The sequence below is a fragment of the Schistocerca nitens genome, chromosome 2 (genome assembly GCF_023898315.1).
Source record: "Schistocerca nitens isolate TAMUIC-IGC-003100 chromosome 2, iqSchNite1.1, whole genome shotgun sequence".
NCBI classification, from domain to species: domain Eukaryota; kingdom Metazoa; phylum Arthropoda; class Insecta; order Orthoptera; family Acrididae; genus Schistocerca; species Schistocerca nitens.
Window position 1 is genome coordinate 652,231,839 of NC_064615.1, and position 72,089 is coordinate 652,303,927.

Consider the following 72,089-nt stretch of genomic DNA (forward strand, 5'->3'; position numbering starts at 1 on the left):
TCACACACATGTCGAAAACTAATTTATATCAATAATTCTGGATTCTTATGTATAAAGATAGAGAATTCATAAATATAAATACATAGAAAAGTAAAAATATTTAGATTCCTAAATAGTGGTCCGGATGAATTGCCAGCCTTAATATTATAAACATATCTAATAATAGTTTTTGTAATAACAGTTTCCTATTTATACTACTTGCATTCGCCCAAACGATTATTCCACATCTTATACAGATGGAAAATAGCTGTTTTACTAATGTCCAAGTTACTTGTGTAGGACAACATTGTCATTGAAAATTCAAAACTGTTTAACTTGTTTCCCAAGTAGCTTATTGAGAAGATGAAGATAAATTATTTCGTACAAATATTCCCAGGAATTTGACAGAATCTGTTTTCCTAAATTCCTAATTTTTATAGGTAATTTGGAAGTTATTTGATTTAGATTTTAGCGTTATTTGTGAGTTTGTCATGTTCAATTTTAATCCGTTTGGATCAAAATGTTCTAAACTGTTTAGGGTGTGAATGGCTGGGGAATTTGATCTGTACTCTCACCTTCAATAATTACAGACGTGTCGTCTCAGATTAAACTGAGTGGGACGTTATACTAAGGTATAAAGCATTTATATAAAATGAAAACTGGATTGTACCTGAAATCTCCCTGTGGGACTCCCTGTGAAATAATTGTCCAGTCTGAGAAACAACTTCATGTATTTAACGTTCCAACAACTTTTTTCTTTCTCTCTTTTAAATATGATCTGAACCATTTCAAAGCACGAACGTTTACTCCTTATCTTCTAATTTGTGGAGCAGTATAAACTTATTTACATAGTCAAAAGCTTTCGTAAGGTCACTGAAAACTCCCGTGAGTTTTTGAGTCTTGTCACAAGGTAAGCAAATTCTTTCAGAATCTTTTTTGATGGCACCTATTGTACTCCTGTCTTTCTGGAAGCCAAACAGATTTTATGTGAGGATATTATATTTTGCTATGAAATTCTGATCTGGGCTGCAGTAATCTTCATAAATACTTTTGAGAAGATTAAGAGAAGACTTAGAGGAGGAAATTTTCCTGCCTCATCCTTTGAGCCTTTCCTGAATAATGGCTTTACTTCAGCATACTTTAGAGCATCTGGGAAGAATCGTTTCTGTCCGCAGCTCGTGGTCTAGTGGCTAGCGTTGCTGTCTCTGGATCACGGGGTCCCGGGTTCGATTACCGGCTGAGTTAGGGATTTTCTCTGCCCGCGGACTGGATGTTTGTGTTGTCCTCATCATTTCATCCTCATCATCATTCGTGACAGTGGCTAGATTGGATTGTGAAAAAATTGGACTGGATAAAAATTGAGACTTTGTACGGGCGCTGATGATCGCGCATTTGAGCTCCCCACAAACCAAACATCATCATCATCAGCATCGTTCTTCAAATGACTAATTAAGTATTTCAGGTAGGGGTCCAGATATTGTACCAGAAACTGATTTAATTACTATAGTGAGCATTTCATCCCGGTCATCGATTTTGTTTTTATTTTGTATGGATAATATTATTTTTTATACATCCTTAGTCTTAATTCTTTCAAATATAATTAGAATTTGCCTGCAATTCTTCAGGCTTTCCCGGAGAGGCGTTGTTATGTTGCATAATAGCGTTTCTGTCGGTAACTCACGTCTTCCCTGCACGATATATCAACCATGAACCATGGACCTTGCCGTTGGTGGGGAGGCTTGCGTGCCTCAGCGATACAGATGGCCGTACCGTAGGTGCAACCACAACGGAGGGGTATCTGTTGAGAGGCCAGACAAACATGTGGTTCCTGAAGAGGGGCAACAGCCTTTTCAGTAGTTGCAGGGGCAACAGTCTGGATGATTGACTGATCTGGCCTTGTAACATTAACCAAAACATCCTTGCTGTGCTGGTACTGCGAACGGCTGAAAGCAAGGGGAAACTACAGCCGTAAATTTTCCCGAGGACATGCAGCTTTACTGTATGATTAAATGGCGTCCTCTTGGGTAAAATATTCCGGAGGTAAAATAGTCCCCCATTCGGATCTCCGGGCGGGGACTACTCAAGAGGACGTCGTTATCAGGAGAAAGAAAACTGGCGTTCTACGGATCGGAGCGTGGAATGTCAGATCCCTTAATCGGGCAGGTAGGTTAGAAAATTTAAGAAGGGCAATGGATAGGTTAAAGTTAGATATAGTGGGAATTAGTGAAGTTCGGTGGCAGGAGGAACAAGACTTTTGGTCGGGTGATTACAGGGTTATAAATACAAAATCAAATAGGGGTAATGCAGGAGTAGGTTTAATAGTGAATAAAAAAATAGGAGTGCGGGTTAGCTACTACAAACAGCATAGTGAACGCATTATTGTGGCCAAGATAGACACGAAGCCCACGCCTACTACAGTAGTACAAGTTTATATGCCAACTAGCTCTGCAGATGATGAAGAAATTGATGAAATGTATGACGAGATAAAAGAAATTATTCAGGTAGTGAAGGGAGACGAAAATTTAATAGTCATGGGTGACTGGAATTCGTCAGTAGGAAAAGGGAGAGAAGGAAACATAGTAGGTGAATATGGATTGGGGGGAAGGAATGAAAGAGGAAGCCGCCTTGTAGAATTTTGCACAGAGCATAACTTAATCATAGCTAACACTTGGTTCAAGAATCATAAAAAAAGGTTGTATACATGGAAGAAGCCTGGAAAAACTGACAGGCTTCAGATAGATTATATGATGGTAAGACAGAGATTTAGGAACCAGGTTTTAAATTGTAAGACATTTCCAGGGGCAGATGTGGATTCTGACCACAATCTATTGGTTATGAACTGCAGATTGAAACTGAAGAAACTGCAAAAAGGTGGGAATTTAAGGAGATGGGACCTGGATAAACTGAAAAAACCAGAGGTTGTAGAGAGTTTCAGGAAGAGCATAAGGGAACAATTGACAGGAATGGGGGAAAGAAATACAGTAGATGAAGAATGGGTAGCTCTGAGGGATGAAGTAGTGAAGGCAGCAGAGGATCAAGTAGGTAAAGAGACGAGGGCTAATAGAAATCCCTGGGTAACAGAAGAAATATTGAATTTAATTGATGAAAGGAGAAAATATAAAAATGCAGTAAATGAAACAGGCAAAAAGGAATACAAACGTCTCAAAAATGAGATCGACAGGAAGTGCAAAATGGCTAAGCAGGGATGGCTAGAGGACAAATGTAAGGATGTAGAGGCTTGTCTCACTAGGGGTGAGATAGATACTGCCTACAGGAAAATTAAAGAGACCTTTGGAGAGAAGAGAACCACTTGTATGAATATCAAGAGCTCAGATGGCAACCCAGTTCTAAGCAAAGAAGGGAAGGCAGAAAGGTGGAAGGAGTATATAGAGGGTTTATACAAGGGCGATGTACTTGAGGACAATATTATGGAAATGGAAGAGGATGTAGATGAAGATGAAATGGGAGATAAGATACTGCGTGAAGAGTTTGACAGAGCACTGAAAGACCTGAGTCGAAACAAGGCCCCGGGAGTAGACAACATTCCATTAGAACTACTGATGGCCTTGGGAGAACCAGTCATGACAAAACTCTACCATCTGGTGAGCAAGATGTATGAGACAGGCGAAATACCCACAGACTTCAAGAAGAATATAATAATTCCAATCCCAAAGAAAGCAGGTGTTGACAGATGTGAAAATTACCGAACTATCAGTTTAATAAGTCACAGCTGCAAAATACTAACGCTAATTCTTTACAGACGAATGCAAAAACTGGTAGAAGCGGACCTCGGGGAAGATCAGTTTGGATTCCGTAGAAATGTTGGAACACGTGAGGCAATACTAACCTTACGACTTATCTTAGAAGAAAGATTAAGAAAAGGCAAACCTACGTTTCTAGCATTTGTAGACTTAGAGAAAGCTTTTGACAACGTTAACTGGAATACTCTCTTTCAAATTCTGAAGGTGGCAGGGGTAAAATACAAGGAGCGAAAGGCTATTTACAATTTGTACAGAAACCAGATGGCAGTTATAAGAGTCGAGGGGCATGAAAGGGAAGCAGTGGTTGGGAAAGGAGTGAGACAGGGTTGTAGCCTCTCCCCGATGTTATTCAATCTGTATATTGAGCAAGCAGTAAAGGAAACAATAGAAAAATTCGGAGTAGGTATTAAAATTCATGGAGAATAAGTAAAAACTTTGAGGTTCGCCGATGACATTGTAATTCTGTCAGAGACAGCAAAGGACTTGGAAGAGCAGTTGAACGGAATGGACAGTGTCTTGAAAGGAGGATATAAGATGAACATCAACAAAAGCAAAACGAGGATAATGGAATGTAGTCAAATTAAATCGGGTGATGCTGAGGGGATTAGATTAGGAAATGAGACACTTAAGGTAGTAAAGGAGTTTTGCTATTTAGGGAGTAAAATAACTGATGATGGTCGAAGTAGAGAGGATATAAAATGTAGACTGGCAATGGCAAGGAAATCGTTTCTGAAGAAGAGAAATTTGTTAACATCGAGTATAGATTTAAGTGTCAGGAAGTCGTTTCTGAAAGTATTTGTATGGAGTGTAGCCATGTATGGAAGTTAGACATGGACGATAATCAGTTTGGACAAGAAGAGAATAGAAGCTTTCGAAATGTGGTGCTACAGAAGAATGCTGAAGATAAGGTGGGTAGATCACGTAATTAATGAGGAGGTATCGAATAGGATTGGGGAGAAGAGAAATTTGTGGCACAACTTGACTAGAAGAAGGGATCGGTTGGTAGGACATGTTTTGAGGCATCAAGGGATCACAAATTTAGCATTAGAGGGCAGCGTGGAGGGTAAAAATCGTAGAGGGAGACCAAGAGATGAATACACTAAGCAGATTCAGAAGGATGTAGGTTGCAGTAGGCACTGGGAGATGAAGAAGCTTGCACAGGATAGAGTAGCATGGAGAGCTGCATCAAACCAGTCTCAGGACTGAAGACCACAACAACAACAACAACATATCAACTACGTGACTCGCAGTCTTCTTCAGGTGCTGTCTGATACTCTCCAGTGTGAAGCGAATCCGGTATTTAAGCCTATGTTGCGCTAGATCCGTCTGCGGTCCGCGCTGCAACAGGCTCCGACCAAAAGCAGTGACTGTAGCGTTTTCTTCCAGCCGCAGCTGTTTCAAACTCTGCGCCCATGGTTGGTTATTATCCGTTGTCGATCTTGCTGTATTAATTCTGAATGACTTCCAAGCTGTACCAGCGTTTTATCTAACGACTGTCGTCATTGAACTCCTGCGATGTTCTGTGACCGCGGTGTGCCGTGTTAGGCGTTCCTTCCAGAGACATTGCCCACCAGGAGCGGCTGCAGTGTTATTTTCAGGCCGATGGTGTTCAAATGGCCGTTAGAGACTCGGAAGAACGTCCTCAGGTATTGTGTCTGTTGTCTGAGGTACCACTTCACGTGTATCCTTTATTAAACGTTCTGGGCTATTATCCCCAAATCCATCTTCATAATTGTGTCCCTTGGGTGCTAGATGTTGCCTCCATTGCGTTTTCAGAAGATCAAGTGCCGAGTTTCAAGCCGATCTCAGCTGGAAACCGGTGTCACGTTTAACGAGATTCTCGGTGATCTTAATCTCAATAGATTCTTTGATGAAGCTGTCCCAGTATCTCGATGCTTGTATTTAAGTCTTGGCATCATTATACTTCATAGAATGATCAGCATAATTCTCCTCGGATGTAAGATCAAAAGCGTGTTCCATCCACCCACCAACATTGAAGTTCTGCTAGGGAGTGTAAAGAATGACCTGCGTCTTCAGAAACCGGGCGTTGACCACGTCCCATGTGAATGCGGTATGCCATACATCGGCCAGGCGACCAGAACCGTTGACATCAGATGCAAAGAGCACCAAAGGCACACCAGACTGAGACAGACAACCAAATCAGCGATTGACGAGCACTGTTTAAAACTCAGTCATTCTATGAAGTATTTTGATGCCTTGTTTTTGATACAAACATCGAGATATTGGGACAGCTTCATCAAAGAATCTATTGAGACTGAGGTCACGGAGAATCTCTTTAAACGTGACACCGGTTTCCAGCTGAGCTCGGCTTGGAATCCGTCACTCGATCTTCTGAAGACGCAACACAGGAAACATCAAGACCCCAAGAAAAACAAGTATGAAGATGGAGTTAGGGATAATAGCCCAGTACACGTAACAAACGTGAAGTGGTATCTCAGACAACAGACACAGTATCTGAGGACGTTCTTCCGAGTCTCGAGCGGCAATTTGAACACCATCGGCCTGAAAATAACACTGCAGCCGCTCCTGGCGGGCAAGGTCTTCGGACGGAACGCATAACACGCACACCATGGAACCAGAACGTTCTAGATCACAGGAGGATTTAAATGACGACAATCGGAAGACGAAACGTCTAGCACGGCTTGCACGTCATTCAGAACTTAATACAACAAGATTGACAACTGATAATAACTACAAAATACGCGCACAGCGTTCGGAACAGCCACTGCTAGAAGAAAACGCTACAGTCGCTGCTATTGGTCGGCACATACTACGGACAGAGCGCATGACGCTGCACGGACCGCAAACGGAGCGCCTAGCAGAACATAGGCATAAATATCGGACTCGTTCGACACTAGAATCAATATCAGACATTACATGAAGAAGACTGCGAGTCATGCAGTTGAAATATCGTACAGGAAAGACGCGAATAACCAGCAAAAACCCGATTATTCAATATGAAATTTCCCTGTTATCGTGATTGAAGCTGACGGATTGCGCGTTATCTAGATAACCACTTACATCAACATCTGATATTGATGCATTTATAGCCGGCCGGTGTGGTCGTGCGGTTCTAGGCACTTCAGTCTGGAACCGCGTAACCGCTACGGTCGCAGGTTCGAATCCTTCCTCGGGCATGGATGTGTGTGATGTCCTTAGGTTAGTTAGGTTTAAGTAGTTCTAAGTTCTAGGGGACTGATGACCATAGATGTTAAGTCCCATAGTGCTCAGAGCCATGATGCATTTATAAAAGAACTAGCCGGCCGCTATGGAAGAGCGGTTCTAGGTACTTCAGTCCGGACCGTGCTGCTGCTACGGTCACAGGTTCGAATCCTGCCTAGGGCGCCGGCCGTGGTGGCCGAGCGGTTCTAGGCGCTTCAGTTAGGAACCGCGCAACTGCTACGGTCGCAGGTTCGAATCCTGCCTCGGGCATGGATGTGTGTGATGTCTTTAGGTTAGTTAGGTTTAAGTAGTTCTAAGTTCTAGGGGACTGATGACCTCAGATGTTAAGTCCCATAGTGCTCAGAGCCATTTGAACCATAAAAGAACTCATTGAAATATTTTAATATTTCTGAAAAATTTGCACTGGATTTACGACCTAACTTAATTTTAGAGAGACACTAAGTTCAGACTTTATGTCTGAATTTATTGCTTGATTTATTTCTTCTCAAAATACAAAAAACCATGCAGTCAGTATAACTAATGTGTCAATTTATCAATCGCTGTCAGTGTTACTTTCGTAAAACAGAAAATGAACCGCAACCAGCCACACATTGTGACTTGTTTCAATGCACGATGCATTTCGAGCCATGGGGGCTCATCTTCAGGTGCTTGATCAGCCTACACCATTTTTGAATTTTAGGTTAATACTCGATTCGTTAAGATTACATAAGTATAAATCCGAAGTGGTATATCGGGAATACAAGATTTTATAAAACTAAGACACCGAAATCTGTTTCCAGCAGTGGTTAGCTCTTTTTGAAGTACAGCATGAGTGGTCAAATTTATGTACATATATAAACCTTTCGTCCTACAGCACGTTTGTGAACAACACTCAAAAAAGTCCAAGAATATCAAAATATAAAGATGCTAAGTTGAATTACTATCAGATGTGGCTATATGTCATGAAAAGGTTGCACTATCATATATTTGTTTCTTTAGGAAAAAATTAACTTTTAAAATTGCTAATAAAACTGTAGACGTTAAACACTGCTCGTTCATTCAGCATGGTTTTTGGTGACTTTTCTTTGTGTAAAATTATTTCTAATTGTTCTAGTAAATTAAATTTTCTACCATTATTTTTTTCGTGGCTGTTTAGGTCATATTTCATGTCTGACACTCTTAACCCTTTAAACCCTACAGTTAAGGAATATACTTCGGTTTTGATTCATGTGCTTCGGATTTTCACCCTCTATCAGTCGCTGAATACTAGGTTCCTATTTCTGAGAAAAACTTCTGTAATATAATTTTACAATCATTACTTGAAATTGAAGCGATGTTGTTTTCTCAGTAGTCATCTGCGCTAAACGTCAAACTGTAGAGACAGACCAAAGTACACGCAGAATACAGTGCGTTCCTTGAGCACCAAACGACTTTGGGTAACAGTTTCATTCATTCGCTTCCCCGGTAGCTAATGGATCGTGTTGAAAGAGCTGTGTTCTTCCGCGCGACTGAATCTTACTTCGGCTGCGTGGATCGTCACACTTGTTTACAGGTGAGCGCGCCTCGTCGCTTGTGCGTTGTTTACCTTCTTCCGTGGTAATTACAGGCGCCCAGCGCGTCTCGGCAGCTCTTGGAAAACAGGCGCCACTTAGCCGGAAATACTGCCGCCTGTCCTGTGACGGGAGCGCATGGGGCTCGTCTTCGCGTCGTTCGTGCAAACACACACGACTCTCACGTATCTCACACACTGAAGGATCAGCACTTGTGTTTGTGACCCAGTTATTGACTTTCGTATCCGTATGAATACTCGCACGGATACACACTGACAGGGAACCCCTTGAGTGCGAAGGGGCAAGATCAATCTTTAGTAAGCCTTATTTGAGACTGTTGTGTTAAGAATTATGACAGGAAAAATATTAGCTGCAAATGACTCACTACATGCGTCAGAAGGGCGACAGAAAATGAGTGCCCGGAAGGTGCGGAGATCAACCTTCTATGGTATATATGCATTACACTTCACAAAATGGACATTGTCTACATTCAAGAAATGTTCAGAACAAACCATTAACTTGCGCAATGAACACGAATAAAAATGGCGCGCCACAGTAATCACAAAGGTTCGCACCATCAAGATCGAAGGCGAACTGCTTGGGAGTTACAAACAGTGTAGGACGTTCAGCGAGGTATCCAATATTAAAGAATGCATATAGATTCATATTGATGCAAAGGGGTGATGAGAACCGAGGGAATATGGTGGACGAATGCGAACGGTCTGCCGTGTAGCTTATTGTGGAACTGGCTATCCTTTAAAGCATAGCTGCAGACAGAACGATAATACGTTTTTATAGGAACGGAAAAACAAAACTCCAGAGGCTAACTTTGTCCAATGGTTCCAGGTGGTATGAACTGTAAAGCACACACTTTTCAGGAAGTGTAGTTTACTCTTAAGGAATATGATTTTTATGCGCAGACCACGAATCAAGCAAAGTCAATTTATTTTGACCAGCTATTGGCCAAAAGCAGCGCTCATAACATAGTTGCAATTCTCTTACGCCCATTTTCCCCCTCTTGCTTGCTGTGACGTAAACGTTATCTTCCGCCCTTGGAAGATCACGCACACGAGGAAGAATCGTAGGAGGCTGAGCATCTCCAACTTCTCGCAGCACAATAAATAACTTCCCACCCAGTTTACCATCCAGATTAACAGTCGGCATAATTGTATAAGAACGCGTTAAATTCTTGACGTTAGTTGATCTTGATACAACTCTTTTGCTGCCTCTAATTTCCAGGGTTCTTTTCATATGCATTTCCTCTTCAAAAAATGGTTCAAATGGCTCTGAGCACTATGGGAGTTAACATCTGAGGTCATCAGTCCCCTAGAACTTAGAACTACTTAAACGTAACTAACCTAAGGGCATCACACACATCCATGCCCGACGCAGGATTCGAACCTGCGACCGTAGCGGTCGCGCGGTTCCAGACTGCAGCGCCTAGAACCGCTCGGCCACACCGGTCGACTCCTCTTCAAATCCCGATTGGTCAGAGTTGAAAACAGATTCCTTACTGAACGATAGGATAAGTCTGTGTACCTCATCCAGAAATTTTCGGGCCGATTCCTCAGTTTGCTGTGCATCGTCAAGTTGACGCTTTGTTTGAAATTTCGTTATCTCGCGTCTTCCAACTATGTAACACTGTTTGAAGGTATGCAGCAATCATTCACTGCTTCCTTTGATATCACTATAATCGATGTCGTGCGCAATTAGATATGCACTACGTAGTAGGTCACTATCATGCATATCTTGTAAATTGTATCTACCATCTTTGAAACGCGAAAAAACGTTTTTGTAACAAGTGCCCCTTGGCGTCCCTTGAATAATCGTAGTTTATCTTATGCACTACAGGTCATATTGCTGCGGACTTATTCGAAATCTGTTAATAATTGTTTGTTTACTATGCTGCGGATGATCTTCCAGGTACGTAATGATGTTTAGTACCCTCTCATTGCGAACGATTTTCTTTTACTACATTTTACTGGAGACGGTGTTTGTGGCTCCCAGTCTGACAAGGATTATTAACTAAATGTTTCGGCACATGTTCAATAACACATTCACTTGTTAAGCTCATATATCGTCATCATGTACTTTGTCCGCATACTAGCGCGTATACGCCACCACAAGTTCCATATACACCACACGTTCCACTTGCTCATTTTACAGAAACCCTAATATTTCATCTGCTACTTCTTTCTCACTCTGTGAAATTCCTTGGGTTCCTTTCTGATGAAAGCTTATATTCTGTGGTGTCACCGCAAGGCACCACACTTGCTAGGTTGTGGGCTTCAAATCGGCCGCTGTGCGTCAGTACACATCGGACCCGCGAGTCGCCACTGTCGACGGTAGCAGACCGAGCGCCGCCATTCGGCTGGTCTTACGAGACAAGCTAGAGCACTGGCCAGTTCTACAGCCGACTTTAATAGGAATGGTTCACTTGTTATAGCTTCAGAGATCTCATGTGCAGAGAAGCTAGTTAGCATAGCCTTCAGCTAAGTCAGTAGCTACGACCTAGCCAGGAGCCATGTACAGTTTATGCATTGACAATTGATCTATATGTGTGAAGAAATCAGAATTGTAAAGAAGTATTCGCTCTTCAGTCTATAAATGCTCTTGTAAATATTATTGTAGAAAGACAAGATCGACGTTCACCGCTGATGCTGAATTAAAGCTAAGTATTTAATTGTATTCCTGTCTTTCTAATCATCTATAAGATGTTCCAGATACATCCCGTCAAGTATAGTTCATTGATCCTGACGTCAGCCTACGTGATCAACGCCTGCAATTAATGTCCACACCTCGTGATCAGACTAAGAGTCAAATTGCGTGACTCTGCCGCGTCGCCCTTTTTTCCACGAGGCCCATAGTTCCGCGTCATACATAACATATTCCGCAACTGTTGTTGTAGATATAATGCCACGTTTGCTTTGTTTATTGCTTCCACTGCTCTGCTATGGATCAACGTCCCTAGCACTGTAGTACGGTTCTGAGTTACTCGTCGACTAAGCAGTTCAACTACGCTCCGTAGCCTCATGCTGTGCTCACGATTGGATACCTCCAGTCCCGCCCAACGTTGCCATTAGCAGCCATTATTCTGACTGCATGGCAGACAATGTGGGGCGTCGAGTGCGTAAACATGTGCCGTAAACATGGGGTTCCTTGTGAATATAATCTATAAAACATATTACACTAAGTAACTGCACGTCGTTTCGAAGAATGCTAAGACCGAAATAATAATTCTTATCTCTTTTATAAGGAGCTATCAAAATGTTTCTGCTTGAGGGCGTTGCTGCAGCGTATATAAACGTAGCGCGGCTCCGATGCGGGTATATAAGCACCGACATGTTCAAATGGCTCTGAGCACTATGGGACTCAACATCTTAGGTCATAAGTCCCCTAGAACTTAGAACTACTTAAACCTAACTAACCTAAGGACATCACACACACCCATGCCCGAGGCAGGATTCGAACCTGCGACCGTAGCAGTCGCGCGGTTCCGGACTGCGCGCCTAGAACCGCGAGACCACCGCGGCCGGCGCCGACATGTAGGCAAAAGAATAGTGTGGTAATTGTGTCTTTACGACATGCGTGCGGTAAAGGCGGCAACGTGAGCTATGGCAACATTAACATCAAATGCGTCCAAACAGGACAAACGTGCTGTTATTCTTTTCGTGCCATGTCTGTCGAAAACCACCGTTGTGGAATGGTGCGCCCAGTTCCGTACTGCTTCATGATAACGCATGTTCCCACGTCGCAAATGTGGTAACGCAGAAGTTACGTCGACTTAAGTGGGAGAGACTCGAGCACCCGCTCTAAGGTCTTGGTCTCACCCCACGCGATTATCAGGCCTTCGGTCCTTGGTGGTCGACGATCCTTGTCGGACGAGGACGCGTAGTAGGCAGTTACGGACTTCATCACATACCAGGACACCGTGTTTTACCAAACGAGTACCTTCAACCTAGTGCATCGATGGGATGATTGTTTCAACGCTCACGGCGATTTTGCCTGATTGGCATGCCGATTTTGGACTGTATGGCCTTCGAACGGAAACTTTTTGATCGCCGTTTATATTGTGTTTCACAAAGTAAAAGGAAAAAAAGATTACTTTATATCTGTTATAGCTTATTAAATTCACCGGCTAATATTCGCTTGGATCTATTAAGGGTAAGATACATAAATAAAATTTAAAAATTGTAAAAACCTGAAGAAAGCAGGTATCGACCTCCTACAGACCGTATTCTACACATGGAGAATATTGTGTTGTGTACAGTGCGGAAAAGTATTGAATACATGCTGTCATTCCAGATTAATACTTGCTTCGCATTTTACAGTGCTTGGCAAATGTTAAGTTCTTTACATTGATCTTGTATTTACCGACAGAAATACGTTTTTGTTCTCATTAAAAAATAATCACTCAGCAGACATCTAGTTACGCTGAGGTTGTGTAAGCCGGCCGTGGTGGCCGAGCGATTCTAGGCGCTTCCATCCGGAACCGCGCGACTGCTATGGTCGCAGGTTCGAATCCTGCCTCGGGCATGGCTGTGTGTGATGTCCTTAGGTTAGTTAGGTTTAAGTAGTTCTAAGTTCTAGGGGACTGATGACCACAGCAGTTGAGTCCCATAGTGCTCAGAGCCATTTGAACCAACCTGCCTCGAGCATGGATGTGTGTGATGTCCTTAGGTTAGTTAGGTTTAGGTAGTTCTGGGTTCTAGGGGACTGATGACCACAGAAGTTAAGTCCCATAGTGTTCAGAGCCATTTGATGACCTCAGATGTTAAGTCCCATAGTGCTCAGAGCCATTTGAACATTTTTTTGAGGTTGTGTAAATCATCCGGAAATTGGCGTTTTTACAGCAGTTGATTCTTTTTGAGTTTGCGTTAAGCAGTGTAGCGCACTGGGCAGTAACGTGTATAGTATCCTACGTAATGTGGAGACTATTGATATTTCAGAAATGGATCGGCATTTCGACGCAGTGGTCTCTACTTGTAGATGGAACGTGAGCGGCGAGTAATGCAGGGGTTCTCTTATGTCCATAATTTATGTATTATTAATTTTTTTCCGGAAAGTAACTGTATGGAGTGTAGCATTGTAGGGAAGTGAAATGGGGAGAATGAATAGTACATACAAGCAGAGAAAGGAAGCTGTTGAAATGGGTTGCTACAGAAGAATGCTGAAAATTAGATGAGTAGATCGAATTATTGAAGAGATATTGAGTCGAATTGGGCAAAAAGGGAATTTCTGGCACTGATTAAAATAAATGATCGGTTGATAGGATATATAAGGAGGCATCAAGAAATCGGCAATTTGATAATGGAATGAAGTGTTGGGGTTAAACCTGTAGAGGGAGACGACGGCTATTTTGCCTAATTCAATTCAGTATCTCCTCATTAGTTACTCGATCTACCCATCTCATTTCAAAAACTTTTATTCTCTGCTATTCATCGTCCACATTTCACTTCCGTATAACGTTACACTCCTTACAAATACCTTCACACATCTCTTCCTTACACTTAAAATATGAAAGTAAACGAACCCTTCCATTATCCACCCGGCACGTACCATCTACAACAAGTGGAAACTATAGTGTAGAAATATCCATCCATTTCTGAAATACCAGTAGTCTCCACGTAATGCGAGATACGCTGCACGTTACTACTCAGTGCGCTTGCTGCTTAACGGGTACTTAGGAAGAATCTTCTGCCGTAAAACTACCAATTTCAGGTTGTTAATACTACCTCAGAGTAATCAGATGTCTGAGTGATTATTCTTAATTGTGAACATAACTGTACTGATGACAGTAGATAAAAGATCTACGTAAGGAACTCAACCTTTGCTAATCACTGTAAAATGCTTGACAGTGAGTTCATTTCATGCATCAGCGTTTCTCACGGTTTCATTTAAATTAGTAGTCTCTAGGTTATTTTGACCATGAAGAATATCTGTTCAGTACATTCTTAGATACTAATCTTGGAATCTCTATTTATGTTATCGTGAGGTAAAGGGCACCTTTCTTAAAATGGCTGCCAGATCAGGTGGTGTAGGCAGCACTTATGTTCCGCTCTCCCGCGTGGCAAAAATTTGTCACCACTCGCGCTATTATCATCTGTGAACATGTCATGATGCCAATTAGATCAGTGTATTGTGGTCTGACACATTTTAAAACTGCCTTTTAGCCCATACAAGCTAAAAAAAATTAGTATTTACTATCGTATCGAAGATGAGGTCTTTAGAGACGAAGCACAAAAGATAGCGCAAAAATGAAAGTGGCCGTTTCCTCTTCCATCCTCACATTCGTGGTGATCAATTCAGAGGAACCACGTAAAACCTATAACTGGTTAATTTCAACGCCCACGCCTCCTGTAAGCCGAGTCCACTGTCCTAACCACTGGTCCAACTCTTGCAGTTTGCGTTTCACAGTAATGTCCACCACTACAGTTTCGCCCTAGCCTACCAATGAATCGAAGCCAGTGTTTCTCTTGAGTATGTCCATTTCATCCTTCTACCTCATATTTCTGTTCTCTGAGTTTCCTGTTTTCTAAAGTTAGCGTTTACTGGTTTGAGACCTATGTATCTTTCTTTGTTAGACTGCTCCAACTACATGCTAAGCAAATAGCCCAGTTAAACTGCTGAACAGGTACGAATTCGAGCTATAAGTTGGTGGAAATAGAGGATGTGGGTTCCAGCAGATATTCGGAGATGAAGAGGCTTCCTCACGACGGACTAGCATGGCGAGCTGCATCAAACCAGTCTACGGACTGAAGATCACAACAGTTGGTCGTTCTAGGTGGAGAGACAAAGGCACAAAACGGGCTGAGTTGCGCTTGATAGAGGAGACAAGATGTAAGAAGGAGGAGATTTTTTTAGGATCTGCCATTTGCCAACCTAAAAAAGAATTCGAGGAAGCAAATTGGTGCAAGATGTTTGACATTGCAGAACAATAGATACTAGCTATACGGTAAGAAGAGTAGTATACATCATGTATAACAAGAAGAGGGGATAATGAGACTGAGAGGCCAAGAAGCGACGGATTAAAAGGGTGTAAGATAGGGATGCCGCTCTTCCCCCTCGCTGCCCAACTTGCACATCGTAGAAGGAATTGTGGAAATTAGAAAATGTTGAGGAGTGGGACTAAGATTAAGACTGCAAGGTCCCAAATAATAAGATTCGTTGATGATATTGCTCTCCTTCGTGAAAGTGAGGGAGAATTGCATGATCTTCTGAATGGAATGAACAGTCTAATGAGCACAGAATTGAGAATAAACCGAAGAAAGATGAATGTAATTTGGAATAGCAGGAACTATATCTGCGATAAATTTAATATCAAAATCGTAGACTAAACAGGTCTGCTATCTCGGAAGGAAAATAACGTGTAGCGTACGAATCAAGGAGGATACGAAAAGCAGGGCAGCAGAGGCAAGTAGGCTATTTCTCACTGAAAGAAGTACACTGCTACCAAACAATGGAGGACGAAATTTCTGGGAATGTATACAGAACAGCTTTGTACAAAAATGTTTCATAGATTGTGGCAAAAACCGAAAGTGAAGATAACTGGTAAGACAATAAGTGAGATGGTTCTACATCTGCATCTATACTCCGAAAGCCACCTTGTGGTGTGTGGCGGAGGGTGCTTTGTGTACCAATTTCAATCCCCTCTTTTCCCGCCCCAGTCGTGTATGGTTCGCTGGAAGAACGATCGCTAGTAAGCCGCCGTGTGGGCTCGAATGCCTCTAATTTTTTCTTGAGTCTCTTTGTGAGATATACGTAGATCGAAGCAAGATACTGGTTGACTCTCCTCTCAGAACTTTACACCATACTGTGATGCAGAAGTCTCTTGCAGCTTTGCCACCGAAGTTCGTAGAATCATCAAGCGAAGGAATATGTGGAAAACACACTCTAAAATGAGACAGGATGATGGAGCATACGTTAAGACAATAGAGAATAACTTCCATGTTACTAAAGGGCGTCGTAGGAGACTAAACGTCCAGGTTAAGACTGAGATTGCAATGTATTCAATAAATATTGGAGAACGGCGGGTGTAAGTACTACTCAGAGACGGAGAGATTGGCACAAGAGCATAAGAAATGGCGGGTCGCATTATTCTAGTCAGGGAACAGATTTTAAAAAAATCTTTCAGTTCATAAAGCGTCCATTGTCAAATGCAAAGCGCAGTACTAGGCTCTTTACTAGTATCAGTAACGAGAAACGTTACGTAATATAGGTAACACAATAGGACATATGATTACGAGCGTCACATTATTTGAGTTTGTACACAGGAAGAGCTGGGGTTTTCATTACGCTCAATACCTAATGAAATTTGACGTCTTAGCAAGCAATATATGTGGAGCTAATAACATGACAGTCACGGGAGCCATGCTTCAGCCGCTACCCTGCACGTCACATTCGCGGAACCTGTCTCTCCGGCGAACTGTTCCTCGTATTCGCCAGTCCAATAAGCGTCCATCGGCCGGCAGCCATTGCCTTTCCCAGGACGCAATGTGGTCCAGTGCACACAGTAGCCGACGGGGAAGCAAATACAGCAGTCCAGTGGGTTTGTCCCTTAAAGCCACTGTCCACTACGCAAACACGCTGCAGCAACCGAGAGCACCAATTCCGCGCATGCTCTTTTATGTCGACGAGCGCTGCTTGCTTGCTTCTGGATTTAATTAAGAGCACTACGAGGCAGATGGGAATCTGGAACGAATTAACTGTGTTTGCGTTACGGGCGACAAAGCGGCTGCTCATTATTCCTATAGTAAGAATTTATCTGTGGCCAAAAATTTCCCACTAGTAGAGACATTATCAAAATGGTAAAGTGAAACATGCGGTTGGACACTTGCGAAATCTGAAATTTCTCTGTAGTAATATCGCGATAAGTGAGAGCTGAATTCGATTAATATTCACTTAAGGATGCGTGCAATGTAATAATCATTGAGCTTTATGACTTTCGGTAGGGCAGATTACATCTTACGTCAGGATAGCCAATGATATTGTTCAGTAGCAAAATAGTCAAAGAGTTAAACAGTCAAGCGTTCCATTTCTTCTTCTTTTTTTTCTTGTTCCGTTTCTCCACTTACCGTTCTGGTGCCCCAGATTTTAATGAGAAGCACCATACTTAGTTTCCACTTGAGCGACACGAGGTTGGCCATAAAAATAGGTGTTTTAATTATGTATTCGTTTTTCTGATGGGTTTACTAAAACGCGTTTCATGCCGCGTGGGGGAGATCCTGGTAGATGATCCAGCGGTGTTCTACGGACGCAGGAGGCAGCAGTGCGTGTCCGCGCTGACGGTTCGCGACGGCAAGCACATGGCGAGACCATTGTCAGCATCTTCTCTGCATAGCATATGATTAAAAATTGATGTTTGAAATGAATATATGTAAATGTATCAGTTTCTGAGAAGGTATCAGGCCTGTACAGACCATTGCATGTTATGTCAATGTCTTGTAAATATAGAGAGTGTTATTTAAACGTGTATTCATTACTTCTACTGAATAACGTAGTAATTGTAAAATGAACAAGACAGAAGTTATTGCAATCAGACTTACTTCGAGATAGCACTTAAAAGTCAATGATTGATGCATTTCATGAAAGAATAGTTCATTCATTTTATCTGATCATTGAAAGCTCCTTTGAAGTTTTTAGTGACAAAGATAATTTGCAAATATTGGTCACGATGGAATATATATTGTAGTCTTATCTATTTGAGAAGAAGTGTTTCATTCAAGCTTTTGAACCATTAGAAAGAGTAAAAAACTTCATTTCTTTAAAGTGGCTAACTTTGAACAATACAGTGAAACAGTTTCAGTTTAGTGCTTGCGTGGATATTTGATCTTCGTGGTAATTTAAGGAAAAGTCTTAGAACAATACGGTTACGAGCGAGTACTTCCAGCAACAAAAAATGGTTCAAATGACTCTGAGCACTATGGGACTTAACTTCTGAGGTCATCAGTCCCCTAGAACTTAGAACTACTTAAACCTAATTAACCTAAGGACATCACACACATCCATGCCCGAGGCAGGATTCGAACCTGCGACCGTAGCGGTGGCGCGGTTCCAGACTGAACCGCCTTCCAGCAACAGAATCTGTGAAGCTTACTTATAAACAGTTGCAGATTACAGGTGTGTTTGACAGTCAAGTGGACATAGGAGTTTTAAAGAGTAACAAATCATACGTTTTCATTGAAGATATTAACTCACAATTTAAGAGGGAAATAATTTAAAGGAGTATATTTTGATGTTACGCGGCCTTGTTGTGAAATAGTGTCTGTGGCCGCAGAAATTTAACGACGCGATGTGTCGTTATTTTAGTCAAAAGGTGAAAAGCAATTATTACACGACGACGATGATTTATTTGGAATTTAAAAGGCAGTCCCTTCTCAGCTAGGCAGACTAAACGATCCTGCTATATTTAAGCGGAAATTGGAATTCATTTCCCGTTAAGAAAGATAATTACGAAGAAATTTTCTTATGAAGTGTGGTCCCGCCGATTAACGCGGTCTTTTATATCAATGAAAGAAAACATTTGAAGAATATTAATTTTTAATACATCTCAAGAAAGAGTGCAACGTCTTATCATATCCAGAATATTCCAGCCTGGCTCTGTGCGTCACTGAAGACACAGAGACATTCAATTATGCATGTTATATCAAGCGAGAGACCACGCAGCCACTGACGAATGTCATCGTGGCTAGTATCAGAACGTGTCACCTACCATCTTCGGCTATTTTCTGTCTGGTACAGTTTTCATATTTTCACCGGATTTACGATGTCTCGTTTCCGTTACGGTTTGTACTTATTTTTACTGTTACTCTTTGAGAATACATTCTTTGTATATGTTCAGTCCTCTTTCTCATATTTTGCGCTACGCTGTATATGTTAGTTTCATGTCTGATATCAACATTTGTGACTGTTCTTCTGCATACCTTGACAATTTTCATAAACCTCATATTCGTACCCTGGATACGTATTTCTTCCTTTCATGATTCAGTTCTATGTAGTAGTGTTGGTAGAACACCTGACTTAGAAAACTATAATGGCGTATGTTCACAAGTTACTTTTCAGTTATCTGCTGATCGTTTTACAAATATTAACTCATCCACTTCATCTTCTACATCTTTACCGTAATCATACTTTATGTCACAGCCCACAACGTTTTAGTTTTCTACATTGAAATTCTTAGGTTATGTTTGTAATATATTTTATTCTATTCATCAAGAGCCAACTGCAGGTCATTTTCATTCTTTGAAATCAGTGTAAGACCGGTAGCATAAATACATACTTTAAACACTGACAGATGCTTCAAATGTGCCACAGTCCGTTCACTTTAAAACTGCACCTGCGAATTGCATCGACGATGTAGTTGAGTTACACTTCATTCGGACAGTATAAAAACCAGCGGAGAGATGCTCCTCTCGGAGCACGAAAAAGTCGAATATGCTCCTCTTTAAAAGACTGTGACAGAAAAGTGGGGAACCAGTTGCTTCAATCCTCATTTCGGCTTTCACATTAAAAATTTTGGCATGCAAACATATACGCGCTCCCTTAATACAGAACATTCAAAAGTACTTTAACTTGTTTCTGTAGTTTCATACTCACCACTGGCTCCTTACTCTCCCATTGCTTTATAGCTTTACAGCATATCCCACATGATTCCGACCTTCAAATTTTGAACGACGTAATCCTGTGGAGCGAAAAATATTAAGATCAAGACATTCCACCCTTATCACATCCAGGACTCTCACTGAAAATGTATTCGGTGCAATCGATGAATGGAAACGCTGTTAATAATAAAACTATCGTCCACAATGTCTGATTCCCTGCATCCAGCAGAAACACTGTGGATCTGATAGAAGAGTTGCGCAGTCTGGACCACCCTGAACTGCATGCGAACGGACCATGGAAGATGTGCAGACACTCTCTACGAGTGAGGCAAATCTTCATCATCTTGTGACTGTAGTGCGGAATGACAGACAGTTGTTCATGTATCATCATGTCCCGTACGTGCCTAAAAGTACGCTTCCGAAGATTTCCTGACATTGACGAGTGCTGTGATAATCTACCGAAAAGATCTGGTTGTTCGCCTGGAGCCGTTCTCATTTGTGTTATATTATGCTGGAGATCTGTGTTCAAATTCTTGTGATTAAAACACACATAATGTAGGCTATACGATAAATAAATAAACAAAGCATGATTATTCCCACCAGACCTCTCTGATCGTTCAAATACCTACGGTAATACTTAGAACTGACATGGAACAGTAAGAATATATGCAGTCAGCGCCACTGAAGAGTTTATAGTTATTGGAAAGGTTCTGGGAAAGAGGAGTGCAGCTGTGTATCTTTTAAGGGAAGTGAAGGCGAATTCTACGGCGCAGTTCCAGTGTAAGTGGCGCTTATCGAAAGGGCCTAGCGGAAGACGTCGAAGTAACTCGTGATGCGCTGATCGTGTCGTGCTAAGTGCCTACAGCATGTATCAAACAAAACGTGAATTATCACTAACTTAAACGAGAATACGTTGACCTCTCGACATCATACTGTCTAATTTTAGCGTAGTGATGTTGAGGTCGTGTTGTTCACAATAACTGGAGGTCACGAGCTAAGGTAAAGGACATCAATGCACGGTCCCACAGTAAGTTCCTCTCCTCTGCCAACCTCTTCATCTCAGAGGCCAGCGTTCTCGATTATGTTATAGTATATGTCTTCCTCTATGGATTTTACGATCTTCCTCAAATAGCACACAAGATGTTCTTTGATGTCTTAACATGACCTATATTCTGTCTTTTTTTCGTTATTTTCCAGATGTTCCTCTCCTCGCGCATTTTACGGGCGGCCTCTTCGTTGCTTACCAGTCTACCTAATCTTCAACAACCTTCAATGGTACCACATCTCAGTCGCTTAGATTCTCTTCTTTTCCGCTTTTTCCACAGGCCGTGATTGAACTCCAGGAACTTGCACACAATCAATTTCTCTCGTTCTGTTGGGTGGAACTTGGTAGGGGACATAGAATCGTGCAAAATTTTCGAGATGATCACACGCCAGAATTCAGATTTGTCGTGTTACCGCCATAAAATGACAACCAATCAGCGAAGATCCTGCGGTAGTTTGTCCGGTATAAGTGAAAGTGTTTGGGCGTGTATAGAAGTGCAGTTTTGTCCCACTAAGCTGCTACTGCGTTATTTTACAAAGAAGAGTACAGTTAACATGGTTGAGAATGAGTCCACCAATGGACGTCTAGTACCGCCACCGTCAACATCAAAATATTACCTCCGTAAAGAGCATTTTGGATTGCAACATGTGGAGTAATTTTGGTTTTCAGGTATGTCGTCCACAATGTCTGATTCCATGTATCCAGCAGAAACCCTGTGGATTTGAAGAGTTGCGGAATTTGGACCACCCTGAACTGTATGCGAACGGACCATGGAGGACGTGAAGACACTCTCTACAAGTGAGGTAAATCTTCATCATCCTGTGACTGTGGTGCGGTATGACAGACAGTTGTTCATGTATCATCATGTCTCGTACGTGCCTACAAATACCCTTTCGAAGATTTCCTGATATTGACGAGTGGTTGATAACCTACCTAAAAGATCTGGTTGTTCGCCTGGATGGCTCTGAGCACTATGGGACTCAACTGCTGTGGTCATAAGTCCCCTAGAACTTAGAACTACTTAAACCGAACTAACCTAAGGACAGCACACAACACCCAGCCATCACGAGGCAGAGAAAATCCCTGACCCCGCCGGGAATCGAACCCGGGAACCCGGGCGTGGGAAGCGAGAACGCTACCGCACGACCACGAGATGCGGGCGAAGTGTTCGCCTGGAGCTGTTGTCATTTGTGTTATATTATGCTGGCAAGCTGATGTAAGCTGATGGTGGCTTCTTAATTGTGTGGGCTGTGTTTACATGGAATGGACTGAGTCGTCTGGTCCAACTGAACCGATCACTGACGAAGTGATTACGTTCGGATATTTGAAGACCAATTCCAACCATTCGTGGACGTCATTTTCCCAAACAACGATGTCATGTCACGGAGCCACAACTGTTCGCGATTGGTTTGAAGAACATTCTGGACAATTCGAACGAGTGATCTGGCCACCCAGGTCGCCCTTCGTGAATCCCATCGAGCATTTATTGAATATAATCTAGAGGTCAGATCGTGCACAACGTCCTACACCGGCAACAATTTTACAAGTATGGACGGCTATAGAGGCAGAGTGGCTCAATATTTCTGCGGGTGACTGCGAACGACCTGGTCCATACCACGTCGAGGTGGTGCACTAGGCGGGCAAATGCTGGTCTATCACGATATTACGAGGCACTTTGTCACCTTAGTGTACGTCGTACTGTTAACAAGTTACTCCTCTATAGTGAGACTGGAAGCCAATGAAGTACGCGCATCGCCTTTCACGGCATCAGGCGATGTTTACTTGCTCACTAACGAGTAGTCAACAACGATAAATGGGAAGACAAATATTCTCGTAGGCTGCGCGTGTAACACCATAGCTCTAATGCTCTACTGATTTATTTTGCCTTTTGTTTTATTTAATATTACATCGTTAAGCTTCTGTAAATGTGTTTGTTTGAATCGATAACATAAAATTGAATACTCCTTTCTTTGTAAGAACTTTGATGTCTTGATTTGATTCTATACAATGTAGTATATCTGTCATTTAAATTCTTTGCCCCATTTGGAGGGAACAAAACCTACTATATATAATTGTAATTTCTGAATGAATAATTTTTTGTAGAAATGTCAATATGTGCAAATGTTCTGTTTTATTGAATGAATTTGGTTGCTGTTATGTAAACTGCTGATCCTCACTTAGGGTTCTTAGTTAGTTTGTTTGTAAAAGGTGTAGTGGTTCCCCTCGGGAACGGAACTGTGTAGCGCGCGCAATTGTGGTTGGCATAGGTAGAAAAGGTGGAATTGAGAGTCAGTCGGGGACGAGCCACGAGTCGGGGACGAGCTATCAAACTGTGCACTGCCATGTAAAAGATGCATATTGTGCTGGTTCCGAGAGAGGCTTTTTCTGCTACTTTCCAATGCCTCGGATGGATGGATAAATAGCTGGAACTATTCTGGAATTTGTATCTATCATCGCCACCAAGAACTGACAGAGTCCAACAATTCTACCTGCAATTCCACCTACTAACATGCAGTTGCCACCACATTACGCAATCATTGCATCGGAATGCTACAATGATGTACAGTGAAGGATCAGCTTAATGGAAGTGTTAGTGTGCTCAAATATAAGGTAATTTATATCTGAATTTATGTACCAACCTTGATTTTTCTCCTCATCATAACACCTCTCAGGTTCCTCTCCGTTTGAACTAAAGTGATTTCCGAGTGTCCTTACTGAAAGAACATTAAAGCCCAGAGTTTTGCTTATTGATGCCTCTTGAACATAGTAAAAAGAAAGTTAAAGTTAATGTGGCAAGAGAGTGGGTTAAAGTTAATGATGCTTGCTGAAAATAATTTTCCTAGTAAAACTGCTTATTAATGTGTTGTTGCCAACTGCAAAATTAAAAGTTCTTAAGACTGAGGCTTATAAAGTTTTGCTTGGTAAATGATCACCTTGATATCTGTAGTAAATTCTAAAAGGTGAGTCAGTTTCTTGCAATTTTGTCAACATTGTGTTTCGCTGTAATAAAAGTGGAAAACTGCAATAGTAGGAAATTATATATTCTTGATTGCTAAGTGTTTGTCTCTCTTGTGTATTAGAAGTGCATATTAATAGTATAACAGGATTCACAGTTTGTCTATTGTGTTAATGCTAGGTAACAAGTAACGGAAAGACCACTAATTATGAAAACCATAATTTCTTTATTCAAATGATAGTGAGAAGCAACTTGTTAGTGGATTCCAATTAACTTTCATTTTAAATAGTAAAGTACTTAACTGGGGGAGACTTTACCTATGTCCAATTTATAATGCTGCAGTGAATGTCAATAGTAATGTTATAAAGACCATACAGTTTGAACAAGCTCTGAAAGTAATAGTGTGTTTCGATATCTGTTATAATTTTGCAAATAGTTTGTGCTGCTCTAACTGTTAGTTTCAGTCTTACCGTAAACATATGTATGTGGCAGAGTTCACTGCACTCGCGTGTGACAAAGTGTAGGTTGTGTTTATCCATGAAAGTTACTAATAACTATTTTCTTGAACGAGAATGTTAATCATTCTCTTGCCTAGTTAGGCTGGCGACCGTTTTCTTTATCAGTTAAACAGTGCAGAAAAGCAAAATTTTGTTTGTTACTGTTCAAATATTTACGTAATTCTGACTTTCATTTCCGATAAGCCACTTCCGTTAGGTACAACACGGTCAACATAACAAAATTCCTCTCATAATTGACGACCTGCCTACAACTTTAAGGTTATGGTACAGCAGTAGCAGACAGGAGTGTTATACGTGGCTTTGCCGTGACAGGACTACTTGTTCTGTTGGGACATAGAACGTAATCCAAATGTGGTATTTCATAATACAAGCTACGTAAATGCTGTTCCAGTGTTATACGCGGAATATTAAAGACATCGCCGTCGTACCGTCACTTGCGACGAGCTGTGAATGTAGGCCACTGCGGCGGCGAACGCCGTACTGGAAGCCATAAACAGCCACTGTGGTGGCGGGTGTCGCGTTACATCGAGACCTCGCCGACGCGGCGACGAGCAGCAGGCCGGGCCAGACGGGGCTTTACGACGCGAGCGCGCCCTGTGTCGCTCGTTATGCGCTGCGGCCTCCGACTCTCCCAGGCGCTGCTCTGCCCGCCGGCCGTGCAGACGGGGCTAGACTTCCACTGCTGCCAGTGACAGGCCGCTCGAAATCAATACGACGCCGATACTGGAGCGACACACGCGAAGCTGTTCAGCTGTGCGTCTGGGGCTGCAGGAGCATTCGGTAAGAAAACTGATCTGGCGGTACGTATACGTGATTTACATAGCGTTATCTCCGGAGATGTACGAGCTCACTGCTTCTCAGATACAACTTACGCAATGTCAAATAAAAACTGCCATCACTCCCAAGACTGGCTTGAACATCACAGTGGTTACTTGCATGGTCCTACAAGAAGTGGTAGGTCGTTGCCTTCCTCTGACCTTCCTGAAGCGAATTACTAGCTCTTTACAAGAGGATCGAGCTTAATGTGGACTCTCAACCGCGTCGCGACTTGGAATTATTAACGTTAAGAAGTCAATCATTGTCTGATGGGAAAGAGGTGAGAAGTGATTTAAGAAACGCTAGACCGACTGGACAACGAACCGTGGTCTTTTGGATATGCAATCTGGCAGTTAGCTACCTACACTGTCTGATCAAAAGTATCCCGACAGCTACTCTTTTGTTTTGTTTTTGTTATCACTCTTCTGACTGGTTTGATACGGTCCGCCAGGAATTCCTTTCCTGTGCCCACGTTTCAACTCAGTGTAGCACTTCCAAACTACGTCCCCATATATTTGCTGGATGTACTCCAATCTCTTATCTTCCCCCACAGTTTTTACCCAGTACAGTTCCCTCTAGCACCATGGAACTTAATCCCTGATGTCTTAACAGACGTCCTACCATCCCTGTCCCTTCTTCTAGGGCCGGCCGGTATGGCCGTGCGGTTTTAGGCGCTTCAGTCTGGAACCGCGTGACCGCTACGGTCGCAGGTTCGAATCCTGCCTCGGGCATGGATGTGTGTGACGTCCTTAGGTTAGTTACGTTTAAGTAGTTCTAAGTTCTAGGGGACTGATGACATCAGAAGTTAAGTCCCATAGTGCTTAGAGCCATTTGAACCATTTTGAACCTAATTGTTGCTCTACTGTACGCAGTCCTCAATGCTGTGAAATGTGTTCAAATCCTACGTGTTTACTGTTTCCACTGTTTCCCTAAGCACGATAAGGAGATCACACACCAACCATTAGACGCACGCTCATACCGTAACACCAGTTCCTACTTCAAGTAAAGTTTCCCAGACATTCGCCAAAACCTAACCCTTCCATCGGATTGCCAAGGAGTGTTAAGTGATTCGTCACTCCAAATCACTCCTTTCCAGTCATCCACGTCCTGGGACGTCGCTCAGTACGCCACTTCAAGCGTGGACTGCACAAATGAGTAGGTTATGAAGAGCTGTTCGATCATTGTATCCCACTGTAACCCATTCTTTTTAACTTACTACACAACGTCATTGTGTGACCTGGATCGCTTGTAGCACTTTGGAACTCGAGAATGAGTCTTTCCTCTAATTTTGTGAGATTTTTTTTACCACCACCCTCCGTAATGCTCGACGGTCCCTGTTCCTCAGTACATGAGGTCTGTCTGGTCTCGGTTTGGTTGTGGTTTTTATTTCAGGTTTCCATTTCTCAGCATCAGCAACAGTGCACTAGGATCTGTTACTCCTGTGACATCCAATGGACAGTTCGCGTTCGAAGTCACTGACTCTTCCCGACCGACTTATTCTGCTGTTATTACTTCTCTGCTGACAAATACTCCGTGTCTCCATTTATACTGACGGGTGCACCTCTCGGGACATCTAGTGGTCAATTCTACACTACACAGGCTTATCCGAAAACTTTTGGACGGATAGTCTACGTTACCTCCAACACAGACAACCATACGGCTCCGTAGCTGAGGCTGTTAACGAATCCTAGCTCTTTCGCGCTAACTCGGCATTGCTAGACTCCTGGTGGTGTTTCAAAAGATGGACCGCGGCCTGACAATGTAGATGTGGAGCGCACTGTCGTGCATGTAGGTGAATCAGCACAGGGTGAAAGCAGGAAAGGAAGAGAATTGAAGCATTTGGGACGTGGTGTCACGGAAGGCAGCAGAAAATTAAGTGGTTTGATAAGAAATGAGGTCCTCCGTAGAATCAGCTAGGAAACAATTCGTTAGAAACACTGTCTAGAACAAGTGAAAGGATGACAGAATAAAAACGTTGTGACCCACAGATTCTGGCCGCCAAACGATGCAACTACGACCTGAGTCCCCGGCACGAATCCGCCCGGTGTGCCGGCCAACTTGTGCATGGCTTTTAAGGTGGTTTTCCATCTAGCTCGGCGAATGCGGGCTGGTTGCCCTTATTCCGCCTCAGTTACATTTTGTCGGCGACTACGTCTGTCTACATCTAGATCTACATCTACATGGATACTCTGCAAATCACATTTAAGTGCCTGGCAGAGGATTCATCGAACCACCTCCACAATTCTCTATTATTCCAATCTCGTATAGCGCGAGGAAAGAATGACCACCTATATCTTTCCGTACGAGCTCCGATTTCCCTTGTTTCATCGTGGTGATCGTTCCTCCCTATGTAGGTCGGTGCAAACAAAATATTATCGCATTCGAAGGAGAAAGTTGGTGATTAGAATTTCGTGAGAAGATTCCGTCGCAACGAAAAACGCCTTTCTTTTAATGATCTCCAGCCCAAATCCTGTATCATTTCTGTGACACTCTCTTCCATATTTTCCGATAATACAAAACGTGCTGCCTTTCTTTGAACTTTTTCGATGTACACCGTCAGTCTTGTCTGGTAAGGATCCCACACCGCGCAGTAGTATTCTAAAACAGGACGGACAGGCGTAGTGTAGGCGGTCTCCTTAATAGGTCTGCTATATTTTATAAGTGTCCTGCCAATAAAACGCAGTCTTTGGTTAGCCTTCCCCACAACACTTTCTATGTGTTCCTTCCAATTTAAGTCGACGGGACGTCATTTCGCATCTTCTCCTTTAGCACGGAGCGTGGAGACAGAAACAGAGTGTATCAGAATAATTTACTATTCTTGTTCAAAAAAAATGGTTCAAATGGCTCTGAGCACTATGGGACTTAACATCTATGGTCATCAGTCCCCTAGAACTTAGAACTACTTAAACCTAACTAACCTAAGGACATCACACAACACCCAGCCATCACGAGGCAGAGAAAATCCCTGACCCCGCCGGGAATCGAACCCGGGAACCCGGGCGTGGGAAGCGAGAACGCTACCGCACGACCACGAGATGCGGGCCACTATTCTTGTTATAGCGTCAGCGATGAGTACGAGTTACGAAATATTGTTTGCGCATCACTGTTTAAGCCTAAATACGTTATGGTCATTACGCGAGAAGTGGGAGGAAGTAATGTTTCTTGCCTCTCTCGGAACGTGTGCCCACAGAATTTGAACCGTAAACCACTCCGCGAAACACGGTGCATCTGGTACTAGACTCGGAGGAGTCTCCGAGAAATGTGGCGCAATAGTCAGATACTGTACTCGCTTTCGTTAGCGGGGAGGACGGCAAATACCTTCAGAAAAGACTAACACTTAAATCTATATTCGATGTTAACAAATTTCTTTTCCTGTCATTGCTATTCTACATTTTCTTTCCTCTCTACTTCGAACATTATCAATTACTTTGCTGCCCAAATACAAAAACTCATCTGCTACTTTTGGTGTCTCATTCGTAATCTAATTTCCACACTATCAACTCATTTCATTCCATTACATTCCATTATCCCTGCTTTGCTTTTGTTGATGTTCATATTACATCCTCCTTTCAAGACAATGTCCATTCCGTTCAACTGCTCTTCCAAGTCGTATACTGTTTCTGACCAAATTAGCCTGCCGGATGTGGCCGAGCGGTTCTAGGCGCTACAGTCTGGAACCGCGCGACAGCTACGGTCACAGGTTCGAATCCTGGCTCGGGCATGGATGTGTGTGATGTCCTTAGGTTAGTTATGTTTAAGTAGTTCTAAGTTCTATGGGACTGATGACCACAGAAGTTAAGTCCCATAGCGCTCAGAGCCATTTGAACCATTTTTGACAAAATTACAATGTCATCGGCAAACCTCAAATTTTTTATTAGTTCGTCATCCAAATTTTTCTTTGGTTAGCGCTTGCTCAATAAACACACACAATAATATCGGAGACTCGCTAGAGCCCTGTCTCTTCTCAGTCACTGCTTGTAAATAGCCTTCCGCTCCCTGTATTTTACCCCTGCTACCTTCAGTGAATATTGTCAAAAGCTTTCTCAAAATCTACGAAAGCCACAAATGTAGGGTTGCCTTCCCTTAGGCTATCTTTAAGATAAGTCCTGGGGTCAGTATTGCCTCGTGTGTTCCTACATTTCTCCGGAATCCAAGCTGATCTTCCACGAGGTCGGCTTCTACCAGTTTTTCCATTCATCTGTAAAGAAGTATTTCGCCTGTCTCCTACATCCTGCACACGAGGTTAAATAGTTTTCTCATGGCTGTCTCTCCCTAGGATGTATGTAGTTCTGAAGGAATGTGTTCTACTTCATCGTCCTTGTTTCATGTTAGGTCTTTCAGAGCTCTGACAAATTCTTCTCACAGTGTCACATCTCCCATGTTATCTTACCTTTCTATAACATTGCCTTCAAGTTCATTTGCCCTTAAGGCACCTTTAAGCGTTCCGGCCGGCCGGGGTGGCCGAGCGGTTCTAGGCGCTACAGTCTGGAACCGCGCGACCGCTACGGTCGCAGGTTCAAATCCTGCCTCGGGCATGAATGTGTGTGATGTCCTTAGGTTAATTAGGTTTAAGTAGTTCTAAGTTCTAGGGGACTGATGACCTCAGATGTTAAGTCCCATAGTGCTCAGAGCCATTTGAACCATTTTTTTATGCGTTCCCTTATTTGCTTAGTATCGGTTTTCCATGCGAGCTCTTGATGTTTATACAGCTGCTTCTCTTTTTTACAAAGCTTTCTTTCATTTTCCTGAAGGCGGTGTCTAACTTTTCCATAGTGATATATCCTTCTTACCCTTCCTTTCGTTCTCAAGGCACTCCTGCTTAGCCCTACCAGTCAATCTCATTTTTTTTACGCTTGTATTCCCTTTCGCCTGCTTCATTTCCTGCATTTTTACATTTTCTTCTTTCGTGTAGAAAATTCAATATCGCCTGTATTATCCAAGGATTTCAACTAGGCATTGTCTTTTTAGTATTTAATTCTGTGCTGCCTACACTACCTTATCTCTCAAAACAACCTATTCCTCTTCTACCCTATTGTCAACTGTTGCTTAAGCCTCCCTCTAAAACTCTCCACAACCTCTGGTATCCAGGTCCCATCTCCTCAATTTCCCATCTTTTTGAGATCTCTTCAGTTTTAATCAATTCGCCGGATATTAAGCGTAAACTAGACGAATCACTTGCTCTGCCGAACCTTCAGTATTGGAACATAATACGGCATGGCACAAGTAGTGAAAATATTTGGATAGAAGTAACCACGAATGCTTGTATTTAATACATCAGCAACTTCCGTCTTTCAGACAATTTCAGCGTTTCACTTGCCTAGATAGGACGGTTGTGATCAAACAAGTTACGTGATTGCCATACTCTAAGTCTGCTTCGTTGGCTACTAAATATAACATCGCCACGCAGATCAAGTACCAATTTTCTCATCATAATTGCATCACAAGGTCTCACTTATCTACTGTCTTAGCGGTGCCCACACGCAAAATAAAGCATTCACTTACTCATTCTCCGTTGCTGCTATATGCCTCTGGAACAAGCTATCCTGTACACTACACCCAGTTTTATGGCTTGCTGCGTTTAGTGACAAACTGAAGCACTTCCTTTTGTCAGTCTATTAACATTTCATAAGCAATTAATTTATACGACCATTCCTCTCTGCCAAACAGTGGAGCAAATATCCACAATGAATTTTCACTCTGCAGCGGAGTGTATGCTGATATGAGACCTTCTGGCAGATTAAAACTGTGTGCCGAACCGGGACTCGAACCCGGCAGCTTCGAAGCAAATGTTCACATCCTCTCCCACTTACACATCTTCCCGTTTCTCAGTCGGTCACGGAACTTCCTTTCCCTCACTCTTGGTCATCTGTGTTTGTATAACTTCCCATTTCTGTCCTTATCCAACTTTTGTTGTTGTTGTAGTTATTGCTGTTTCCACTGTCTACGTCGTACTTATCTCCAATTATTGGGTTCCATATTGGATGTAAGACCTCTTATAATATGTATGTCGTAATAAATGTAATATAAAATACGTAAATTGTTGGGTATATGTTAGAGAGGACCTAATAGGGCTAATCCTGCCAGGAAAAATTAAAAAGTCAAGAAGTAAAATAAAATAAAAATAAATAAACAAACCTCTTCGTAACGTCTCCTCGATTTTTCCCCTCGTAATAACTCTACAGTTATACTTTTTGATCCAGTTCCTCTCCGTCCACTACTGTATCCTCGACTCATATCAGATGCAGAAGTTTTTTCGAGAACGATTACAACTTGACTTCACAACAAGTGTCATACATTTTTAAATTCTCATATTATTATAGTTCATTCTTACATCAAGTCTTAATTCTTATATTTTATCGTTATGTTTATTTTTCAGGAAGATTTGGTGCATTTCTTTTTACCGATCGCAGAAACACTACGAGCATCGCGCGAAGTTTGAATCGCCTCAACGACATTTCTTCGTACGAAACTCACTTGGGAATGAAACGTCATTGACTTCGATGAAGATTTCACACACTGGAAATAATTTCGCGGCAAACCATGCATAACTGACAACTTCTTCGAGTTTGCAATTGATTGCAAATCGAGATACGCTACAGGAATTTCACGGAAAACAATTTCAAATAATTTTTCCTTTCATTTGTATTTAGGGTCCTGTGCCTCAGTCGGTAAGAAAAGAACCCTTATAGGATCACTTTCTTGTTTGCCTGTCTGTCTATCCGACTGTTAAAAACCATTTTATTAGGATCGGGTAAACATATAAAGCTTAAATTTATGTCACATATTGAGGTCTATGGACCCTTGGGGATGTAAAAAATTCAAATTTAAGCCAATGCAATCAAAAGATGCTGCCATTTATGATACATATTTTGATACTTGCAAACTCACTCATCAAAACCCGTATGTTACGTACCGTGTGCCTAGAGACGTGTAACATGTCAAGAAGCAAGGTCTGACGGTAAAACTAAAGGAAAAAATCCTAAAGAATTTTCTTTTCATTCGTTGTCCGACTGTCTGTCCCTTTTTTAAGACCGTTCTTCTAATAAACGTTTAGACGCATCAGATTAAAATTTACGTCGCGTACTAAGGTATATATTTCCTTGGCGATGTAATAAATGTAAGCTTCTCAGTCAGTGCAATCAAAAAATACGGCCATTTACGTCATATATTGATGCTTGCAAACTCACTCATCAAGTAGTAAAGAGTACTTGCCGTTGACCTAGAATCATAAAATTAGGCAAGAAGCAAGGTTTTACAGTATAAATAAGGGAAAAAATCCGAAAATTATTCCTTGTCTGTTTTGTCGACTGTCTGTCTGTCGGTCTGTTAGGGGTCGCTTTTCCCAGGAACGAGGAACGAGTAGACGTATCAAGTTTAAATGTATGTCACACACTTAGGTCTATGGTTCTTCGGTGGTATAAAAAAATTACGCTTCTAAATCAATGCAGTAATAAGATAGGCCTATGTATGTCACATAATTCGATACATGCAAACTCAGTCGTTACAACCTATAGGGTACTTCACGTTGACCTAGAATCATGAAATGTGTCAAAACGAAAGGTTTTACGGTATAACACAGGAAAAATCAGAAAATTGTTAAGTTGTAATTATATCACAGGAAAAAATATTTCTCTAGTTATTTGTTCTCCGACTTCAAAATTAAAGTTAAAAAATTCTCGAGTGTTGAAATTCAGGGACCGACGCTTCCCAGTATCGATGTGGATAACAGGCAAAAACCGTCGAGATTCTCGATTCCCTGGATGGATAAACAGAACTATATACGAGGGGTTGTCGAAATGTTTCTAGCCTAAAAAATAAAGAATGACAAAAATTTCATAATACCAATATATTTTTCAACTTAACACGCGTGTACACTAATACACTTTCGAGTAGACTTAGATAACTTCTGCAAGTCATTCAAATGAAAGGTCTTCAGTTTCGAGTCAAACCAAGCGTTCACAGCACCAATCACTGAATCACCATTGACAAATCATCGTCCTTTGAGGACTTTGTTTAGGTCTGGGAAAAGAAAAACGTCTGATGGAGCCAGATCTGGAGAATGTGGCGCACGACGTAACAATTCGAACCCACAGTCACGCAGAGTTTCCTGTGTTACGAGGGCTTTGTGCGCTGCTGCGTTGTTCTCATGCAAAAGAACTCCGCGCGCCAATTTTCCGCGCCTTTTTTTATTTGTCTCTTCTCTCAATCGCCACAGGAGCGTGCAATAGTATGATGCATTGACAGTTAGGCCCTTTTGCAAGTAATACTCCATAATTACCTTTTCTGTATCCCAGAAAACCGATGCCATCATCTTACCAAGTGATTTTTGCACCCAGAATTTTTTTTGGGGTAGGGGATGAAGGATGTTTCCATTATCGTGACTGTTGTTTTGTCTAAGGATCAAAGTGGTGAACCCACGTCTCGTCCTTTGTCACACACCTTGCAAGAAAGCTGTCCGCATCCACTTCAAATTGGAGGACGATTTCTTCACAACATTACACAAGCTCCCGTCTCTGATATGCATTCAAGTCTTTAGGGACCCTCCAGGATGAAACTTCCCACATTCCCAAAATATCCACAACAATGTCATGAGCACGCCCATGAGATTCCAAATGTGGTTTCAATGTGTTGTAACGTAGTTCGACGATCCGGCAAAATCGTATCGTGAATTGCAGTCACTGTTTCATCAGTGGCGACGGTGACAGGCCTTCAGCTCCTTGCTGCATCTTTCACAGTCGTTCTTTCACTTTTGAAGTCGGGCACCCAGTTTTTCGCTGTTGCATAAAACGGAGCACTGTCCTTGAGTGTATTCCGCACGTGCCCCGCAATTTCCTTGGGCGCCATTCCCTTCAAATGAAGATATTCAATCACACCACAGTTCTTGGTTCTCTCGATATTTGCCATTTTGCTTACACAACGGTATAAAACGCATTCTATTGGCAAAACTAACGAAGCTGGAACCTCGAAATTTGACTTGCATGCCAACCAAGGGTCACGTAAAAGTAGGTGTTGTTGTTTATGCGAGACATTACGGTAACTATCGTGGGCTAGAAACTTTTCGACCGCCCCTCGTACATAAGTTCATACGGAAACTTCAGTACGCGAGTCCTACCGGCACGCGGATAGTTTTCTTTTTTACTCTTTCACCAGACATAAAAACTAGTACATGTTATTTTATCATACAATGCAAAACATTCTTGAAGTTCTCCTATGGACATCGGCAGATAAATGAAAAATAGACACAAAAATAATTATCTAGTTTCGTACGCAGGGTGCAAAAACGGAAAACCGCAACACTAGCCACTGAGCAACCGCTTTAGTTGAACTATAAACGCTGTAAAAGGCACATAAAGTAGTTCGTAAACTTTGACCATCATTTTCACAGAGACAGTCGAATATCTACGGATAAGCCGAGACAAGCGTTCGCTCATTTTGACCGATCTTCCATTGAGCGATGTTTCTGGGAAATTCGATTGTGGCACATGCCGTGCTCTCCTTGTATGCAAATACAGTCTTCGGTCGGAACACACGGCCGGTAACAGTTCGCTTCCATGTTACACGAAAAAAGAATTAACTCTACTTTAACTCTCTCGCTAATATTGATAGTTCTGACGTAGTTTTCCTGTACAGGAGGCTTACGAGATTCAGAGCACACATGATACGGTCACATAATGTTACTTAATATCCTGTACTTACTAGCTGTACAAAAAGGACGGTCTGAATGATCCACACGGTCCTCCTTTCCGCACTACAGGCTTTAAGTATACGACTTTCCGACAAGGAGTACTGGTGGAGAATATGGTTTCAAGACGACCGCACGACAGCAGTTCTTGTGCGAAATCGTGGAGAAGTATTTCTAGAAAGCGGGCAGATCGATATGGACTACAAAACAAGCGGCCGATGTAGCATGATTTCACTTCCGTAAAATTTTTCTTGTTACACTACGCGAGAAATGTTTTTTTACGAGAACCCCATACAGCCGGAATAAACCCTGTCTGTATAAAAACGATTTACCGTCCATCACACATTTTTGATTGAATGTAACAGAACTTACTATGTAGATGCAATTTATGTAACGAATACGATAGTCATGTAGTGAAGCAGTTCTTGTAGCGATTTACGGAGAAAACAAATGTTTATGTGAGAGATAAAAAACCGCAGTTCGTTTTTGGAAGAAAGTAATGTTACAGAATCACCAAGAACCAATGATGAAATAATCTTTATTAACGTACCTGTCGATCACTATCCAGTACCACAAACTTATTTACATCAGCCTGTATGGCAACGTTCTCACAATGGCATCAAAAATAAAAAGGCATACTGCATCACTGAAACTACTGCAAGTTGCAAAACATATTTTACTACTCAGGCAGTGCCCAGTAAGTAAACCTTTTAAATATCGCATTTGCTACTCTACCGCTCCTTTCAGTATCAAGTTAAGGGACACGTTAACAGTTCGCAAATACCTAGCAGGGTGGCAACAACGCGACCGCTAAAATGGGCACGTAGCGAACACTGTAGGAAAGCGATAACCTCCCGCGCTGTGGAGCTCAACACTACTAATGGCTTTGCCTCACAAAATACCCAGTTTCGGCATGCTGAAGGCTCTCAGTATTGTGCAGCCGACACAAAACGCAACAATGTGGTCACACGATGTTCCGTAACAGACGTAAAACTTGGGAAATGTGAAGGTTATTAAAGAATACATCGTCTACATCGCAAAAAATTTAACTGATAACTGGTTTCAGTCAAGAGTACGTATCAACATTTGATCTGCTACTGGGGAAAAGTGGCTTGTTGTGGAGATTTCAATAATGTTGGACACAATGTTAATTTGCAGTGACTGATCTAAAAATGATCAACCTGAAATGAATTACATTCATTGAAATGAAATGCATGTATCAATGAAATCAATAAACATACATTTCCAAGAAAAAATGTTATTGCAAACCTTTCTGGTACGCTGAATCTACAGTCCAATGAATCTGCTTCTCTAAATCTACATCTACACCCGAAAACCATCGCACCACTACTAGTGATTTCTTTTTCTTTTCCATTCGCAAACACAGCGAGGGAAAAACAAATGTCTATATTCCTCTGTACTTGCCTTAATTTCAGGTATCTTACCTTCACGATCCTTACGCGAAACGTACGTTGGCAACGCTAGAATTGCTCTGCAGTCAGCCTCAAAATTCCGATTCTCTAAATTTTCTCAATAACACTCCTCGAAAATAACGTCGCCTTCCCTCCAGGGATTCCCGCTTTAGTTCCGGAAGCATCTGCTTAACACTTACGTGTTGTTCGAACCTACCGGTAACAAATCTAGCAGTGTGTCTGAATTGCTTCAATGTCTTCCGGTTTGGTGGAGATTCCAAAAACTCTAACAGTACTTAACAATCGGTCGCACTAGATAGGGTGAGTCACCTAACATTACCGCTGGATATACACTCCTGGAAATGGAAAAAAGAACACATTGACACCGGTGTGTCAGACCCACCATACTTGCTCCGGACACTGCGAGAGGGCTGTACAAGCAATGATCACACGCACGGCACAGCGGACACACCAGGAACCGCGGTGTTGGCCGTCGAATGGCGCTAGCTGCGCAGCATTTGTGCACCGCCGCCGTCAGTGTCAGCCAGTTTGCCGTGGCATACGGAGCTCCATCGCAGTCTTTAACACTGGTAGCATGCCGCGACAGCGTGGACGTGAACCGTATGTGCAGTTGACGGACTTTGAGCGAGGGCGTATAGTGGGCATGCGGGAGGCCGGGTGGACGTACCGCCGAATTGCTCAACACGTGGGGCGTGAGGTCTCCACAGTACATCGATGTTGTCGCCAGTGGTCGGCGGAAGGTGCACGTGCCCGTCGACCTGGGACCGGACCGCAGCGACGCACGGATGCACGCCAAGACCGTAGGATCCTACGCAGTGCCGTAGGGGACCGCACCGCCACTTCCCAGCAAATTAGGGACACTGTTGCTCCTGGGGTATCGGCGAGGACCATTCGCAACCGTCTCCATGAAGCTGGGCTACGGTCCCGCACACCGTTAGGCCGTCTTCCGCTCACGCCCCAACATCGTGCAGCCCGCCTCCAGTGGTGTCGCGACAGGCGTGAATGGAGGGACGAATGGAGACGTGTCGTCTTCAGCGATGAGAGTCGCTTCTGCCTTGGTGCCAATGATGGTCGTATGCGTGTTTGGCGCCGTGCAGGTGAGCGCCACAATCAGGACTGCATACGACCGAGGCACACAGGGCCAACACCCGGCATCATGGTGTGGGGAGCGATCTCCTACACTGGCCGTACACCACTGGTGATCGTCGAGGGGACACTGAATAGTGCACGGTACATCCAAACCGTCATCGAACCCATCGTTCTACCATTCCTAGACCGGCAAGGGAACTTGCTGTTCCAACAGGACAATGCACGTCCGCATGTATCCCGTGCCACCCAACGTGCTCTAGAAGGTGTAAGTCAACTACCCTGGCCAGTAAGATCTCCGGATCTGTCCCCCATTGAGCATGTTTGGGACTGGATGAAGCGTCGTCTCACGCGGTCTGCACGTCCAGCACGAACGCTGGTCCAACTGAGGCGCCAGGTGGAAATGGCATGGCAAGCCGTTCCACAGGACTACATCCAGCATCTCTACGATCGTCTCCATGGGAGAATAGCAGCCTGCATTGCTGCGAAAGGTGGATATACACTGTACTAGTGCCGACATTGTGCATGCTCTGTTGCCTGTGTCTATGTGCCTGTGGTTCTGTCAGTGTGATCATGTGATGTATCTGACCCCAGGAATGTGTCAATAAAGTTTCCCCTTCCTGGGACAATGAATTCACGGTGTTCTTATTTCAATTTCCAGGAATGTATTTCGTAAACCACATCAAATACTGACGAATCGATTCCACAGACCGAAGGTGAGGAGAGGGGCTTGTGTAATTGGTTAAAACAAACCATAAAAAAATGCACGGAAGTATGTTTTTTAACACAAACCTACGTTTTTTTAAATGGAACCCCGTTAGTTTTGTTAGCACATCTGAACATATAAACAAATACGTAATCAGTGCCGTTTGTTGCATTTAAAATGTTAATTACATCCGGAGATATTGTAACCTAAAGTTGACGCTTGAGTACCACTCCTCCGCTGTTCGATCGTGTGTATCGGAGAGCACCGAATTACGTAGGGATCCAAAGGGAACGGTAATGGACCTTAGGTACAGAAGAGACTGGAACAGCACATTACGTCCACATGCTAACACCTTTTTATTGGTCTTTTTCACTGACGCACATGTACATTACCATGAGGGGTGAGGTACACGTACACACGTGGTTTCCGTTTTCAATTACGGAGTGGAATAGAGTGTGTCCCGACATGTCAGGCCAATAGCAGCTGTTCTGGATTCGAATTCTGGAATATTTACTTCGTCTTCTTTTGTGAAGGCAATTCGGAAGGCTGTGTTTAGTAACTCTGCTTTGGCAGCACTGTCTTCGATAGTATCTCCATTTTTATCGCGCAGAGAAGGCATTGATTGTTTCTTGCCGCTAACATGCTTCACATACTACCAGAATCTCTTTGGATTTTCTGCCAGGTTTCGAGACAAAGTTTCGTTGTGGAAACTGTTATAGGTGTCTCGCGACTCAGCGCTGAATTTCGAGCTTCTGTAAAGGACCGCTAATCTTGGGGATTTTGCGTCTGTTTAAATTTGGCATGTTTGTTTCGTTGTTTCTGCAATAGTGTTCTAACCCGGTTTGTGTACCAAGGAGAATCAGCTCCGTCGTTTGTTAGGATATTTGGTATAAATCTCTCAATTGCTGCCGATACTATTTCTTTGAATTTAAGTCACATCTGGTCTACACTTACATTATTAATTTGGAATGAGTGGAGATTGTTTCTCAGGAAGGCGTCAATTGAATTTTTATCTGCTTTTATGAATAGGTATATTGCCAACAACATATCCCCTGATCGAATATATTTACAGTGATGGCAGAGTTAGAATTCCGAGAGACCTGAACAAAGATCTACCCGAAGTTCGCGAACTGACAGTCAAGTTCAGTCTAGCACGCTTTTCAGGGCTTGGAGTTCCTCCAAATTATGCTCAAACGTGATAGTAGAGTGACAGGAAGCAAGATTCTGCGTGTCAGTGTCAAAGACAGGGGGGCTCATTGCTACAGTGAAGAGAACAACGTTTGGTTTTTGGATAAGACCATGTATATGATACTTTCAAGAAAGCCACCCACCTATCCTCAGTCCTAAGAATTTCAAATAGTCGACTTGACCATCTTCAGCCACTATGTGATACTTTCAAGAAAGCCACCCACCTATCTTCAGTCCTAAGAATTTCAAATAGTCAACTTGACCACCTTCAGCCACTCTGTGATACTTCCAAGAAAGCCACCCACCAATCCTCAGTCCTAAGAATTTCAAATCGTCAACTTGACCACCTTCAGCCACTACAATTTAGCTTTCACAAGAGCTCCGTGTCAAGAAGCTGCTTGCATTGCGTTTGTAAAGCGAACGTTGTTTGGACTGTTCACCGCGAAGCGAACGATGAAGTGGAGACCGCGCATATGTACATCTTTTGACGATTCGCTGAAAGGCCAACAGCCAGTGGAACGCAAGCGAGCAGTTGCGAACCGAAAATGAGAAAGTGCTGATGCACATTCGCTTGTGTTCGCTGCGGTGTGAACCAGTGGTTACAAAAATCAGATCGATGAATTTGTCGGAATGGCGAGACGCGTCGCCGGGACAAGGGCGCCACGCTGTGTGACGACGTGGAGCGCGTTGGCCTGGCGTCGCAGCCTGCGGCGGCGGCCGAGCGCGAAGCCGCCTGTCGCCGCGGCCGGCGGGCGGCGGGCGGCCGTCCCTGAACCCTGGCGCGGCGTCTGCGTCTGCGTCTGGGGGCTCCTCTGCCGGCCGCGCCCCTCCGCCTCCCCCTCTCCCGTTCCCATGCATTCACCTCCCCCTCCGCCCCACCCTCCTCCTCCCGCGGCTATGTGTGCCACGCGCGTGCCGCCACGGCCACCGAGGACACAGCGTCAGCGGACAACCGCGCGTCCTGATTTTGTCAATCAGTAGCAAAACTCATCCTGCGCGCAGGTCAGAAAAACGTGCGTGCGACTGCTTGCTCGAAGAGGAAAAATTTTGCATCTGCTGCCCTTTTGTTCCTGCAATGTGTTTCGCATGCTACGTTCCATCTTCAGTAAAGACTGTTTTCTTGACTACTACTGTTTTACCGATTTATTACGACTTAGGAAAGAAATCGGAATCTTGCATCATTATTGCCAATGGAAAGTTCTGGATATTCGTTGTTGTTGTTGTGGTCTTCAGTCCTCAGACTTGTTTGACGCAACTCTCCATGCTACTCTATCCTGTGCAAGCCTCATCAACTCCCAGTACCTGCTGCAACCTACATCCTTCTGAATCTGTTTAGGGTGTTCATCTCTTGGTGTCCCTCTACGATTTTTACCCTCTACGCTGCCCTCCAATGCTATATTTGTGATCCCTTGATGCCTCAGAATAGGCCCCACCAACCGATCCCTTCTCCTAGTTAAGTTGTGCCACAAATCTCTCTGCTCCCCAATTCTATTCAATACCTCCTCATTAGTTATGTAATCTACCCATCTAATCTTCAGCATTCTTCTGTAGCACCACATTTCGAAAGCTTCTATTCTCTTCCTGTCTAAACTATTTATCGTTCACGTTTCACTTCCATACATGGCCACACTCCATACAAATACTTTCAGAAATGACTTCCTGACAGCCGGCCGGGGTGGCCGAGCGGTTCTAGGCGCTACAGTCTGGAGCCGCGCGACCGCTACGGTCGCAGTTTCGAATCCTGCCTCGGGCATGGATGTGTGTGATGTCCTTAGGTTAGTTAGGTTTAAGTAGTTCTAAGTTCTAGGGAACTGATGACCTCAGCAGTTAAGTCCCATAGTGCTCAGAGCCATTTTTTTTTTTTTTGACTTCCTGACACTTAAATCTATACTCGATGTTAACAAATTTCTCTTCTGCAGAAACGCTTTCCTTGCCATTGACAGTCTACATTTTATATCCTCTCTACTTCGATCATCATCAGTTATTTTGCTCCACAAATAGCAAAACTCCTTTACTACTTTAAGTGTCTTATTTCCTAATCTAATTCCCTCAGCATCACCCGATTTAATTCGACTACATTCCATTATCCTTGTTATGCCTTTGTTGATTATCCTCCTTTCAAGACACTGTCCATTGCGTTCAGCTGCTCTCCAGGTCCTTTGCTGTCTCTGACAGAATTACAATGTCATCGGCGAACTTCAAAGTTTTTATTTCTTCTCCATGGATTTTAATTCGTACTCCGAATTTTTCTTTTCTTTCCTTTACTGCTTGCTCAATATACAGAGTGAATAACATCGGGGATAGGCTACAACCCTGTCTCACTCCCTTCCCAACTACTGCTTCCCTTTCATGTCTCTCGACTCTTACAACTGCCATCTGGTTTCTGTACAGCCGGCCGAAGTGGCCGTGCGGTTAAAGGCGCTGCAGTCTGGAACCGCAAGACCGCTACGGTCGCAGGTTCGAATCCTGCCTCGGGCATGGATGTTTGTGATGTCCTTAGGTTAGTTAGGTTTAACTAGTTCTAAGTTCTAGGGGACTAATGACCTCAGCAGTTGAGTCCCATAGTGCTCAGAGCCATTTGAACCATTTTTGTTTCTGTACAAATTGTAAATAGCCTTTCGCTCCCTCTATTTTACCCCTGCCGTCTTCAGAATTTAAAAGAGAGTATTCCAGTCAACATTGTCAAAAGCTTTCTCTAAGTCTACAAATGCTAGAAACGTAGGTTTGCCTTTCCTTAATCTATTTTCTAAGATAAGTGGATATGCGTCACACAGGGCGAAAATTATTTAAATTGACAAACTCTGGAAGGTTGCACGGGACACCGAAACAAATATTTTTCTCTGATGTCATAATTTCCTGTTGGCATTATTTAATCTGGTAGATGGCGTATTTTCTCTTCAATTGTAATGGATGATTTGTTACTGTAACGGTTCCGGTAGACGCATACTTCGCTCTTAAATTGTAATAGCACTTTCACGTTCACATTTAGTTGTCGTCTTGACCCAGGACGGTACTCGTTTGCTAATGGGGCGATATATCTGGAGTGGATACGCTGATATGTTTGGTGCTTACTACACAGCGAACTACAATGGACGAGCAGCAAAGCGGGTTTATCAACAGCAATATCCCGAACTAAATACCGCGCATCATTCGACGTGTATTACTATCTCTACGTTTGTGTGGCACCGAGTTGTTTCGCAGATTACCTGGACAGGGACGAAGACGCACAGTCCCAATTATGCAACTTGGGGAAGCTGTTCTGCAGCATATGGAGCAAGATCCTTCCACCAGCACTCTCACAATTGCGTCTAGCATGGGGACGAATCAAACGAATGTAACAAACGTCCTTCACGAGCAGTTGTTACGTCCACTTCACTCACAGCGTATGCAGAACCTGGAACGAGACCATTGTCCATTCAGAGCAGTTTCCACAGTCCTGGTGAATGAAGACTTTAGGTCGCAATGACAAGAAACAATTATATGGACAAGAAGGACAAATCATGAACGCAATTCTTCTTTTAATTACTCTTATTTTCTTAATGAAATGTAATTAAATCAAATAATCTGAAACAGTATATCTATGTATTCAATTTGAGATTGAGGACGCCAGAGAAAACCGCAGTGTCACGGATTAAGAACGAGTTACGAGTAAAACTTCCTGGCAGATTAAAACTGTGTGCCGGCACACAGTTTTAATCTGCGAGGAAGTTTCACATCAGCGCACACTCCGCTGCAGAGTGAAAAGTCTCATTCTGGAGTTACGAGTAGCCTCTTAATAAGATAGGCATATGCTTTAGGAAAATTCTCGCTACCTGTGTGACTGGTAACGGAAATTTTTCTACACCCTATACAGGAACAGTTACGGAGTTCAACAGCATCCACTATGGATGAAATTCAGATAGTTATACTTGTGTGCTGAGCTATTCTTGCCGTGGTTGTTGAGCCCAGGCATACGTTACGCACTGTCAGTGGTGAGTTGTCATTTAGCGGGACAGTATGGAGATGGGAGGCAAATGTAGCTTCGTAGTATGTATAACTGCAAATGTGTCTTTTGTTCTCACGTTAAAAGTGTGTACTTCCATGAAGTGAGTTACAGAAGAAAAAAATGCGTATCAGAAATTATTTCAACTTTAATGCAATTTTGTCATATGATGACATGGTTGGAGATCGTGGCTGTTATTAGAAGACAGCACATTTCAAACAAAATAATCTACTACAGAAGATATGTTGATGATACAATCTTGCTTTTTGATGGTACAAACAATTAAATTGATTCATTAGCAGCAGATCTAAGCAAAATACACAAAAATATTAAATTCACAGTTGAACATGAAACTAATAAAATCATTAACTTTTTTGACCTGCAGATTTGCAACAGTAACCATAAACATAAATTTGGTATTTACAGAAAAACTACCACCACCGATGTCAGTATTGACAACTCATCCTACCACCCCCACTAACAAAAAATGGCATATTTAAGAGTCATGATACACCGTGTCAAAAGTGTACCAATGATTGACACAGACCAACAAAATGAAATCAATAAAATTAAGACAGTTGCTCAAATTAATGGATGTAAACCCATAATAATAGAAAAACTCCACAACAAAATGCAAACAAACACCACAGATCCACTTCACAGCAATCCAAACAAGATGCACTCCAAGCCTAATCAGTGTGCCACAGAAGCCAAACCTAAATATGCTACTCTCCCATACATAGGCCCACTATCAAACCAAATAGCAAACTTATTTAAAAAGAAAAATATCACAATCAGCTTTTCCACGATTAATAAATTACAACAAAAAGTAATCCATGATGTAAATACCTCTAAGAGACCCTATGGTAAATCAGGAACATACAAACTCAAATGCGATACATGCCCAAAATTCTACATTGGACAGACAGGCAGAAGTTTTGAAGTTAGATACAAAGAATACATTGATGCTTTAAGGCTTGACAACTTGAACAAACCTGCATTTTCAGCCTATATTGCTGAAGAAAACCATTCATCTACATCTACATGATTACTCTGCAATTCACATTTAAGTGCTTGGCAGAGGGATCATCGAACCATAATCATACTATATCTCTACCATTCCACGCCCGAACAGCGCGCGGGAAAAACGAACACCTAAACCCTTCTGTTCGAGCTCTGATTTCTCTTATTTCATTTTGATGATCATTCCTACATATGTAGGTTGGGCTCAACAAAATATTTTCGCATTCGGAAGAGAAAGTTGGTGACTGAAATTTCGTAAATAGATCTCGCCGCGACGAAAAACGTCTTTGCTGTAATGACTTCCATCCCAATTCGCGTATCATATCTGCCATACTCTCTCCCCTATTTCGTGATAATACAAAACGAGCTGCCCTTTTTTGCACCGTTTCGATGTCCTCCGTTAATCCCACCTGGTAAGGATCCCACACCGCGCACCAATATTCTAACAGAGGACGAACGAGTGTAGTGTAAGCTGTCTCTTTAGTGGACTTGTTGCATCTTCTAAGTGTCCTGCCAATGAAACGCAACCTTTGGCTCGCCTTCCCCACAATATTATCTATGTGGTCTTTCCAACTGAAGTTGTTCGTAATTTTAACACACAGGTACTTAGTGGAATTGACAGCCTTGAGAATTGTACTATTTATCGAGTAATCGAATTCCAACGGATTTCTTTTGGAACTCTTGTGGATCACCTCACACTTTTCGTTATTTAGCGTCAACTGCCACCTGCCACACCATAGAGCAATCTTTTCTAAATCGCTTTGCAAATGATACTGGTCTTCGGATGACCTTACTAGACGGTAAATTGCAGCATCATCTGCGAACAACCTAAGAGAACTGCTCAGATTGTCACCCAGGTCATTTATATAGATCAGGAACAGCAGAGGTCCCAGGACGCTTCCCTGGGGAACAACACCTGATATCACTTCAGTTTTACTCGACGATTTGCCGCCTATTACTACGAACTGCGACCTTCCTGACAGGAAATCACGAATCCAGTCGCGCAACTGAGACGATACATTGAGAACAACTTAAAAATTTTACATCTAGCAGAAAAAGGTGCCACTATGAATATATTAGAAGAAATAGAAATACACACACATAAAAACAGCACCCCAGACTATATCCTTAATGAACAAATCGAATTAGCTAACACCCATTTCCTGAAAAATTTCCAAAAATTATTTTCCACCCTCCAAAGCAAATAATATTCCTGCGCCTATCTGCAGATCAAGTAGCAAATTTATATGTTACTACAATTCTCATGATGCTAAATGTAAATAAATAATGTATTGTCTTACCTATACAGTACTATGGAACAACTTTATAATTAATGTAACAGTATTCGCCCTAAAACTCACAAAATCAATGTCTCTACTACTGTAAAAGGCGTTTCAGTTGCATAACTGAATATATGATCTTTTCCCAAACATGGGACATCTTTATAATGTTTGACATATCATAACACCTTTGACACTCATCTGTTTGTAAGCACTTTGTATGTATCAAAACATGTGGTGCATGTTAGAAATCTATTCTGTGACTAATCTAAAGTGTTCAGTGAGAAAAATTTACGTGTGCAACGATAAGAATGCAGTGGGAATGTATTCACATCTGTTGGACGAAAACTATGAAAACAAACTCTCCAAACCGACATTTCAAACAAGTCACATCGAATGCAACTCTGTAACGCAACCATCTGTGTGGCGTGCTTATAATTATGTATTATTTATATTTTAGGACAATTAATCTGTAAAAAAGACGCACTACATGTAATGAAAGCATGAAATCCGTCAGAAGACGAATCGTAATAATTCGAAACCGGTAACGGTACCGTTTGCATAAAGGAACTGAAAATAAATTTGTGGCTAATTGCTGTCTCAACAACATTAATATTATTTCAAGTTTTGTCCCGGAAGAGCCTGTCAGGAAAAGAATTCTGCAACAAGGAAATTAAGTCCATGTAACTGCACGTGACTGAACTTCTGCACAGGACCCGACGAACAATTTATACGTCTCCTCTTAGACAAAATAAGAGATAGAAGGTATTGTCATAACTTATCACAATAGACAACAGTTCTGTATAATAATAAAATAAATACTCTGTAGGTAGCCGGTTCAATTACGCTGCGGTTGGGAACTAAATTATGGTATTCTAAGACTATATCCACAGGTATCACAACTCCCCGTCACCCCATTTAAATATAAACGTATAGTGTCTTTTATACAATTAAATAACATCTCTTTATCACCCATTTCTATAATTTAATTGCATTTTTATTAGATCCTTCTACACCAGAACACTGTCAAACGCATCCCATATTTCCATTCTCTGTGCCGTTTGCAGGTGAAGGAACATAGTGGCGGTCTTCAGCATCCAACGTCCACAGCTCTCAGATTTGGAGAGTGTTTAATTCACATGCCACATTTATTCGTGCTGAACAAGTGAGGATCTACGTGAATGTGTGGGCAGGTGTTGTTGATGACTCTTTAACTGGGCCATATCCCCTACTTAGGCCATCAAATAGCAGGCATTATTACAATTTCCTCGCCGGAGCTTTGCCAGGATTGCTGGATGAGTGCCGCTCGCTACAAGACAGTGCATGTGGTTCCAGCGTGACGGGGCGCCGCAACATTTCAGGCTTCCCGTGCGTCGGCTCTTGAACCGACGGTTTCCAGAAAAGTGGATTTTCAGTGGTGGCCCTGTACCATGGCCATCTCCTACTTTGACCCCTCTGGACTTACTTGTGTGGGTGAGAGATGAGCTACATTGTTTGCAAAACCCTTGCTTGAATTAGAAGAGGATCTGGTTGCGCTGTTAGCAGCAGCAGTAGGAGAAATCAACGTCACTCCTGCAGTCTTTGACCGTGTTAGGCAGAACATGGCCTGCCGGTGTAACCTTTATTTACAAGTGAATGGAGAGAACTTTGAACTTCTACTGCAATTGAAGTAATCGTGTTCTGTTAATGTTATTATCTCTTGGTAATAAGAATTAAAAACTGTTTGTGTTGCTTCTTTTCCGCTGTAAGAAAGACATGATATCTTCGTAAAGTGGTGCCTCGCAGGAAAAGAATAAGAAAAAGTGTTTTCAGGTCCCATCCATCATCCCAGTATGTTGCATTAAATAGTTTTCATCCCGAAAAAAATCCCTCTATGGTCTAAAAAAATATCACAGGAGAATATTAGTTTGGTAAAAAATATTTGTTTTGGTGCTTGTGTAATCTCCCAGAGTTTGTCGATTTAAGCAATTTTCACCCTGTATACAGGATGTTTTTGGAGGAACAGCAAATAGCAGCAAGTCCCCGACCCAGACGCCTTAAAGAATCAAACTCTCAGGTATAAAACAACCTCAAAAATCTGATTACTTTACAAATGAGCTGTTGTGGTAAATGTTTCATGCTAAGCGGGTAAGTGAGGGAAGGTTCAGAAAATATTTGAAATTACGAGTATATTTAAAGTTTGTTGAAAGTCGCTAAGTCTTCTAATTATCAGGCAATGGATGAGTAGTCTGGGTAACTTGCGCTCCGCTTTAAGTAAGGGCGAGTTGCCCGCCCAGGTGCCGGCACGGTAGCTCAGCGTATTCGGTCAGAGGGATAGCTGCCCTCTGCAATAAAAAAACTGAGTTAATGGATCAATGACGAACTGAAACGGGTGTCTTTCGACGTCCGCCCAGAGCAGATACAACGAACGAAATCGAACAAAATGAGATTAAAAAAAAAAAAAAAAGCTAGCCGCGCGGTCTAACGCGCTGCTTCCCGAGCGGGAAGGCATGCCGGTCCCGGCGGATTAGTGTCGAGGTCCGGTGTGCATGCCTGTCTGTGGATGGTTTATAAGGCGGTTTTCCATCTGCCTCGGTGAATGGGGGCTGGTTCTCCCTATCCGCCTCAGTTATACTGCGTCGGCAATTGCTGCGCAAACATTGTTTCCACGTACACATACACCATAATTATTCTACCACGCAAACATGTAGTGTTACATTCATCTGGTATGAGACGTTCCCGGGAGGGAGGGGTGGGGGGATGGTCCACTGGGAGCCGAACAGCACAATAACCCTGGGCTCGGTGTGGGGCGGCGGTGGGTTGGGTGGACTGCTGTAGCCTGTTGTGGGGTTGTGAACCAATGAGGGCTACGGCGGGCCGAAGCCTCTGCGTCGTTTTCTAGGTCCCCGGTTTTAAACAATACAATCCAGAGGCTACTTTCTCACGCATCTCAATGCTTATGACGCATTTCTCCTGAACTACGTGTCCGCAAAATGTGTTGTGAACATAGTAGGAAAGAGGTAATACACTAAAACGTTATGTCTGATACTGAAGTGTTACTGCATGCACAGCGAAAATTTAGTACACGATAAACTTTTTTCCTTTCATAATTGCGTGGGGTGAGTCCGCGAGAAAATGTTTCACAAAAATTTGAAGTAAGTGTAAAGTTGGTTCGAAGTCGCTAAGTGCTCTCAAATGCTGCATGAATATAGTCTGGGTAATTTGCCCACCGTGGATTATAGTGCCTCTGGCTGTATACACAGTTTCTAATGTCCTATTATGTTAAACTTCTAACGTGATATAAAACGTCTTATTGTGTTATGTGGTGTATTGTAGGGAGTCTAGATTATGTCAGGAGGACGTTGAGAAGATAGGCCTATTACAAGACACAAATTATTAGTAATTCATGAAAACGTGAGCATGGCAAGTACTTGACTTTGGAAACAATTTTGTCCTCAGACGACTTGTATTTAATACTGTGGCTTGCACTTACATAGCACTTCGTTCATTGTAGAACGACACCGCAGTTTCATAAAAGAGTACAACTGTATATAGCTTGATGTTCAATTCTGAATAACTTTTCTATTAGCACGCAACCGAATCTGTGCTAAGACGATTTCGCCGGAAGGGATGATTACAAGTGGTCGTTGATTTTCAGAGCGACGGGGCTGATTACATAGATAATTACTATTAAAAACAGTCTTGATCACGATTTATTTAACAAGGTGACCGGTTTCGACCACTACTGTGGTCATCTTCAGACCTATAAGTTGTATACAAAGCTCTAATTAGAGGGCTACATACATTAAACAAAATACATAAAGTTGTAAAGCTATAAAACATTGAATTACCATTGATTAGGAACCTCTTTCTGTTCGAGAATCACTACTGGAGAAACCAGTGCACGTCTTACTATATATAATGGAGGCTCCACCCACTTCTGACTGCATGATGTCATTATTAACCAATGAATTATAAATCGAATTACAATTTAAAATTTCTTAGTTAAAAGAACATTGTCAAGAATTAGAAATAAATACACACTAAACTTAGCTTATTAAACAGCTATTGTCAATTAAGAAGCGTTAAAAATATTTAAATATGTAGGAAAATGAACTTCGGTTTGGCAGTACATGGGTTGCCCTCTCAAGGCCTGTCAGTGAACCATTTGGAACCACTGGTTGCTATGGTGAAGTTAGACGCCGTTGCAAAGATGAAGCAGCAGGCTTTTTTCACTGAAGTTGTTGTAAAGTCGATAGTCGAACTAGTGGTTGCCATGGTGAGGACAAACGCCAGTGCAAAGATGTGGCAGCAGGCTTCTTTCCAACGAAGTTGTTGCGAAGTAGAATGGCAAAGACTGTGGCGTCAGACGATGTATTATTGAGCAGCAACTTGTCTTTATTGAAACGAAAAGAGTAAGCTACAATAATCTGTAGCTGACATGTATACTACATGCTGCCCAAATACGATACGAAGTAGTTGTCCGTATATATGAAATATTATCTATGAAGTTGATATGTAGATTACATGTGCTTTTTTTAAGGTATTGTTATTCCTCAAGTTATATGCCAGTCATATAAGCAAATAAAAATGAAAGAATTTAAAATTATAAAATTATGAGCCAGTGTCAAAAATAAAACGATGTGAATTAGCAATATGCAGTCTAAAAGCATAAAAGCAAAAATTCTAAAACAGATAGTCAATCATAAAATAATGTTTGGTAAAAGACAATTATAATGTAAAGATAAAATATTTGCTAAAAGTCTTTATAATTAAAAAAATATATATATACATTTTTTATTTTTTTAACCTTTTAAAACAAAGGACAGAAGAGTAAACATTCTAAAGCAGATCATCGAAAAGCTCAAAGAAATGTTTGTCTTTGAACTGAAGTTGTTCGTTTAAAACAGATAATGGATTACTTTTGTGAAGTGAAAAAATTTCAATTTCTTCTAAGGTATTTAGCAGTGGTCCTTTTGGCACAGTATGTAATATTTTCAAATTGCTAGAAATGCAACCCTCAGAATGATTGTATCCATCAAGATGTTGACCAAATATTGATTTGATATGTGCAGTACCAGTAGTATGTTCTTTGAAATGTGTTAAAAAGTTATGGCCAGTTTGGCCAATATACTGTTTCTCACAGTCATTACATATTATTTTATAAACGCCTGACTTTTGGTATCTATTTGAGTCTCCAATTGTGTGTTTCAGTTTCATCTGTAGGGGGTTATTAGTTTTAAATGCTATTGTCATGCTTGTGTTCTTAAATAATTTATTTATTTTATCTGAGATAGGTCCCATGTATGTCATTTGTGTAAATCTCTTCTTGGAATTTATAACAGCGTCATTTTTTTCTTGTAATTTGTGATATAACATATCAACCTGAAGGGAATTATAATTGTTAGCAACTGCTATCTGTTTTAATGTATCAGTTTCCTTTTGGATTGCATCATGTTGGAGAGGTAATTTCAGTATCCTATGTATCATAGTTTTAAAAAATGCCATTTTGTATCTTAATGGATGGCATGATGTAGCATTTATTATTACGTCGGTTGATGTGTGTTTTCTATAAATAGAAATATTATGTTTTCCATTCTGATTTGTAATTATGAGGTCAAGGAAATTAATACTATTGTTACTTTCGTGTTCTACTGTAAATACAAGTTTTGGATGTAAATTATTTAAGTTGTTAGCGAAAGCGTCAATTTCTTCCTTAGAGCCGTTATATAATAGCAGTGTGTCGTCAACATATCTTTTGTAGTATATAATTTTATTTGTTATTTCTGGATTATTTTTGAAAAATTGGATTTCAACGTAGTTGATGAAGATATCTGCTATAGTGCTAGCCAGGGAATTCCCCATTGCAAGTCCATCTTCCTGTATGTATATTTTATTATTAAATGAAAAATAATTAAAATCTAGAGTAATTCTTAACAGTTCGATGAATTCTACTATTTCTTTGGGGCTCATGATTTTGTGATGCGTTAAGTTATCATTAATGATAGAGATAGTCTCTTGAATAGGTATATTCGTGTAAAGATTTGTGATGTCCAACAATGCGAACCTTGCGTTTTTGGAATATCCACATCATAAATTAACTTAGTTAATTCGAAACTGTTTTCAATACTATAATTTTCTTCATAAACGTAGAAGGATTTTAAGATTTGATTGAGCTTTTTGTTAAGGTTATAAGATGGACTGTTGGTATTGTTAACAATTGGACGAATTGGTAAATTTGGTTTGTGTAATTTGATTTGCGATCTCAACTTAGGTAAAGTGGGGTTCATAACTCTAAGTGTTATTTTATCTTTAGGTGAAAGTAAAGAGTCACTATCATCAATCAGCTTTTTAACTTTTGTTTGAAATCTTGAAGTCGGGTCTTTATTAACCTCAGTTATTCCATTAGCGTTAAAAAATTGTAAAGTTTTAGAAACATAATCAACTTCGCTAACAATGACTAGAGTATTCCCTTTATCTGCCTTGATTGCAATAGCTTTATTAGTTATTAACTTCTGGTTGATTTGCTTTACAAGTTTTAATTCATTATTATGTTTATTTTTATCTTTTTCGTTAGTAATGACATTCTTAGTTTTACGTGCAATGTCACATATTTCAGACCTACTAAATTGTGCATGTTTTGCAGCAATCTTTACATCAGCAATCACACGTTTAATATTTGCATTGCCAGTTGTGGAGCTAAATTATATTTTAGGCCTTTGTTTAAAAGTGTTGTCTCAGCAGGAGTAAAAGAAATTTTGGTTAGATTGGTTACTCTTGGATAAAAGTTATGTACATTTGGTGAAACATCTTGTGAACACACATTTTGGTGATTAACAAGAGCTGCAATTTTCTTATTATGCTTATTAAGAATAGTTTCTCACACTGCATTAATTTTGTCATCTGTAAAGTTAAGTAGCTGTGAAAATATTAATGGTGACAACTGACTGCTAATTTTTAAATGTAAATTGTACATTTCAAGATTTAATGCATCTTTTTCTTTATATGCATCTTTAATTTCAGATCTAATCCACAGAATGCTACTCTTCTGTCGTAAAAACTTTTCTATATTTGATCTGGTATTAAAACTAATTTTTACATAATTAGGAATCACATTATTCATTAGGCATTGTTTGTTAAAAGATATTTTGGAATTAAGTTTCATAATTTTAGTGCGTAACCCTCTAAACTTCTTGTAATCTCCCAATATCTGACTTGGCAATAAATGAATTACTTTTGAATGCATTACAGGAACAGCAGTGATCAATGTCTTATAAATAATTACTATTAAAAACAGTCTTGATCACGATTTATTTAACAAGGTGACCGGTTTCGACCACTACTGTGGTCATCTTCAGACCTATAAGTTGTATACAAAGCTCTAATTAGAGGGCTACATACATTAAACAAAATACATAAAGTTGTAAAGCTATAAAACATTGAATTACCATTGAGTAGGAACCTCTTTCTGTTCTGGAATCACTCCTGGAGAAACCAGTGCACGTCTTACTATATATAATGGAGGCTCCACCCACTTCTGACTGCATGATGTCATTATTAACCAATGAGTTATAAGTCGAATTACAATTTAAAATTTCTTAGTTAAAAGAACATTGTCAAGAATTAGAAATAAATACACACTAAACTTAGCTTATTAAACAGCTATTGTCAATTAAGAAGCGTTAAAAATATTTAAATATGTAGGAAAATGAACGTCGGTTTGGCAGTACATGGGTTGCCCTCTCAAGGCCTGTCAGTGAACCATTTGGAACCACTGGTTGCTATGGTGAAGTTAGACGCCGTTGCAAAGATGAAGCAGCAGGCTTTTTTCACTGAAGTTGTTGTAAAGTCGATAGTCGAACTAGTGGTTGCCATGGTGAGGACAAACGCCAGTGCAAAGATGTGGCAGCAGGCTTCTTTCCAACGAAGTTGTTGCGAAGTAGAATGGCAAAGACTGTGGCGTCAGACGATGTATTATTGAGCAGCAACTTGTCTTTATTGAAACGAAAAGAGTAAGCTACAATAATCTGTAGGTGACATGTATACTACATGCTGCCCAAATACGATACGAAGTAGTTGTCCGTATATATGAAATATTATCTATGAAGTTGATTTATAAGACAGTGATCACTGCTGTTCCCGTAATGCATTCAAAAGTAATTGATTACATAGAGACTGGGCAGAGCGGGACTGTGCCCGGACGTAACTTTCACGCCTGCACCTGTGTCTCCGACGACGTTTCCGATTCGTTGGCGCGTCTGGCAGCGACTGTCTTTAGTTGCGGTGCCGTCGTGAGGTGCCAGTTTCTGCAAGAGACCTCGTCCTGCGGACGACGCTACTGAGTAGATAAAGGCTGCGTTTCGGACCGTTAAATTCGGTCAACAGTTAAATGAAATATTGAATATCAAAGTTTGTTGTCCCTGGAAGCCGCCAGATAGGCAACTCGCGATTAGGACCCGTTGACCAAGTATCGGTTTAGCCCATTAGTGATGTTATGAGGTAGTAGCACAGACTAAACAGATTCAAAATTCCACAGAACATGAGTCCAATTTTTATTCGTTACGGGCATACAGCTGTTGCAATCGAGCTCAAACACGTATTAGTAGAAAGTGTTAAGTAAATGCACTTGGTCATGTTCGAAGTTGTTTTCATAATATCCATCTCCGACTACAATATACTTTCGAATCGTCTTGACAACAGCACGTGTAGCTCCTCCGAAGTCGTCTTGGCATTCTTTTATAGGACAGCACTATCCATAATCCGACCCTCTCTTTCGTTCAAATTTTCAGGGGGGCAGGACCTTTCAGTCACGCCAACGAGTAAAAATCTAAAGAGATAACGTCCAGGGACTTTGATGGCCGAGAAACGCGACCATTTTTGCCAATCCATCTTGAGAAAATGTCAGGTTTAGGTGATACGTTACGAAACGACTAGAAAGTACAGAGGTCCCGTCATACTGGAACAATATACCCAGCCTTGTAGCAAAAGGAAACTCTTCCGATAACGCTGTAAGTTTTGAAAGCGCCATCAATTTCTATACGACTTTCTTCTAAATCAAAATCCCTACTAGTTGCTTTACTCACAACTGAGAATTTTCAATGATTACGTTATCTATCCTCAAATGTTAGTTCAATGTCTTCGTATGAGATGCAAAATGACTGTGCCATGAAAAAATAAAACTGTTGCGGCGGCGTAATGATAAACTGAATGAAGTAAAGTTTTTGGATAAGGGCCATCCAACACGATGCTATAACACAACAGGCCCAGTCAACTGATTCTCTATCGTACCACATTAAACATTTACAGAGAAAGCTTTATTGAAAATGGATCTCCACAAAGACATATCGTCGCGTCCGAAACGTTGCGATTTGCCAGCTGCCACACCTTCCCGCTGTTTGCTGCAGAAACCTGGCTTAATAAAACTTCCGTTTTTCTATCTACACGTCTGGCACCAGTTAATCTTTTTTGACGCGTTCCAAACGTGAGTGTTGCTTAGGATTGGGCGACGTGGTTCGGCAGCAAAGGGAAATACTCGGCTGGCCTGTGTGAGAGGGAGTCTCGACCTGACTGCCTTCTTAAAAATCCCTTATTACAAAAGGAAAGGATTGGAATTAGAACTGAGTACGAACACTGACTTTATACAGAGAATATCCTCAACACAGTTTAAATTTGCTCTAAATGAGTTGATCCAAGTCTTTACACAGAGACGGCGACTGAGTAGCATCGTTCGGTTTATTACGAACAGCGTCTGCACCCACGACACCACACACACGAGTCCTCAGCTACCCAACTAGAATTCCATCTGCTGCTCCAAACCACTGCAGATAACTCTGCTCAGTAGTGCTCGGCTAATAACTATCTGGTTGTTTCTGCCAATACTGTTCTCTGTCCACTTCCACTAGCATCCACCTGTACTACCTATGCTCTACTACTGTCTGCTCTAACTACCATGGCTGACTCATGACTCTCTCTTCGGAGCGTCTGTTATCAGAGTTGTAATCAATTTCCCCTTCGCGACCGCCAGTCCCTGACTTGGCGTAATGTTGGAGGGGCCTCGCCAAGTCATTGGCTCCAATTACGCACTGTTCTTCAAAAGCTGAGTGGACTGACCTTAACGTCTGTTGTAAATTCATTTCCTGGACTTGTTCTTCTTGATGTATATGTGCCCTTTCCAGAGAGTCTCTCACTTATCCCTCTCATACTCTCGCTGTGGAATGATATTTACAGTGAGAGTGGCATTTATTAAGTGTGGCTGGCATTCCTCTGGAGCCACCAACTTGGAAGATTCCTTTTGCGTGACTTAAAGCATCTGAAACTTTATTTATGCCTGCTGGCGGGCTCTGGTAACTTTTCCCTTGTTATGCTCGTGAAGTTGTCTCCTGTTGTTAACTCTTGAGACCTGACTGTCATTTCCGTGGATACACGAAAATGTGGGTTTTAGTTGGACGACCAATGTGAATAACAAGTGTTATTGATACAGTTACGAGTGGAAGTGGCTTCATTACTAAGCAGTATTAATGGGATCACTTGGTTTGCAATTGGCCAACGGCAAAATTCCGATCGTCTACATTCATTTCCTTCTCGAATGTGTTGAACGTTCTGTAAATGGTATGCACAGATGCCGTTTCCCCACTCTCTTGTACCTGGAAAACCGATACATGTAGAAATTCTGTGTAAGCGTACTGAATATCAATGTTCTGCCAACTAAATAACGTCTTCTACTTCAGCCACACACTGTTCATTTGCAAGTTCCAGTCAAATGTAACTGCTGAGCACTGCAGCAGTCCCAGGCGTTTCAGAGGAAACACGAATACACGTGATTTAAATGATGACATGTTGCGCCAGTTACTTATTTTTCCAGGCTCAGCATAATGTGTTTCGAGAATCTATTCTCATTTTCAAGTGCATTTCTTCAAATTATTTTTGGTGATGCCTGCTTCTGTAATTTTCTGTCTCTCTTGAACTTTAGATGTTTTTTTTTTTTTTTTTTTTTTTTTTGAGATTGTACTACAATCGGAAATGGTACAAAATGAATCTTGGAATGTTTTTAGATGATAATGCTATAAATGGTATTTTTGTTTGTCTATTTACGTAGGTTGGAACTTAAATAGTGGCAACACTGCTGTGGAGACACTATGCAATGTAATCTACTATTGTCGCTGATAGTACACGTTGCTGACATACCTACCTTACCCCCGAGCAAATGGACTCACCCGTCACACGTCACAGGCGTGCGCACAATTGAGGGAAACAGTCACTTGTGAGCGCGCGGTCTAACGTAACGGTGTCACTATGTTTTCGAAACAGGAACGACGGAGTTGGATCCAGATTGAATCTGTCAGAGGTCGTACAGCACCACAGTGTCATCAACGTCTTCAAGGGGCGTACGGGGAATCGGCATGGCCGAACAGAACAGTGGCACGTTGGGTAAAAGCCTTCAAAGAAGGTCAGCAAACTGTGGCAGACATGCATCGGACAGGTCGCCCTAGCGTCTCTGAAGAAGACGTGCATGCTGTCGCCGCGTTAGTGGACAGTGATCGACGCCATACGATTCGTGAGCTCGCCCACGAAACCGGATTAGCGCATACGACTGTGCTTCGCATCCTGAAGGAACGCCTGGACATGCGAAAAATTGCATCACGATGAGTTCCGCATGACTTGACGGAAATACAGAAATGGATGCGTCACGACGCACTTGGAGCGCTATGAGCGAGAAGGAGAGGCTTTCTTACGCAGTATCGTAACACTGGGTGAGACATGGGGCACGTCGTACGACCCAAAACTGAAACACCAATACAACGAATGGCGTTATTATGGGTCGCCGCGAAAGTTGAAAGTGAGTCAGAGCCCCAGTATGGTGAAAGTTATGGTGATTCGACTGTGATGGTGTTATCCTAATGCATTACGTTCCTCCACGGCGGACAGTCAATGCACAGTATTACTGTTCGTTTTTGGAGCATCACCTGCCACAAGCGTTGCGAAAGAAGCGGAGACACTTTCTGCACAACATTTTGCACGACAATGCGCGGGCGCATACAGCGCAAGCTGTGGTTGCTCTGTTCTGTTGATGGGACTAGCAAGTACTATACCATCCAACATACTCCCCAGACTTAAATCTTTGTGACTTTGATTTGATTCCGAAGATGAAGGAACCACTTCGTGGCATTCGCTTCAGAACTGTTCCAGAGATTCGACAGGCAGTAGACCGCTCCATTCGCACCATCAAGAGGACAGGCTCTGCTAACGGTACACTACGCCTTCCACTTCGCTGACAAAGGGGTTCTACACAACGCTGGTGACTACTTTGAAAGACAGTAATAGGTGCAAACATGTAACTCTTTTGTATCAGTTGTGAATAAATAGTTGCCACTATTTAAGTTCCGACCCTCGTACAAAGATTGTGCCTTCTCCATTATACAGAATGGCACACCCCACACGCAAATCATGACTTACACTGTTTGTTTTAGTAATCAAAACATGCTACAAATATATTACGACACTAGGGTTTCACAGAGTTTGTACACAGGCGGAGGTGTCACAGTGTTTTTGAATTACATTAAGCAAATGTACATATTTATGAAAATTACTACAGCTATAATATGCAGGAGAAAAATTTGATAAAAGTTAACCAATTCACTATCTAGTTTCTCATTCAGAATTTTTTCTCTTTGCTTTTTGTGGTGCACCAAACTTTCAAGATCCTCCATTAAATCCACTGTATCTGATTTTTGGAAGTAGTGGAGTGTCTTAAGATCTTCTACTATGTTTTCGAATGGCTGTGCAGCGTTTTTTATATTTGTTGCAGTTGCTGATTTTGTAAATTGGTTATTTGTAAAAGAGTTGATGTCATCAGTGTAAATAATTTAAAATTCCTGGTAGTTTGTCTTACGTAGTAGTTTTACATATTTTAGAATATTCCTGAGTCTGATAGTTTATGTTTTCGATTATTTGAGGTGTAGGCTGGTTTCTGTTGTAGTCTGTTGTTTGTGGAGATAGTTACTTACACTTTATGTGACCTAAGTAGGTTTGCTGTTTTTTGATACATGTTACCCACGTAAGGTATGTGGTTATACACTCCATGGCATTATTATTTTCTTCCAAAGAACGATAAATTTCTTTCTTTTTTGCTATTTATTTCTCCATAGCATTAATTATGTCTAATTCTCTTTCCCTGTCCCCTTTGCTCATTGGGATTTTCTCTGCTCTGTGTAGCATCGCCTTGTATGCAGCTTTCTTGTGTAAATCTGGGAGACGTGATTGTATCAGGGATTGTGTTGCTGGAAGGTGTCTGTTTACAGTAGATCTTTAAACTATGCCTGTTGTTTTTATTTTCTATGGACAAATCTAGAAAATTAGTACTCTTATTTTTGGTATTCAGCTGTCAATACAAGTAAACGTTCTTTATCCTGATACTCTGCGGTTAGGAAGTCGTTTACCGTATGATCTGCAAGAAGCAGCGGATTTTCCCTTGCAAAACTCGTACACGAATACCGCATCAGCACACTCAGTATCTATAAATAAGTGCGGAATGGTTAAATGATACAAGAACTGGCAAACAAATCACAAGCACAATGACAGAAGAGAAGCTACGTACTATGTAAACTAAAGCACAACTTCACAATCGATAAATAAATCCATAATAAATGGAGTATCAACGCGCGAAAATTCGGGAGGACGACGGTTCAATCCCGCGTCCGGCCATCCTGATTTAGGTTTTCCGTGATTTCCCTAAATCACTCCAGGCAAATGCCGGGATGGTTCCTCTGAAAGGGCACGGCCGACTTCCTTCCCCATCCTTTCCTAATCCGATGAGACCGATGACCACGCTGTCTGGTCTCCTTCCCCAAAACCAACCAACCAACGCGCGAAATGACAGCTTATACCTATAACGAGCTATATCTTTGTACGCATATATATAGTGTGACAAAACCATACCTGCGAATTTTGAGAGGCGCAGTATTGAGAAAAAAGAATGAAAAACATTGAGGAAACAATTGATTGAATGATTGACTAATTGAGAGAGGTTATGGAACTAATCGACGGGGTCATCAGTCCCGCGATTCCAAAGTTAGAGAGGGTCCGCTAAAAGTGGACGGATCCAGTCAGAGAAGTCAAACTGTAAAACGAGGACGTTAAAACACACACAAGAGAAGCCATAAAAGGGTAGACCAAATCTAAAAACTGGTCCCAGAGAGACCCCAACTACAACCACACTGCCCCTGCTCTAGGAGTAAATGAAAACCATGTATCAGAAAATAAAAATCACTCTCATGGAGGAAACTGAGGACCAGTTCAATCATCCGTGAATCGTCTGCTAATATTAAAATTGTGGAATCTGAGAGACTATATTTTGCATGAAGGGACAAAAGAAGGGGACATTCCACCAATATATGGGATACCGTCAACCTGGCTCTACAACCACATTGTGGGGGTGGTTCGTTACGCAAGACAAAACAATGAGTGAACCTGGTATGACTAATGCATGGACGGCGTAAGACAGTGGACTCCTTCCAGGAGGAGCAGAATGAAGAGTGCCAAACCGCAGTACTCTTCTTGATTGTGTGGAGTTTATTACTGAGAGCAGCAGCGCACCAGATGTCATTCCACTTTTCGACAAAGAGAAATTTGATGTAGATCCGCACATCCGCAGCTGGAATCATGGAAGGGAATGAGGGGTAAGTATCTGCTTCTCCAGCCAAACGGTCAGCCAGTTCTTTCCCTGGGATACCCACATTGTGTTGGGATCCAGAGAAAGACAAATGAGCAGGCGTCATGGCCATGGTCAGAAATAAGGTCATGGATAAGGGTGACAAGAGTAGCATCAGTCGATTTCCTTCAGGCTGCTCGTTGAGTCGGTACGTATTAAAACACTGAGGAGGGAGATGTGAGTAACAAAATGGAGTGCCCTGTTAATGGCTAGCAGCTCTGCTGTGAACACATTACATGACCTCAGCAATAAATGGTGTCCTAACCCAGTAGTTTTTAAGACGTGAAAACGGATCCCAGCTTATCTGTCATCTTAGAACCCTCAGTACAGAAAATGGTAGCACCTTGCAACGCTACAAGGATGGAATGTACAAGATTCTGGAAGACCATAGGGGCGACAGAGACCTTAGGACTCTGGAATAGATCCATCCTAATCCGTGGTCTAGGCATCAACCAAGGGGGTGGGACGGGTGGGATGAGTGGAGATGAGGATCACGACAGAGGGATGTGAGATGCATTCCAACTGGCAATCCCACCCATGGGCGGTTATCAGGAGAAGACATCCCTCGTTTGTGAAATGGATAGGACATGCAGGATGGTCAGGGAATTGGTGAATGGCGATTGCGTAAGAAACAGGGAGTTGTTTCCATCGTATTTATAGAGGGGGAATCCCTGCTTCTGTGAGGAGACTGTCAACGGAACTAGTGCGAAAGGCACTAATAGTCAAACGCGCCCCACAATGGTGAACATGGTCAAGTATTTTCAAGAGCTGCCGAGCCATAAACCTGACTACGATAATATAGTCTGGACAAGGCTAGAGCACGGTAAAGATGGAAAAGAGTAGCACGGTCTGGAGCCCAAGAAGTGTGGGCCAGGACGCAGATAGCATTAAGCTTCCACATGTATGTATGTCTTCATTTGGCGAATATGGGGCAGCTACATCAGCCTTGTATTATAAATAAGGCCCAAGAAAAGGGACTGTGCTACAACATTTAGGATCTGGTTTTGATTGGGGTGTATTGTGAGTCAACGACAAAAATGCACAACCTGCGATTTGTAGGGAGAATAGTGGAAGCCACGGGAGATGGCCCATGCAGGGACCCGTCAAATGGCGCTTCGCAGCCAGTGCTCAGCAAATGCTACCCGAGTGGTAGCTGCACCAGATGCAAAAATCGTCGACATACAACAGAGGTTAGAAGCCCATTGATGGGTATGTGGAAGAGTGTGACTCAGCAAATGCTACCGAGTGGTAGCTGCACCAGATGCAAAAATCGTCGACATACAACAGACGTTAGAAGCCCATTGATGGGTATTTGGAAGAGTGTGACACTTAACACAGAACTCTGTAGGATACCGTTCTCCTGAATCCGAAGGGTGCTGAGTGAAGCGCCTGCTTGAACCCAGAAGAGCCAATGGGATAAAAATTCGCGGATAAAAGTGGTAACTGGGCCGCGAAAACCCCAGTCATGGAAGGTAACTAAAATGTGATGACACCAAAATGTCTCGTATGCCTTATGTGGGTCAAAGAAGACTGCGAAAAGGTGCTAGCAGTTAGTAAAAGCCTGTCGGATTGCTGTTTCCAATTCGAGTAAATGGTCAGTTGGAGATCGTCCTTCCCGTAAGCCACACTGATATGGGGCGAAAGGCCCCGAAATTCGAGTACCCAAAATAATCAGAAGCTAACCATCTTCTCAAGCATTTACAAAGTACATCCGTCAGGCTAATCAGCTGTTGAGAGACTCTGGGACCTTCACAGGCTTAAGGACAAGGATAACTATATTGTCTCGCCATTGCGAGGAGAAGGCACCTGTGAGCCAAATGCAATTGAAGACTATGAGTAGATGTTGCCTCTGGACAATGTCCAAGTCTTGGATCACCTGGTTGTGGATGGTATCCAGGCCTGGGGCTGTGTCATGTGAAGAGGTAAAAGCCTGCAAGAATTCCCATTCAGTGAAGGGTTCAGCTTAGTGGAGGTGGAACAGAAGGTGTCTGCTCAACTTGGCGTTTCTGTCGCAGAAAGGTAGCAGTATAAGAAGAGGATGCCAATGCTGTCACAAAGTGTGTCACGAGGTGTTCCGCAAGGACGAGAGCACCTTGGAGGATAACACCCTGGAGACTCGACTGCCCTGGTGGCCCAGAAGGCTATGGAGCTTGAACCAAACCTGCGATGAAGAATCATCTGTCCGCAGGGAGGAAACGTAGCGCTCCCAGCGTTCCTTCTTACTCTGCTTAATACGGTAGCAAGCCTTAGCATGGAGACGCCTAAAAGCGAGGAGATTGGTCTGTGAAGGGTGTCGTTTAAATCGCTACAGCGCCTGTCGGCAGTCCTGGACAGCGACTGCCATATCCACCAAGGTACTGGTCGACGACGAGTGGGACTTGTGGGCATGGGGACGGCAGTGCCAGCTGCAAGAAGAATAGTGTTAGAGACGCCCTGCACGACTGCAACAACGCAATTCGAGAGAGAGGTGTTGAAGCGCACAGCAGACGCATATAAAGGCCAATTGGCCCTGCAGAATGCCCAACGTGGGAGCCTGTCTGCCTGGCGGTGGCAGGGGAATGATAGAATCACTGGAAAGTGGTCAAAGATCATCATGGGGTCACCAATTCAGGGAAGCTACGAGAGCAGGGGAGCAGATCGTGAGATCCATAGCAGTAAACGGGCCCTGAGCAGCACTGAAGTGAGTAGGAGAACCGTCGTTGAATAGACACAAGTCAAAGTTGGCCAATTAGAAGACTCCTATCCGTCGAAGTGGCACCCCCTTCTCCCCCCCCCCCACACACACAGGTGGTGGTGTGCATTGAAATCCCTGAGGAGGAGATGTGGGGGAGGGAGATGCTGTATTAAGGTAGGCAGTTCAACATAAGTGGCCTACATGGAGGGAGGTAGACATTGCCAACGGTGATTGCTGGTCGTTTGCCCTTTAGCCACTATTGCTTCCAGGTTGATACTAAGGGAGATCCAGTTGAGGTGTGGCGCCTTATATCGCTCCTGTCAAGAGCCTGTGTATCGGCAGAATGACTCATGGGAACACAGTGACAGATGGTCTGAAGCGGGTTCAGTCGAGTACGTAGTTCTAATTTTCATCTGCTAGAAGACAGTAGTGCACAGAGACTTTCAAGAAACAGGCCAAGATAATGTTTTTGTGAATTGCTCTGTTTATTTCTTGAAGTTTTTCTTGTTTATTTATGTTTGTACATTGTTGTATATGCTTTTAGTGCTGTGGATGATGCGTGAATATGGTCTAAAGTAAGTATGTAGATCATTGTTCTACTGATGAACGCTGTAAGAACTAGTGTGAGAAAGATTTAGACAGTGTGAATGTAGACGACAGGGATTTTTATATCATATGTTACGTACGTTTATGGCAAAAGAAAAGCTAATTCGAGTGCAAATGAAAATAGTCAATAACGTAAAGTAGAAACAAAATATCAGAACGTTAAATATTTATTTCGGGAAAAAGTACAGTTCGAAAGTGTGTTATTTGTTGATTGATTAGCCATGAAAAGCGCGGACTAACGCGGGATAATAATGTTTTTCTATTGGCCTTAAAGAAAACTGACCAATCAGAACCGAGTTTCTTCGCGTGTCTTTTCTCATGGAAATATAGAATGCTTACAGCAGTCTAAGGAGTCGGCGCCCAGCCTTTCAATGATACGGTCGTGTGTAGTATGAGATCTGAAGGAAGTTATAATTTGCCGGTTTTAGTTGTGCTAAATATTTCAAATGTTCTTTAAAGTGAAGGCGTATTTATTCAGGCGCGTTTGTTAGAGAGTACGGATTTTCAAAGTAATTTTGTGTATGAGAAAAGACAGTAGTTCCGCATGGCATATTGAGCAGATCGGTGACTAAAAACTTGAGTGCTTTAGACACCGATAAACTTAGTAGTATGGCAAGCATTTTCATTTAAGAACGATCCGTGCTTAGTAGCTGTTCAGATTTCGGGAAATACGTTACCATAAACTTGCTAACAAGAATGAAAGGTTTGTGCATGACTGTGTTAAGATTAGCACGTGTTTGGCAGTGAGCGTGTACATTCTCAAGGTTCAGATTATACCGAAGTTTTGCCGGTATTTCCACATTTCATTCAAAATTAGGACCTGTTCCCGATTCTTGGAATAGTTACGTTATATGCAACCTGGTGCGAGTTGCAGTATTGTAGGTTTCTGCTCGGCTTTCCTATCGGCGATCTGCTGCAACGAGTTCACAGGTAGGTAACCGCACCGCTGTACAGTCGCTAATGACACCGGCGCGTACCAAAGCGCAGACTCCTCCAGATGCTATCCCGGGGTCGGCACAGTTCCGACCGAACGTCCGATAAGAACTAAACATTGGAGAGTGGTTATCATGGAACTGCGTTTCTTGAAGAGCAAAACAGGATGCAGAATACAAGGAAACAAGGTGTTGTACTTCAGGTAGGTGACAATAATATCCGATGCAATTCCACTGAAATACTGTGTGGCAAGAGTCCAGATTAGACATAAAGAAGCCGAGGGGAGGTCATGTGAATCAGTCAGTACTCATCACTGACAAGGATGGGGAGACATCTGTAGATAAGATGTCAGATTCAGGTTGTGAAGGGGGAGATGGCACCCCCGGGAAAACTGGGGGACGGTGGTCCTTTCCTGGGACTTATGTTTCTTCTTCTTCCCCTTTGGATGTGGAGGAGGGCAAGGCACAGAGCAATTTCCAGCCCGAGAGACGCCAGGGTATGGGGTCCCAGGAGTGGGAGTGCGGGGGGGGGGGGATCCCCATCACTGGCAGCTGCCGAAGAAGGGGGGTACTTTTTCGCCTATGGAGGGCATGAGATTCCCAGAGGGGAAGGTGTGGGAACTGCAGGGGAGGGGGAGGGGAGGGGGAGGGGAAAGGGGGATGGGCTGGATTACGGAAGAGGTAGGAGGGGAAAAGGATGTAACAGAGGCAAATTTTGAAGAGTGGAGTCTGTCATATTTTTGGCAACCTCAGCACAAGATTGGTAATCCAAGGACTTGTAGTCTTGGATCCTCATTTCTCTCTTGTAAGCTGGGCAAGCTAGAAAGCAAGGAGAGTGGTGGTCATGAAAATTGACACACACAGATGGCGGACCACAGGGGTTTCCTTCATGGAGTGGGTGTCCACAGACACCACACAGAGGGTCCACTGTACAGCAGGAACACATATGCCCAAAATGTAAGCACCGAAAGCACCTCAGGTGTGGTGGGATGTAGAGCTTCACATCACAACTGCAGCACATAAACTTGACCTTCTCTGGGAGGGTCTCCCCCTCGAAAGCTAGAATGAAGGCATCAGTATCGGTGTGATTGCCCTTACGACCCTGCTGCACATGTCAAACAGAATGAACACTGCATCTCTTTACATTAGCCCAGAGTTCCTCATAAGCTGCAAGATGAGGTCCCTATGGAAAATCTCTCCCTGGACCATATTCAGAGACTATTTAGGGACAATAGACACCGGGACATTGTCAAGATGATCACAAGCATGAATAGCTGCAGATTGGGCGGCAGGAGAAGCTTTGATCAACAGGGAGCCTCCCAAGACAGTGAGCCTGGCCCTCCCCCCATGGTGTAGCCAGGGAAGGGAAGGCTGCTGGGTCATACAAAGCGGCATTCAATGATCCTTTACTACTTGTAAAGATGGAAATTTGAGAACAGGCAGATTTTTGCAGCTTGATATGCTTCTTGTACCAAGCATCCACCCCAATACTCGCCATCTGATTAGGGATTCTTTCCAGCCACAGCAAGGGCTGTCTGGTACTGCAGCCATTGCTGGGAGTTCTGATGCTCCAGGAAGACAAGCAACCACTCCTTGACATATATGCAAAGGAAACTTCTCAGGTATCAGTAGTGTGAACCCTGTGTTGTCAGGGGACTCAGCCAGATGGTTACATAACAGCCCCATCACACTGACTGGATGCACCTGCTGCTGACCTAGCAGGGCGGAGGGGGCTACAGTGGGGAATGAAGAGGGGAAGGAAGGGGAAAGAGGAATCGACGCCATAGACGCTACGCAGGGCGTTCTTTCCGAACTGGTTCACACTAAAAGCAGAAAATTTAGAAGTGGCCGTCAAACCTCAAGTGGGGATGTAGATGCCAAAAAAGATGAAAGAGAACAGGCAGGAGGAACAAAACTGCAGGCAATACAGGGATCTAGGTGAAAAGTCAGGTCCACATAAGTGAGAACAACGAGAGAGGGGTAGAAGGGGGCAGCAGGAAAGGAGTGAGGGTGGGGAGGGAGGGGCATGCAGGAAATGCATGTAGGAAATGCAGCCAGGGAAGGAAGAATGGGCTGCAACAGCTCAGGGCCGCATTTGTGCCATGCATGAAGTTACAAAAGAACGATGAGCCCCTGGGGAGAAGGAAACAACTGAAGCACTGAGAACCCCCACTGGGGAGAAGGAAACAACTGAAGCACTGAGAACCGTAAGTACCCAAAATACACCATTGTTGAGCCCATATCGAACCGAATATAACAGCAATCAGTGAGTCAGCTTTTCGTGAATGTTCATACACATAGAAGTGCCAAGGTCCTTGCCACAGCAGTGACACCAGTTCCCATTGGATCACCGAAGTTAAGCACAGTCGGGCTTGGGTAGCACTTTGATGGGTGCACTCAGTCCTTGTGAGCCCAATTGAGCAGCTGTTTAACTGAAGGCTGACTACAGCTGGGAGAAAGGTGAGTTGACCACATGCCCCTTCATATCTGCATCCAGTGATGCTTATGGGGCCAGGACGACACGGCGATTGGCGGGTACCTTTGGGCCATCTGAGGCCTGAGTGCATCATTTAGCATGGGCAAACATGTTAGGAAACATCATCCAAAGACAGATTATCGCTTGGACAACCATTCGGCGGGTAAGGTAAGTCTTAACACTGTAGGATCGAATGCAGTGTGGCAGACGTGTTGCATTTGAAGCCATCAATAGACGTGAATGCTGTCAAACGCATTGCGAGAAGTTCCATTTCTGTTCCATTAACATCAAGGGTAGGTTGAAGTTTAAGAGACTAGTCACGAAGAATCAACGTGCAAAGAAGTAGGATATGGACGTACTAAAAAATGAAAAAAATACTCTTGAACTTGTCAGGAGCTATACACACAGAGATAATTAACAGTTCAGTAGGCAGTCCAGTTGAAGAGGAATGAACTTCTCTAACGGGCGGTCAATCATAGAAGTTGGAAAGAAAAACATAGGTACAAAGAAGGTAATTGCGAAGAAATCATGGATAACAGCAGAAATACTTGCAGTTGATCGATGAAAGAAGAAAGTACAAATATGTTCTGGGAAACTCAGGAATACAGAAATACTGGCTGAGGACCACAATAAGTAGGAAATAGAGGGAAGCTAAGATGAAATGGCTACAAGAAAAATGTGAAGAAACAGAAAAGAAATGGTTGTCGGCGGGACTGAATCAGCAGAAACTCAAAACAACTTACAGTGACATTAAATGCAAGGGTGGTAACATTAAGAGATCAATGGGAATGCCACTGTTAAATGCAGAGGAGAGAGCGGATAGGTGCAAAAAGTACACAGAGTTCCTCAATGAGGATGAGGAATTGTCTGACGGCGTGATACAAGATGAAAATGGAATCAACAGAGAAGGGAAACGGGACCCAGTAATAGAATTGGAATATGTAAAAGATTTGGACGATTTAACATCAAATAAGGCAGAAGTGATAGTTAATATTTCATCTGAAATCCTAAAATCATTGGGGGAAGTGGCAGCAAAACGACTGTTCACGTTAGTGTGTAGAATGTATGAATCTGCTCATATACCATCTGACTTTCGCGAAAACATCATCCACACAATTCCGAAGATTGGAAGGGCCGACAAATGCGAGAATTATCGCTTATCTGCTAATGCATCCAAGTTTCTGACAAGAGTGCTATACAGAAGAATGGAAAAGGAAATTGAGGATGTGTTAGATGACGATCAATTTGGCTTTAGGAAAGTTAGGGGCACCGAGTGGCAGTTCTGAGGTTGCAGTTGATAATGGATGCAAGATAAAAAAAAATCAAGACACGCTCATAGGATTTGCCGACCTGTAAAAAGCGCTCGACAATGTAAAATGGTGTAAGATGTTCGAAATTCTGAGAAAAATAGGGGTAAGCTGTAGGGAGAGACGGGTAATATGCGATATGTACAAAAGCCAAGAGGGAAACATTAGAGTGGACGACCAAGAACGAGGGATTCGGATTAAAAATGGTGCAAGGCAGGGATGTAGTCTTTCAGCTCTACCGTTCAATATATACACTGAAAAAGCAATGACGGAAATAAATTAAAGGTTCAAGACTGGGATTAAAATTCAAGGTGAAACGATTCCCTGATGACATTGCTGTTCTGAATGAAAGTAAAGAATTACATGATATTCTGAATTGAATGAACAATCTAATGAGTACAGGATATGAACTGAGAGTAAATGGAAGAAAGTAATGCGAAGTAGCAGAAATAAGAACATAAAATAAACTTTGCCGGCCGAAGTGGCCGTGCGGTTAAAGGCGCTGCAGTCTGGAACCGCAAGACCGCTACGGTCGCAGGTTCGAATCCTGCCTCGGGCATGGATGTTTGTGATGTCCTTAGGTTTAACTAGTTCTAAGTTCTAGGGGACTAATAACCTCAGCAGTTGAGTCCCATAGTGCTCAGAGCCATTTTTTTTAAAAAATAAACTTAACATCAGGATTGACGGTCATGAAGTAGATAAAATTAAGGAATTCTGCTACCGAGGTAGCAAAATAACCAATGACGGACGGAGAAAGGAATACATCAAAAGTAGATTAGCAGTGGCAAAGAGAGCATTCCTGGCCAAGAGAAGTCTTCTAGTGCCAAGCGAAGGTCTTGATTGAAGGAAGAAATTTATGAGTATTTACTTCTGGAAAAAAAAAAAGGTTCAAATGGCTCTGAGCACTATGGGACTCAACTGCTGTGGTCATAAGTCCCCTAGAACTTAGAACTACTTAAACCTAACTAACCTAAGGACAGCACACAACACCCAGCCATCACGAGGCAGAGAAAATCCCTGACCCCGCCGGGAATCGAACCCGGGAACCCGGGCGTGGGAAGCGAGAACGCTACCGCACGACCACGAGATGCGGGCTTACTTCTGGAGTACAGCATTTTGTGGTGCTGAAACATGGGCTGCGGGAAAACCGGAATAGAAGAGAATCGTAGAATCGAAGTTTTTTAGATGATGACATCTGTTAAGACATCAGTGAGAATTTTTTTATATGGCACCAGTGGTTCCCAAACTTTCTTAAAACATTTCCCCTGAGTGCAATTAGACATCAGCTAGCACCCTCCTTCCTCCAACTCCCTCCCCCGGTGCTGACCGTTTCCCTCTCCCCTCCCCCGCATTATCACAAGTTTAACAACAAACATACTAAACTGTTGAATGAAAGGCTTCTCTTGTGACACTTATTTTTAAAATTATGAATGATGAATGATATTTATTTTGTGTTTGTGTGTGTGTGTGTTAGAATGAATGACGAAGGAATTCGTGATGTATCTCAAGTGCTACCCACAACTGCTTCTCTGATAATAAACCTAACTATCCACGGTGAGGGTAGACACTTGTTTCAAAACATACTTCCCCTGTATTACTCCTCTCCATTGTGACACTTGTTTGACCTGTACACTGCAACCCCATTTAAGATCAACTTAGTTCAAATGTGTGCACTACACGTATTGTTCGTAAATCACTTGCCTACTTCATTCTGAACTGGCAGATATTGGAAGACTTCAGGCTGTTAATGCTTAATGTCTGACCATAGCCACTAATAGTAATAGTGGTAGTAGTAGTAGTAGTAGTAGTAGTAGTAATAATAATAATAATACTGTGTGTAGCACTACAATAGGCCTTATCTAGTTACTGCTGTGTCGTGCTATCAATTAATTCGGTTATCTGTTTCGAAGCAGTAATGAAACAATTTCTGGACTACTGCGGGTACTGTCTACAACTTGGAGAAGACAATTTATTGAGATACTTACCATTTGTTACATATAAGTCTCATTTTTATCATCAACGATGTACGGGACAAAGTACAGCAAATGTGCCTAGTGGGTGGACTATGTGAGGAACCTGTAATTTCCATCGCATTAATGGTATTAATTGAGAAACAGTAATTACTGATAACTTATATATTCAGTATTAGGGCCTTACAAAATTGCGATGATAGTATTGATTTTTTGAAAATAATTCAGTTTCGGGACTGGAACAGTATCTAATCTTTTAATTTTTACCACTCGGAAAATTTAATTTTACCCCTCAGGGTTGGTAACCAATGCACCAGAGGGAGCTGTAAGGGTAAAAACTTAAAGGAACTCAGAGATTTAAATACATCCAGCATACAACTGAGGACGTGGTTGGCAGGTGCTCCTCTGAGATGAGACGGTTTGCACACTAGAGGAATTCATCACAGACCGCGCCAAATCAGTGACAATGCTGAAGACTCGAAGGAAAAAAAAAAAAAGCACAGTGTCTCTTGTTTGATACAGAAGTTGTACCATAGTGGCAGGCGTTCCTCCCCATAGTTTCGAGGCTCTGCAGTGAGGTTTTTGAATACGGTTTCCTATCCTCAAATTGTTTCTCAAGACACCAGATACAACCAAATCTGTAGTGGACAGTTTCGATGATACACATGTTTTGCATAACTGATGTGTTGCGCATTAACAGTTTCGTGACACATTAGAATTATCGCCCCACCCAGTAGTTTGCGCCAGCATGGCTCATGCATTACAATTGCGGCAGAAGGGGTATGTTTGTGCGAGTTGGTGACGGCAGCATCACGGTGAGACGAGAAGCGGTCTGAAAGTGGAAGGCTTCCAGTCTGTCGTACTGAATCAAAGTGACGAATTCAAATGGTTTAAACGGCTCTGAGTACTATGGGACTTAACATCTGGGGTCTTCAGTCCCCTAGAACTTAGAACTACTTAAACCTAACTAACCTAAGGACATCACACACATCCATGCCCGATGCAGGATTCGAACCTGCGACCGTAGCGGTCGCGCGGTTCCAGAGAAGCGCCTAGAACCGCTCGGCCACATCGGCCGGCAGTGGCGAATTCACCACGGGCGGCAGATGGTGAAACTTCGGTGCGTCGCCGGATCTATGTGTGGCGCGACGGCCGAGCCTGTTGGGACATCAGCGTGGCTGGCCCAGTAAGAGCCGGTGTCATGGCGACTCCCTGTAGGTAGGGTAGCTGATGTCGCCATCCGGTAGGTAAGAATTGGAGTCGACCAGCGAAAGTAGAAACAGCGAGCAATTTGTAGCTCGAGAGTGGTCGCCTGGAGACAGAGCTGGAAGCGTAGAAGAGCAACAAGGCTGTCGGCCCGACAGAGGGCCAAGGCTGGATGTGGCTCGCTGCCAGCGAGACGGCATCGTTACGGCTGCAGCAGCTGACGGTGTTTACCCTCGTACATAGAGCGGATACGGCGCAGCTTGGAACGAAAAGTACTAGCTGAAGTGTGTTTTCCATTACGCCTCGTGGAAGTCGGTGTACAGTGGCAACTCGTGCTGTCTTGTCGTGCAGTACCGTTGAGCCAGTGCTGGTATGCTTACGTAACCGAAAGTTCACATTGTTGAAATACAGCAAGGCTGCTGTCAGCCCAGGAAACTGTAGAAT